Source organism: Thamnophis sirtalis, unplaced genomic scaffold, assembly GCF_051295495.1.
Source record: "Thamnophis sirtalis isolate CommonGarterSnake01/CBP01778 unplaced genomic scaffold, rThaSir2_p1.2 scaffold_3, whole genome shotgun sequence".
In the NCBI taxonomy this organism is placed as follows: domain Eukaryota; kingdom Metazoa; phylum Chordata; class Lepidosauria; order Squamata; family Natricidae; genus Thamnophis; species Thamnophis sirtalis.
Window position 1 is genome coordinate 164,204,548 of NW_028261383.1, and position 72,089 is coordinate 164,276,636.

Sequence of the window (72,089 nt, forward strand, 5' to 3'; positions counted from 1 at the left end):
TCAGTATCCCTGCCAGTAAACACCACCACAGTGGTTAAGGTCATCACAATGAGAAGTAGTGGCAAGGGATTCACACCCAAGCCTCCTATTCCCTGCCCCTTGCTGCCCCAACAGCAACCACTGAAACCATTGCCCATTCTTTTGTGTGAATGTAGCAACTCTGTCAGAAGAGGGAGAATAAATAGGCAAGAGGAATGTTCATGAAAGGGTGAACCCTTGCCTTACCTTGAATGTTCATCAAGTCTAGGGATGCAGAACTGCTGGCTTTCAGATAACATACAGCATTCCCCAAACTATTTTGCAAATTCTAAGGACTGCTGCCAAAATTTCTGCTGAAATAAAAGATACTGTTTCCCACAGAAGACTTTCTGTTTTCTACAGTTTTTATATCCCCCTCCCTACCTCTGTTCAGATTTTGTATGTTTAATATTTTGCATCTGCAACCCCTGACTGAGAAAAAAAATCACCATCTCCAATGAAATGACTTTTAAGGCTATGGATTTTCACTATGGCAATCTCAACTTTGAACTGAGAGTTATGTTAAACATTGCACGCACACGCGGACGCAGAGAGAGAGAGAGAAAGTGAGTGAGAGAGAGATACACATGCATACATACGCTAAACCAGAATGTATGATCACTTAACAGTTTTTGTCCAGTTTCAGTCTGCAATTTTTTGGTATTTCTTATTCTTCATATTGAGTGATACTTCAGTTTTTGCTCTTATGTGTGCACATTGCTCTTAAAGGGAAAAAATGGCTACTATCACCACAGTCACATTCTTACATATTTTATTATGCAATTTTTAATCACAATAATAGTATAGTATATGCCTTTTTCAATGTGGAAAGATAACGCATTGCACAGAATTTAAATCATACCAATTTTGATATTTAGACACAAAAATGAATGATTGCATCTTTGCAATGGACAATGTAAATACCCCTCACCAGTTAATGGATGGCAATCCATTATAAGCAGAAAAATAATACTGTTCAACTGCCCTTCCAGTTTATGTAAGATAGCTATTGAAACAAAAACAACTAATGTGAAAGTTTTGCTCATTTTTTTTCCAGAAAAGTGGCAAATGGGAAGAAGGAATAGGTTTTGGGTCAATCCGTTTAGGCTGCTTCTTAAAGTAGAATTATGTGTGGAAGGAATGCTATGTAGAAATTATCATATTACTAATAAAGTAGTGAAATAAAGTGAGGGTACAGTTACAGAGACCCTCAGAGTAAAATTATAGGGCAATTAATCAAATCAGAATACAGTTTATTAAAATTTACTTATTTTCAAACTCAAGTACAAGTTACCACCAACATTCAGATAAAATATTATCAGGTTTATAGGTTGAATTTCAGAGCTTCCCAATAGCTGATAAAAACAACCCTAAACACAGGACAGCACAGGATACCATGGTCCTTTCCAAGCATTACCCACTGTCTCATCGGCTTGTCATCATAAGTCACTGTATATCAAAGTCATTTATCATATAGTATCTTTACTTTCTTCATAATGTCCTTTGTCATTGCTTTACTTCCACAAAATTGTTTTTATGGAATGGTTCTGTTGAAGCAAATTATCCCCCAAATCCATGATAGAGAAACTTGTACTTATAATTAGATAGTCCTCTACTTGCAACCACAACTGAGCCCAGAATGTCTGTTGGGCAATTGTTAAGTGAGCCGTACCTCATTTTATGATTTTTTTGGGCCATAGTTTTTCAGCAAATCACTGCAGTTATTAAATGAATCATGCAGTTGTTAAGCACACCTGCCTTCCCCCATTGACTTCGCTGGTCAGAAGCCGGCTGGGAAGGTTACATATGGTGATCACAGAACAGTACAACTGTCATGAATACATGCCAGTTGCCAAGAGCCAAATTTTGATCATGTGGCCATAAGGATGCTGCAATGGTCATAAGTGTGAAAAATGGTCATAGGTCACTTTTTCTGTGCTGTTGTACTTCGAACAATCACCAAATGAATCATTGTAAGTCAAGGACTATCTTACTATATTATAGTAAGACATACAACATTTGTGTTTTTCAGAGTTGATTATTACAGTGAGTGGTTTTTTTTTTTTAACACGAAAGGCTTAAAGCAAGAAAAGATTTTTGAGCAGTACTGCATTCTTTGTCCTAACAAATTACAGGAAATAAAAGGAGTATTTACTGAGAATCAGGTGGAAACTTTAAATAGTTGTTCAAACCATTCAAATATGAAAAATTTGAAAGATTTCCAGTATCCGAGTTTTCCTCTTGGCACTACCATTATCCACCTGCCAATGGAGCAAGAAAAGATGATTATAGGAGAAAATCATCGAGAGCAAATCCTAAACAATTGTTTCTAATCTATCTACCCTGAGAGAATAGAGGCAGCTGCCTCTGGTTTATAGTTCAACAGTACTTGACTATCTTATCTACCAACAGGGTATCATTACGTTCCCCATAAAGTATAGAAAGATAACAGCTGCCAAAAGTAATTGTTCCCCCAACTGATGTTATCGTAGCTGTTTACTATGCATGCTTTGATGCTTTTCTAGCATGGGGATGGCAAACTGGTTGCCTACAGATTAGATCCGGCCCAGGAAAAGCAACATTAGCCACTATGAAGCCCCTCGTAGCTCTTCCTAATTTTAATCAAAGTAAAAAACTTGGATTCATTTCAAAGATGCTAGCTAAAGATACTGCATTTTAAATTTGCACCTTTTGGATTTTGTATGTACTGTCCCAACTAAAGCCAAGTTCATGTACTTTTAAGAACAATGGCACAATAAGGGCCTTAGCACCAAAATTCAAGACTAGTGTTGCCAGACGATCATAACAGAATGCCAAAGTTGAAAGTGACCTTGAAGGTCTTCTGGTCAACCCCTTGTTCAAGCAGGAAACCCACTGCACATACAGTACAGTGAATAGATCTAATTTGTTTAGATTTGACCTCAATTACAGAGTAAATACACTTTTTATCCAGTTAAACTTAATCTCCTCTGAGTGGGAACAATAACAAGAATGGAACATCTTTGAAAATATATTGGTATTTTTTTAAAAAATCTCACTGGGAAATTTGAAACAAAACAACTATTATTTATATGGAATTTACTTTAAACAGTAAATAGAGTTGGTGGGATGGTGATACTGACTCATTGTGAAGGTCTTATTCCAATCTTACAGCTAAGCAGTAGCAACTATTATCTTTTGAGTGTTTGTGGCAACAGTATATAAAACTTTCTTTGTTATCCTTGCAACAATAGAAGACAGGTAAAATACAAGTATTCCTCGACTTATAACAGTTCATTTAGTGACCAAAATTACAACGGGATTAAAAAAAAGTGACTTATGGCTGTTTTTCACACTTTTGACCACTGCATCATCACATGATCAAAATTCAGATGCTTACTCATACTTATGATGCTTGCAGTGTCCTGGGGTCACGCAACCACCTTCTGTGACCTTCGGACAAGCAAAAGCAATGGGGAAACCAGATTCACTTAACCATGTTATTAACTTCACAGCTTCAGTAATTCACTCAACAACTGTGGCAAAAAAAAAGGTTGTCAAATGGGACAAAACTCACTTAACAAATTTTTCACTTAACAACAGTAATGTGGGACTCAGTTGTGGTTGTAAGTCAAGGATTACATGTATAATCATGTTCAGGATGGAGTCTTAATGGAAGATGGAGAATTAGCATCTTGACTAATAAATTAATGACAAAAAAAACCCCGACAGCTATCAACACAATTACAGTACTCACAATGCTTTTGCAAGACACACAACTAATGCTATGAACCAGATGCTTTAATGAAGATGAGAACGATTGCAGCTACTTAGCCTGGCACATACATGTTTAGTGTATTTGAGAAATAATAAACACAAAAAAATACAGGTAGTCCTCGGCTAGGTAGTTGACAGATAGGCACTACTGCTGGTTCGCTCGTGGGTGCTTTGCACATGTTTCATGTGCGCTGTAAAAATTAAAAAATTGCTCTGTGCATGCGCAGAAGCAAAGAACTGGTTTGGGGACGTGGCAGGCCTGGGTCGCTGCCAGTTCCAGCGACCCAGCCCACCAAACCACCACTGGTTCAGCTGAACCGGTAGGAACCCACCACTGCTGCAACGGCTATAAGTTTGAAATCGGTTATAAGTCATTTTTGTCAGTGCTATTGTAACTTCAAATGGTCACTGAACAAATGGTTGTAAGCCAAGGAATATCTGTAACAGGAGGCAATACAACAGCTTTCTCCAATATAGATGTGTTAGGCTAGTTTGCCAAAGGTTTGAGGATTTACTGTTCCAACACACTGGGTGGCCCAAGAATAGGAAAACTGCAATATGTAATCAGGGGAAAAAATTACCTGGGAAAGATTTTTGTTTGATGGACCATTCCTTATACAGCCCTAGAGCTGAGTGTATCTATCTCCGTTTCCCATTCCTCAACTTCTATATTGTAAATTCTATACCCAATTTACTACAAAAAGTACCTCAATTCACAGGCATTCTTTGCCTACAAGGATCATAAACCTGCCTCTGGAATTGTAGAAGTGAGAATATGAAGTAATTCAATACTCACTCATGGGAAGTTTCCTCTAATATATAACTGAAATCTTCTTTCCTGCATCTTCAATCGTAATGCCTCATGTTTTGTACTAACCGACTGCTGGGAACAATTCTTTTCTCTTTATCTTACTCTTGGACCATCACAATGTTCTTTTGAATGTTCGTGATTCTCTGATAAAATACACAATTGCTTATATTTTTCCTAATGTAAAAAAACATGTGCGTGCCCCCTAGAAATAGGATGTCTAGGGAATAAAATTAATTGAACTAAATTAGACATAGTTTAGAATAAACCTTGCTAGAATCAGGATTCATAAAACATATATAAACATGTAAACAATTTTAATCAGCTTTGCTGTTCTCCTTGGAATTGTTTCTCACTAATTTCCTTCCATTTCTTCTATGAAATCAGATGTAATACCATTTTCATCATCTGGAGAGTTTTAGGATGATGGTGCCAATCTTTGTCTATAATGACAATAGGATTTTATTATCACAAACCACCTCATGGCTCAGTTGCTTGCTAAAACACTTTTCTACAGTATTAAGAGTTGAAATGTATTTGCTATTTTAAAAATTGATTAGTGGAGTCTTCAGGTCCAAAAAAGATGCCCTAACATTATGGCCTAATCCTTGTCAATGAAATTATTATGACTAATTCAGTAAACAGTAGTTAAAACAAGCCATGCTTGAGTACAATGCATTCTTCTCTTTCCCTTCTACATGAGTCTTCAAGGGCACTTGAATCAAAGGGTACATGAACTCAATCCCCAGTTCCCAACTTCAACTGCTAGCTGAAGAAAATCCATAACTGTTGATTCAATGCATGTGGCCCACATGTTGCTCATCCCAGCCATAAACAATGGATTCCAAACTAAAAAGGTTGGATTAACTCCATATCCTAAACCAAGCCAAATAACCTTCATTACAGCATGTGATGTACAGATCCAGGATATCAGTACGTGTGGCTTTTTTCTGCAAAGTTTCCCCAAATAAACATATAGAATATTTTAAACAGTAAGTACCCTGGGACCTTTGCCAAGGAACTGGCTATGGGAAATACAAGCTTTCTGACATACATTCTCCAAGCCCAAATGTCCTATGCAAGGATACTGGGTCAACTGAAAGATGCATACAGTGCTGTTTACTTATATCATTTTTTAAAGTACACAGCATATTTGGCTGCATTATCTGTTTACACATAATAAAACTATGAATTCAGCCGTCTGGGAAAATGGGATGATGACCATTAATTTTGTTGGTTTTAATTTATAAAATCTAAGGCTACCATAGACAGACAATTTGATATAGTCATTAAGGCACCATGCTAGAGACTGGGAGACAATGAGTTATAGTCCCGCTTTAGGCAAAAAAGCCAGCTAGGTAACCTTGAACTGTTAACTCTCTCTCAGTCCTAGGAAGTAAACAAAGGCAAACCACTTCCAAAATCTTACCAGGAAAACTGCAGAAACTTGTTCAGGTAGTCAGTCATAGGAGTCAAGATTGATTCAAAGGAATCTCTCTCTCTCTCAATCTCTCTCTCTCTCTCACACACACACACATACACACACACACACACACACACAGAGCTATCTTTGTGTGCCTTTAGTGGCCTTTCCATAGAGGCTTCTGACTGCCTAACATCAGAATCAAATAAAATTCAACTGGCTGTTGGTATGATCTAGCAGGGCTCTTCTTCCTATGAATGAATGTCAATATGTTCAGTTCATGGGCCACAATAATAAATTGTGCTTTCCAGAAATAGATGACATAAGATTCCAATGCATTTGATTTGGGCCTATGGTGCTTCTTGAACTAGTAAAGTGGAAAATAGTTTCAGTAGCTAGATGATTTTGGATGAATCATTCAAGGAAGTATTAGGAGTTGATAGAAACAGACTATAAAAAAGACAAAATGTCTTTTGTTGCACAACCTTCTTCTATTTTGTCATCTGAGGTATATAATAATTTTGTTAAAAAAAATAATACACCAACAGTGTATTGGAACGTTCATATTGGAACAGTGGAACGTTCATAAGAATCTTTCCGTAATAACCTAATCTGAGAAGAAAACATTTCATCTTCTGTTTCCTGTGCATAGATCTGATTATTATTCCATAAAAATAATATCAAAGATTCAAGTCCACGCTGTATAGTAATCCTTGACTTACAATCCCAACTGGGGCCAGGATTTTTGTTGCTATGCAAGATGGTTGCTAAGTGAGTTGCACCCAATTTTATGACTTTTTTTTTGCCATGGATGTTAAGCAAATTACTGCAGTTGCTTAATGAATTACATAGTCGTTAAGTGAATCTGGCTTCCCTATTGATTTTGCTGGGCGAAAAAAAATTGAGAATGTCACAAATATTGATCAATGACCCCAAGATTCTGCAACTGTTGGTTAATAAATACAGAATAAATACATGTCAGTTGCCAGGCGCTCAAAATTTGATCATGTGACTGGGGATGCTGTAATGGTCATGCACGTAGGACTGGTTGGTTTTTTTTTTTCAGTGCTGTAATTTCAAATGGTCATTAAACAAATGTTTGTAAGTCAAGTACTATAAACTTTCATCAATTATAATGGGTAACAGTCTAACAGCTTATTTCAGAGAATGTTTTAGGTGAGCTTCTTTTTTTCTTAATCCCAGGTTTGTGCTGCTGAAAACAATTGCTGTCATTCTGATCAAAAAACTACAGGAAGAAAGTTTAGGTAACCTAATTTAGCTTTATGCTGGGCAGTTCAGATTTTTTTTTCAGTAGGCCAAAAGAAATGCATGGATTGAAAGAGGAAAAATCACAAGGGAAAAAAATCCTCGTCATAATAACATGGAGTTGTATGCATCAACATCTTGGAAAAATTATAAAGCCCTTCATGGTATTGGACCTGGGTACTTGAGAGACTGCCTGCTGCCAATCACGTCCACTAGACCGATTAGATCCCACAGATTAGGCCTCCTCCGAATTCCATCCGCTGGCTAGTGCCGACTGGCGACTACCCGGAGGAGAGCCTTCTCTGTGGCTGCTCCGACCCTCTGGAACGAACTCCCTGTGGAGATTCGAACCCTCACCACCCTCCAGGCCTTCCGCAAAGCCCTTAAAACCTGGCTGTTCCGACAGGCCTGGGGCTAAAGAGCTGTTGCCCCCGTCTCGCATGGTATGACTGTTGTGTGTTTTTAAATTATGTATTGTTATGTTTCGGCTTTTATTTTTTGTCTGTACCCCTCTTCCCTGATTTGAATTGTGAGCTGCCCTGAGTCCCCTTCGGGGGAAAAGGGCATCATATAAATATAATAAAATCAATCAATCAATCAATCAAAAAGCAAAACATAAGAAAATGTAGATATCAGTGGATTTTGAGAAAGCACGTGATTAAAATGAATAGGCAGAGAATAAAACCTGGATGTGTGATATCTCTTTGATTGGTTAGTGTCTTTATGGATACTTACTCTCAAGACATACTGTATGTTCTATCATGAATATACATGTTTATATATGGATGATGAGAATGCTGCAGCAAATATTATATAAGAGCCGAGAGCCGAGGGGGCGCAGTGGTTAGGGTGCAGTACTGCAGGCCATTTCAGCTGACTGTTATCTGCAGTTCGGCGGTTCAAATCTCACCGGCTTAAGGTTGACTCAGCCTTCCATCCTTCCGAGGTGGGTAAAATGAGGACCCGGATTGTTGGGGGCAATATGCTGACTCTGTAAACCGCTTAGAGAGGGCTGAAAGCCCTATGAAGCGGTATATAAGTCTAACTGCTATTGCTATTGCTATATAGGTTGTGTGCTGCAACAAGAGACAGACAATTAATGTATTAAAACCCACGCTAGTTGCGTTTGACAGATAGAAACAATTTAAGTAGCATTGTCTTGCATAGGAATCAATCAAAAAAAGATAAGGAAAGCTTCCTATGCTAAGGTTTAATGATCTGATTTGTTCCATGGGCTGCCCTTGATTTAATCAGCTCATTGAATAAGTCAGAGTTAAGTGCTTCAAACAACTAGATCACAAATCTTGGTTTATAACCTACAACAGTGACAGGATGGCCATGCTCTTCCTCCCAAAGCAATCTTGAAAAGTGTACAAAAATGATAAAGCCATTTTCCACAAAAATGAACACCCATAATGCAAAATATAAAACAATGAAAGAACATCAGTTTAAAATAGCATTTAGTTAAAAGACAGCCTAAAAGTCCATTCCAGGAGCAATTATAATACGGTAGTACTGGGTGAATATTTCAACTGACATTTAAAACAAGACAGTTGGTATTTATCATATTTCTCCAGGCATGAAAGATCCCAATTAAGGTGTTACTGAGAAGGCCAATAACTGTAGCTACTCTCCTGCAAGCCAGAGCTATCATCAACACTACAGTGGGTCTTCCTGATTATTAACTTCCAGGTAGAAACATGGCAGATTAGCACACCTCTGTGAAACAGAGTGGATGATACAGAGGCAACCTTCCTCCCTCCCAGTGGTGGGTTTCAAAAATTGTTCAAACCTACTCTGTGGGTGTGGCCTTTGTGGGAGTGGCTTGCTGCCCATGTGACCGGATGGGAGTGGCTTGCCGCCCATGTGACCGGATATGAAGATGCCGACGACACTTGTCAGAACCACCTTAAATTACCTCACACACAGGACTGGCATGCATAAGAATATGATGTAAACTTGTTTTTTAAAAGGCATCTTTGGTTTGCATTAAAACAACTTCAACACACGCAATGTTCTGATTGCACCACAAACGCAGTAGTCATCCTTACCTTTCACAGAGGCACTGAGTTTTATAAATATGAGCATGATAGTGTAGAATAATCATATCCAAGGACCAGTGGTGGGTTTCAAAAATTTTTGGAACCTCTTCTGTAGGTGTGGCCTGCTTTCCGGGTCCACTGGTGGAACCTCTTCTAACCGGTTCGGTAGATTTGATGAACCGGTTCTACCAAATAGGTGCGAACTGGTAGGAACCCACCTCTGCTCCCTCCCATGAATGAAGCCTCTCTGGACAAGGAGAAGCCATGAGATCACCTACATGTGATCCGGAAGGAGCATCTCCTCTCAAGGAAGCCTGAAGTATCAGGTGGGACCCTGCAGGCAACTTGTGAGTAGAGCACTGTACTGTCCTACTCCAGACAGAGTCCTGGTGGATATATCAGCTGAAGTTGGGAATTAGCAGCATATAGAGCAAAAATAACTATATTAGGAAAAAAAATATTTGGGGGAGTGGAGAGTGTTAGCAAGATAGAAACAAAGAAAGAATGTGTGGTAATTGATGCAACCTTGAAGTGCTCAGTTCTCAGTAGCTTGTATCAAAATTTCTGTGGCAATGTAACTGATACGTGTTTTTTTGGGGGGTAAAACAATAATTCTTTCTTGAGGATAGTAACAGTAGAAAGGCAGGGAAGTAATTTGAAGTTTGCTAATCATGAATACAGTATCTATGCTTATGTCATATATTACCTATGTATGTGTATGAGAGTATCACTTTCTCTCCCTTTCCTGAGTGCATCCTTTTCTCTGTAGGAGTCCATCCCATTATTTTCTGGAGGAAATTCCTCCAGTGTGTACTGTTAAATAAATGATGACTGCAGTAAGCCTTGATTATTGGTTTTTGAGTGTTACATTTGATTCCACACCAAGAAAACCCATTATGGCCACTTCGGGATAATGTTCAACACTCAAGTTTTCTGCATGATTTGACAGATGTTACAAATGGACCTACGGTAATACTGTTCATGACTTCAGGACTTAATTGAAGAAGTAAACAATTGTGTTCTTGGGGCTGAATTCTTTTCTTACAACTATTTCATTGGCAGGCGAGGTAACATCATCAGTATAAGGAAGAATAGGGTTTGCTGGCTGTTTATATATAGGAGCTTGTTGTGCTAATGTGCCAGTCTTGATGGCAGTGAAAAATTGGAGCTTTCTGTATTTCTTCGCTGCATATAATGGCCATCTGGATTTTTGTAGGCTATATCTAGTAGCCAGGGGTGGGTCCTCGTGCACGCGTGCAGTGCACGCATGCGTACTAGCGTCTGCGCGACGCTCCAGCTGCTCCTGGACGATCGCGCAGGCGCTGTATGCGTCCTGCGCATGCGTGAAAGCGCAGAACTCGTCAAAACCGGGTAAGGACCGCGGGCGGGCGGGCGCGCCCTTTGCCGTTCCCGGAAGTTACTTACTTCCGGGTTCGGCAACCAACCGGTTCGCAGGGACCGCCGCGAACCGGTTGAAACCCACCCCTGCTAGTAGCCCTAATATATAAGACAAACACAGCAACGTTCGAAAATAGAATTGATTTCTAAGACCATTTCTCAAAATCAGAAACTTAATTATATTACAGCATCCTAACCTTTATTAGAATCCCAGTAAGTAATAATTATAGCAATGGCACTTAGACTTATAATATATACTGCTCCATAGTGCTTTACAGCACTCTCTGAGTACTTTACAATGTCAACATATGGCCCCCAACAATCTGGGTTCTCATTTTACTGACTTGAGAAGGTTGAGTCAACCTTGAGTTAGTCAGGATCAAACTCCTGACAGTGGGCAGAACGCAGCACTGCATTTTAATCATTGTGCTGCCAGAGCTCCCGATGATAATAAACTGAAAATTAGTCAGCAATCAATACTATTTAAAACAAGGCAGCCTTAACAGTGTTAATTCTAACTACTCATTTCAGATAAAATATTAAAGGAAAATTTCTAATTGTGACATAAGTTTGCTTGCTGAGCAATATACTTTTAAAGCTTTGGGATTTCCTTTCAAGAACTGAATTTCGGATTCGAGGTGAAGCAATATTTGCAGCTCAGGAAATATATTTCTAACTTCGACGAAATGCATCTATAGGTGTCAACTAGCAAAATGAACAGTATTTCCCTCTATCTTACCTTATTTTAATCATATCTCAAGTGCTGTAAAATGTAATTAATGGATACTTCCTATCCAGCTTCCATCCCTGGTCTTCCTATATGGATCAATGGATCTATATGGATGCATGTAGATCAATGTTACCTGAATGTTTATCTTATAGGTACATTAGACAATCCCACCCATCTGCAGATGGATAATGGTACCACTATTGAAGTTGCTCCCTTAAAGCAGCCTTGTCCAACCCAGTGACCGCCAGTTGAGTTGGCTGACAAATCTCTTCATTCCCCAGCAGCAGAATTGCCATTCAGGATGCCATGAAATGTATCAAGGCGCTCAAGGTATTTTCATGTTCATCTAACAGAACTCCTGACTTTAGAATGCCCATCTAGCACAGATAACGGCATTCTTTTAGGATTAGGAGGAAGAAAAAGAGGAAAGAGAAAATGAGAGAAAACTGTAATGGAAAAGGCAGAAATAATAACTTTTCATTATTCCACAAGTTTCTTTTCCAATATGTGCTAATGGTGCCATGGACCACAGATCCTCCTAGTTTGCTTGACTTTTGACATTAAACTGTATAGTGATAAAATCTACGTTTCAAAGTGCCAGTGCTGTGATGGAATGATCTTATTCATAATTAACTCCACCATGATTTACACAGCTGAATTTTCTATATTTGCACAACACTGAATCAGTGTGTGCACAATACATGAGGCTATAATTATATATTACTGTATGTAAGCCCACCCCTGAGTTCAATTGCCTGTTATTGTTACAGGATTCCCCATGCCAAATAATAGCCATTTCTATTTTTGTTTTAATGTGTTTGTGTATACTGTTGCTGTTAACTATTTTTGCAGTTGCCCAGAATTGTGTACATGGCAACCACTGTAGAAATTTAAATAAAATGTAGTTAATGCAGAATGTATCATGTGAACACAGTCAATGACTCAACATATCTTGAAGTGCAATTTGAAGCATTAAAAATGGAGAAATGCTGGCAGAGAAATTAAAAAAAAACACTAATTGCATAAAGATAAATGTCATCATTTCCCAGTATACTTCCGTATGCAAATGGTAAATTAAGATCTAGCTGTGGGTCTCTGGTGATTTGCAGTAGGTCCAGAAGGATTTAGGCTCTTAGTTATTTAATAACAAAAACAACAAAGTATTTCCCCACCATTGCTTGAAACAATGCTGCTGAAATCTTAAAAATGGATATGTTTCTGAAACGATTGAGAACTCTGTTAGAATCAGAGTTTTAGAATTTTAGAATCCAAAACAATGTCTTGGGTTCAAAATTTCTTAAACTCCAATATATTTAGCATCAGTTAAAATTGATTTCATGGGTTAAATCCCAAACAGTACAATAATTTCTTGGTTATATTAGTTTAGCTTGAATTATTATCCATCAAAATGGAAAATTCTGAGCAGTGGATAGTTTGGGGTAATGCTTTGTATCCCAAACTTTACTTTTAAAAAATGAAGCACCAGAATATATAGATTTGGGGGGGAAATAAAAAGGCAATAACTATACAAATGAAAGTACCCAATATAATATCAATTGCAGTTTTTCATACTTCATAAGTGGTCGATTGTATGAGTTCTGGATTCTAAAATAAGCGCAAGTGCATTGATCCAACTGAGGAAAATTACAAAATGTTAATGGATATACGCATTGTCAGAAAAATATCAGTCTGTAAGGTTTAATAAGGCTATCAATCTGGGATGCAAATATTTCTGGCAGCTGTGCAATAGAGTACTTAGAGAGGGATTGTATTCCCCTTTATCGCCATCTGGTGGGCACCTGAATTTTTGCAGCTCTGTGGTGCAATTACATCATAGAGCTGCATTTACACCTGGGAGAAACTTGTGGCAAAAGGAATCAATTCTTCATGTGAGGATAATGTGTTTGTAAATATACAAGCAGTGATGTAAGTATAGATGTGTGTGATGTGTGTGTGATATGCACATTCATCAAAATAAAGTGAAACAGCTGCAGCCTGACACATTTATTCAGACATCAGAATATGAACCATCTTACTGGATCAGATCAATGGCTTGTCCAGTTTAACATCTTATGTTCTGAAATAGTCAATCAGAAGCTCATCAACATTTCCAAAGGAACACATAAAAAGAACTGCAGCTCTTGCTTTCAGAGGTCCAGCCAGTGGACATCAGAGGAAATTTCTTTTCAGCCTGGAGCTGGTGTATGGCAATGAGGATTAGCACCTGACTAGCAATTAATACTATATTCATTTAATTCCCTTCGATGTGGTTAGTCATATATTAGAAGGTCTCCTGTCTAGGCAATCTAGATCACTTTGAAGAAGCATTTTTGGAAACTAGGAACCTGCTAGGTTCCAAGTACTGCTGGACTAATCTCCCTTCTACCTGGTGGGCTCTGCATTTCCATAGCCCTTTCTTATGTGGGAGGCAGATAGCGTACCTCACTGGCCTAGCCTAATTCTTCCCTTTTTTATTGTGATTGCTTAGACAGAAGAGTACTGATTTGTGGGAGATTGATTGTAAATTTTCCGAAGTGGTGGTGGTGTCAATATTCCTACTGGACTACAAAACTAAAGGCTCCACAGGACCCACCTGGCAACGCCCTTTTCCCATCATTGCTCTCTACATGGGGCTGCCCTTGAAGAGCACCCGGAAGCTTCAACTGGTTCAGAATGCGGCTGCGCGGGTTATCATGGGGGCACCTAGGTGCTCCCATGTTACACCCCTTTTAGGCGGCCTGCACTGGTTGCCGGTTGTCTTCTGGGTGCGATTCAAGGTACTAATTATGACCTTTAAAGCGCTCCATGGCTTAGGCCCAGGGTATCTATGAGACCACCTACTGCCACCGGTAGCCTCCCATCGTCCAGTGCGATCCCACAGAGTTGGCCTCTTCAGGGTGCTGTTGGCCAGAGAGTGTCGGCTAGTGACCCTTAGGGGGAGAGCCTTCTCTGTGGGAGCACCTTCCCTCTGGAATGAGCTGCCCCCGGAGCTTCGTATAATCCCCGACCTCCGGTCCTTCCGACGCGCCCTAAAAAGTTGGCTTTTCCAGCAAGCCAGCCTGGTGTGAACAAAACAAAATGAATTATTGATCACTGTTAATTTTAATTCAATTTTTTTTTAAAAAAAAATGTCATTGTCAATTTTAATTGGGTTTGGGATATTCTATTTAATTTTTAAAAAACTTTTGTATTATGTGTTTCTTTTAATGTTGTACGCCGCCCTGAGTCCTTGGGAGAAGGGCGGCATATAAATCTAATAAACCTAAACCTAACCTAACCATCATTCCCAAGGTCTTGAGACATTTCTTGTCTTTTGGAGGTTGAAAATCTTGTATTATTACTTTAGAAGCTGAAAGTTTTAAAAAGTTGAACCGATCCATGCCCTGAAACTATGCTGCATTAACAGCACACATAGGCAGCAACAGTAACTGGCTCCATTATTGAGGAGGTAGGCTGGGGGCAACGCTTTTCATACTGACATACTTTCCTCCTACTTCAATTATGGGAAGAAAGCATATTACTGCAGTTATGAAGAAGACTCTTCCTCTCCACCTCCAGGGAGGCATAAAGATCCTCTAGTCTCCAATATCAACACCATTATAGTTGTGGCTGTATATGCACTTAGGTGTCTTCAGATCCCTTAGAACTATTTGATGTAATACGTTAGGCAACAATATATCTTGAGTGAACCAGTAATTGGCAACAGGGCCAAGGAGGTCAGCTTCCTCTGTGTGTGTGGAGGAGTTATATGGTGATGCTAAAACCTTAGCCCAAATCAATTCAGGGCAAGGTTAAGGTCTCTTCACTAAAAGTTATGGATCATAATTTATTGCACTAGTGCAACGTGGATTGGAAAGTACAGGAGACTTTTTCTCAACTTTGCACTCTAGGGTGTGTACATGTGGCTGGCCCAAAGAAATTAAGTTGATTTCAATGTCTAGTGCAGTGGTTCCCACCATGGGACCCATGCCCCACAGTGGGGCAATTTGATTTTTAATGGGGGAAATTTGAACCTTGTTTAAACCAAGTGAATGGCCTTTTGGGCTTCCTCTGAGTGAGTACTGTTCATGTTTTGAGTACCGTAAGAATTAGATGTCACTGGGGGGGGGGGCATCAGGATTTTACAGATGCTAAGGTGGGGTATGGCCAAAAAAAACCCACTGGTCTAGGGGAAGATTACTGCAGAACCTGAGTCTGCCCTCTCCTGGTCCAGAATTTTAACCCCTACATTATAGTGTGTCTTTCTCCTAAATATAAGCTATTAAATGCAGAGGAAGATGTTGACCCAGTTGTCAGCAAAGTACCTGAGACTATACCTTTGTAATACCTGGTAAAAGGTATGAGGGCTTTTAGGTAAAGGAGTCCCTGCTAGTCATTGTAGAGTATGGGGCAGTGCTTGGGGCAGTGCTCATCTCCACTTCAAAGCATTGGGTCAACTCTGTTCAAAGGCATTGATGTGATATGACCAGCATAATGTCATGGAATACTATTATCTTCCCACGGTAGTGGTACCTATTTATCTACTCACATTTGCATAGTTTCAAAGTGCTAGGTTGACAGGAACTGGGGCGAGGACGGAAGCTCACCCTGCTGCATGGTGCTCAGGTCCAATCGAAAAGCCCAGTGTCTTAACTGCTGAGCCACCATGAGAGCTGTACCTATGTTCATATACAACTCCTGTTCATTTCAGTGGGACTGAAAGCTTACTGCATGGGGCACAATAATGCTTCAACCATCAAACTTGGAAGCAGGACCATAACGCAACAGCAAATGACACGCAACGTGGCCAGAAGACTTTAAATCCTCTCTCCAGCTTTTTTCCATTAAAGGCAGGGCAATGCAAAAGATGTCTGCCTCTCCAAAACCCTATAGAATTATTTCTGAACTTTTTGGCAGCTTCCCAGATTAATACATAAAGTGAACCAGGGCAATGGTTCTGGAATCTGGCAGAAAGCCATCTCCCCAAGGACTATTTACAAGCAAATGGAGATTACTTGAAGGATGCATGATTCATTTTTATGAAGAGCTAGTAAAATTGTTATTACACTAATAAAGTATTATAGAAGACTAAATGTAAGGTAGTTAAAAAAAAGCTGCTTGGGGTGTAATGCAAATCTTTTGAGCCATGTCGTAGAGTATATTAATGAGCACTTCTACCCCAAGGCCAAAAGAGAGATCTCTCCTTATAGGTCACTAACTACCTCTTGCTCGCTGTCCGAACTTTATTCATTTCTAGATGCCTCCTGGAGTGGCTTTCATTGTACAAATACCTTACATCACTCACAGAATTGGTAAACAAGCTTTTCTTTGAGTATATCCCCTCCCCTTATATTTTCCCCATCACTTCCTGGGGGGGAAAGTTATTAAAATAGGAACAATAGCATGGATGTGCAATGCCTTTTGACTGCAAGTGCCAGAAAACTTACGGTATATTTGGGGATGCGATCTCACCCTTCCACTTCTATTTTATCTACAAATGCATTGGATTTTTTTTGTAATAAGCAGGGCTGAGAGGACAGACTGAGTCTTAGAGCTCAGATGGAGTATGTTAAAGCTTCCCAGCTGCCTTTTTCAAATGTGATATATTGTGTATTACTTCCTGTCTCCAAAAGTCCAACAACGAGGAACCTCATACTATGGGGAAATGCAAAAGATATGAGGGAAGAGGCTACAGAGAAAAGAAAGGAACAAGGCAGATGGCCATAACTGGTTATAGGGTAGCTTTCCTTAATGTGGTGTCATCCAAATGTGCAGAACGAATGTGATATGTTTCACTTCTCATCCAAGAAGCTTTTTCAGCTCTGACTTGATGGTGGGCTATGGAAGGATTTATACTCCTTGCAGACAGCTGGTCATTTGCATTCCTTCCATTCCCCACCATCCAGTCAAGAGCTGAAGAAGCTTCTTGGATGAAAAGCGAAATGTCTTCAACGAAAAACCAGAAAGTCCAGTTGCCTCTTGAAAAAGCACCTTTGGGACAATCAATGACCTGGATGACTGAGAATCTCCGTAGTCACTTCTGCCTGCACTTAACGAAATACCACATTACGTACAAATATAGGCTAACTGACTATTGTCAAAGGAAGTATGAAATTCTTCATGGTTGTTTTAAAAGTTTGAATAATTCTATGGACAAATAGAGGTGAGGGGAGATAATTGGACTTTGAATCAGATTATCACATTAAGAAATATAGAAGAAGATAAACAACAACCACACAGCGAGATGCTGAAAGAGGAGCAAGCTCCAACTTGCACCTAAAGGAAAGGGATGAATATGGAAGGTCAGGAAAACTAATTTAAAACTCTCTCACTGTTTCTATCAGAATTAGAAACACAGTTAGTGCCATTGTTCACCCTATCCCAATGATGGAAATCTAGCAAACGACATCAGTAGCTGGGACTAACATCATATTTGCCACTGTAAGAGCAGTCTTTGTCTAAGCCCAAACCAGTGGTGGGTTTCAAAAATTATTTGAACCTACTCTGTGGGTGTGGCCTCCTTTGCGGGAGTGGCTTGCTGCCCATGTGACCGGATGGGAGTGGCTTGCCGCCCATGTGACCGGATATGAAGATGCCGGCGACACTTGTCAGAACCACCTTAAATTACCTCACACACAGCACTGGCATGCATAAGAATATGGTGTAAACTTGTTTTTTAAAAGGCATCTTTGGTTTGCGTTAAAACAACTTCAACACACGCAATGTTCTGATTGCACCACAAATGCAGTAGTCATCCTTACCTTTCACAGAGGCACTGAGTTTTATAAATATGAGCATGATAGTGTAGAATAATCATATCCAAGGACCAGTGGTGGGTGTCAAAAATTTTTGGAACTTCTTCTGTAGGTGTGGCCTGCTTTCCGGGTCCACTGGTGGAACCTCTTCTAACCGGTTTGGTAGATTTGATGAACCGGTTCTACCGAATAGGTGCAAACTGGTAGGAACCCACCTCTGGCCCAAACCATTTTTCCCTCCCAAAACACAACTCATTAAGCCAGTCTTATTTCTAAAAACAAGGTTTAAGGCTGAAAGCCCAGTTAACTGTTTATTCATTAAACCATGGAAAAAGTATAACATAATATAGTCTTAAGTCAGCCACTGTATGGTGGCACTGGGCGCTTTTTGAGAGTCAGTACATTGTTAAAAAAATACAGAGATGTTAATTTCTTGATCACTAAGATAATTTCTTGTTTCAGATGGCTGGATCTTGTCAGAAACTCTGAGGTCCTTTTTTTCAGGGATTTCAGTTTGGGAGATCTACCTCAAATAGCTAAGTTTAGATGGGAAAAATGTAGACCATCGCTAGATGGCAACAAAGTCATACAAAAAAGTCCTTGCTGTCATCTTAATGATTATCTGGATTTTTTTAAGCCCAGATTTGGAACCCCTAACCTTAAGCTCTAGACCTCATCCAATGCCTGAGAGAAGCCCTCCATCCTGTGACCACAGAGGAATCTCATATGGAACATCTGCCATGGAACATTTCAAGGCCCCAGAGGAGGCTGTTTAACAATTTCCTAAACAGCACATGCTGCCACAGCTAATCTCTGTGAAATGACAACCCCGTGAGCAGATACAATCTGTAGGGACACGGCACCCGAATATCAAGAATACAAACATAATTTTCTTCCACAGAGTAGGAAATGTGAACATAATCAACCATGGCTGGAAAGTTACCTGAAATATTAAATTGTGCTTTAGTGGTTACCTAAACTGTTTCACAACACCTTTGAGTATCACAGGGTATGTTAAAAAGTGGTCTTTATGCATTGAATTATTTCATGCATCTGTTGTGCTATCAGATCCGAGTTTGTATAATTCTTCTCGCTGCCTAAAATTTACCTTGAAGTTAGGTAAAGCTGGTACTGTGTTCATCTTGATTTCAAATCTCCCTGAGTTATACAGATTTGGGGGGGGGGGGAGAGGAATAAACGTTTAGCAGAAAAGCTCGTTCAGTTTGCAACAAATTCTTAAGGGTTCAGTACAGAAAACAGAGTATAGATTTTGCATCTCCAGAGAGAAGCCATGCTAACATAAAAGCGAGTAGCAGCTGAAAAAGCCAGGAGAAAGATTCTTCATTCTTCACAGAAGCATTTCAGAGATGTGCTTTGATACAATCCCTCAACTAAACCAACACAGCGGTTAAAAAGAGCAGTTCACAAGAATGCATACACATGTACCTCCGTATTTTTGTTCCACCAGTTTGCAAAGTTTGTCCAACTATTTGTGTTTAAGAAGCAAATAAAGTTTATCTTAAGGGGCCACCCATGGTTTGTTAGATAGAGATGCAGCAAACTTTGCTTGTTAGCCTGTGGAAGGAGAAAAAGAAAAGGCTTTAAGCTGTGGCGGAAACCAATTCTGAACTGGTTCTCAATGCAGCAGAGTGTTTAAAGTGTCTCTCAAGCCTGTAACAGGCCAAATGCACTAATTCCATAGCTCAGTTGACTGACAGTCACTGTATTCCAGACATGATTCGACAAGAGTTTCAGTACAACAGCTTCTGCTAGGTCACACACCCCCATTGCAGCGTGGAGCTATAGATCAAGATTGCAGCCCTCTATCCCCCCAAGCAGTCCACAGGTAATAAAACTGTCCAGGCCTTGTAGGCCTTGTTTACTAGCTTCGTACAAAAGGGCCACCTGCAGATCAAACCCAACAGCTTCAGACAATCAGCAGAGAGCAACCTGAAACTGCAAAGTTAAAGCGTTGAGTCCATCACTGGATGCCCATTCTGAGAAAGGATCCGGTGCTCTAAGGTGCTAGATTTCATTGAGGCAGGGGTGTACTTGGGCACCCTGCGGCAGGCAAAGCAAAGGATCTTCCGGAAAGTGCTTCGCATCTCATTGTCCCGGTAGGAGTAGATCATGGCATTGATGAGTGAGTTGATCTCTGCCAGCAATAGGAAGTATTTCTCCACTGCCAGCACGTTGCAGCTCTTGCAGCCGAGGCCGTCCAGCAGAAGAACCACTTGCCCTGGCGTCCAGCAAATCACAAAGGCACCTAAGACAGGAGAGAGGAATCTATGAAAAAAAGAGAAATCCACAGCAATTCACAAGGTTTTAAGCAGCTGCACATTCGCCAAGGAGAGAGATATGAAGTGGAAGATACTGCTGCCAACTTGTTCTGAATGCTGAAGGTGCATTGATAACTACAGTATATTACCTGATTCATGGCTTCCCCAGCCTAACCACCTTCAAATATATAGATATTATAGCTTCAGTACTGGATGGGGATTCTGGAAACTCCAGTCACAGCATATCAGGAAAGACTAGGTTAGACTTTTGCCAGAAAGGAGGGAGAGACTAGCTGGAGGCTAAGATTTAGACAGCATCACCACCAGATGGATTCGTAACTATCTGATCAGCCACACTCAACATGTAGTCCTCAACAGAGCTGCAACTACATGGAAGGAAGTATGCAGTAGAGTACCCCACGGCTCTGTTTTAGGCCCAGTACTCTTCAACATCTTCATCAATGATTTGGATGAGGGAATAAATGGGGAACTCATCAAATTTGCAGATGACACCAAGCTGGCAGGAATAGCCAACACTCCAGAAGACAGGCTTAAGACCCAGAAGGATCTTGACAAACTTGAACATTGGGCACTATCTAATAAAATGAAATTCAGTGGTGAAGAGAGTAAGGTTCTACATTTAGACAAGAAAAACAAAACGTACAGGTACAGTATAGGTGGTACCTTGCTCAACAGTAGTAACTGTGAAAGGGATCTTGGAGTCCTAGTGGACAACCATTTAAATATGAGCCAGCAGTGTGCAGCATCTGCCAAAAAAGCCAACACAGTTCTAGGCTGCATAAACAGAGGGATAGAATCAAGATCACGTGAAGTCTTATACCACTTTATAAGGCCTTGGTAAGGCCACACTTGGAATACTGCATTCAGTTTTGGTCGCCACGGTGTAGATGTGGAGACTCTAGAAAGAGTGCAGAGAAGATCAACAAAGATGATTAGGGGACTGGAGACTAAAACATATGAAGAACGGTTGCAGGAACTGGGTATGTCTAGTTTAATAGAAAGAAGGACTAGGGGAGACATGATAGCAGTGTTCCAATATCTCAGGGGTTGCCACAAAGAAGAGGGAGTCAAATTGTTCTCCAAGGCACCTGAGGATAGAACAAGAAGCAATGGGTGGAAACTAATCAAGGAGAGAAGCAACTTAGAACTAAGGAGAAATTTCCTGACAGTTAGAACAATCAATCAGTGGAACAGCTTGCCTCCAGAAATTGTGAATGCCCCAACACTGGAAGTTTTTAAGAAAACGTTGGATAACCATTTGTCTGAAATGGTATAGGGTTTCCTGCCTAGGCAGGGGGTTGGACTAGAAGATCTTCAAGGTCCCTTTCCAACTCTGCTATTGTATTGTATTTAGTCCTGGACCCAAGGAGGCAGAGTCCCTCTTCAAAGAAAGGAAGAATGTATATTCTGGCACTTCCACCTATTATCTTTCCAAAACAGACAACCAAAATGATTTAAAAGACTATCACGTATGGGCTTTTTAATTATTTCTGGATTTTTAAAAAATCCTGCATTTATTATTTGTATAAATAGCTCAAGACAACAAATATAACTAATACTCACTCTTTCCTCCTCTTATTTTCCCCACAACAATAATCCTATGAGGTGAGTTCGGTTGAGAGTGACTGGCTTAAAGTCACCCAGCTGGTTTTCATGCCAAAGTGGGACTAGAATTCACAGTCTCCTGGTAAGGCACCTAGCCTGATGTCTTAACCACTAGACAGAACTGCCTCTAATTTGATTTAGTTTAGATCAGAAAAGGAGGTGGATGAGGGAAGAAAGTGAAAACATGCGCAAGAAACGTTTTCTCTCATACTAGTGGAACGTGAAACCAGTTCTCTCTTCTTGAGAAAATTCAGAATCAATACAAAAAAGCTCTTTCTTCCCAACTTCTGATGAAACCACCTAATTCAGTGTTATAACCATCAATTTAGAAAGTTCTAAAGGGGGATTGCAGTGGCAATGAGTACATCGTTGAAAAGACCTGAAAAAAACAGGTTAGGGATAGATCTTCATGGAGAAAGTCGTGTGATTGCTAAGTGTCACAAATGAATTGATGGCACATAATCAATGAATGAAATCAATCAAATCTTATGTTAGACCAACAAGAGCTAGTGGCTATTACATACTATTTCCAGAATCAATGCAGGACAACCTTAAATATCTACTACTAGGGAGCAATAGCTAAAGTTGGTTATTACTTTTCCATAATGTATACAAGAGTTCAGGAGAGAACGCTGGATAACACAGGCATATTGCATGATCCATCGGGACTCTTAGTGTGTTCCCATAATGCAAATCAAAACTATGTTTATTAATCACATCTTCTGGTTGCCTGCTTATTTTCCTATAAGGAGAGAAACATTTTATTTTACTATTTTATTAAGGAAGCTTATATGGCCACCAAACCCACTCTCGGAGACTCCGGGTGCCATACAAGGACACACTTCTTGGGTGTGTCAGGGTGCAGCTCCGATTCCTTTCCAGGTACACATTTTGTTTGATTCACGAATGCTAATAAAATCTTTGAAGATATATATTTTGAAAACAGAGTTCTATCTAGAGGAACTGTTTAACACTTGGCAGCCCTCTAGATATGTCGAAAGCCAAATGGCTCTAGCTTTAAACATTCTTCTGAGACATGAGAGGACAAGCAGAGGTTTATGGGCCAAATGTGACTGGCCTCCACAGCTTCTTCCTCCTTGACCTTGAATAGGATGAGCTATATGAGCTGCAGTTCGGCTGTTCAAATCTCATTGGCTCAGGGTTGACTCAGCCTTCCATCCTTCCGAGGTGGGTAAAATGAGGACCCGGATTGTTGTTGGGGGCAATATGCTGACTCTGTAAACCGCTTAGAGAGGGCTGAAAGCCCTATGAAGCGGTATATAAGTCTAACTGCTATTGCTATTGCTATAAGGATTTTGAGCAGCCAATTCAGAGCTCAGAAATAGCAACAGCCCTCAAGACTTATACACTGCTTCCCAGTGCTTTCCGGCCCTTTCTAAGAGGTTTACAGAGTCAGCATATTGCCCCCAACAATCTGGGTCCTCATTTAGACTGCACGATGCAGAATTTAGACACAATAACTGATATGCAGCGAAAAGGATTTTAGCAAAACTATTAAGTTTATATGAAATATTAGAAATGGCAGGTGCAAAATGTTTTATTGCTGGTATATTATTTCAGTTGCTAAAATGGGACATTTTCTAAACAAAAAAGGTTGCAAAATTGGGTCGGTCATATGGGCAGGCTCCATTACAGTCGTATGCCAAGGACTACCTGTAAGGTTTTTTTTTTTTTAAAAAAAAGGAATTCAATTTTTCCGTATTTTATCTTCACATGGTCTTAACTCCTTTTTTTAGAAAAGCATATTGAACCAAACACCGCATGGAATTGAATAACACAAGCTATACATCCCAGTTCATTCCTCTATTCCTACTGTTCCCATTGTGTTTAAGCTTCACATTCATTATTTGACTGAACCCTACGTACCGTACCTAGAATGGCCTTCTCCCTAATGTTATAAGCTAATCACTCATTTCACAAAGCCACCCTGGCGGCTTCAATTTCATCTGCTTTCCAAAGGGAGCCCACCTAGGAGCTACCTTTCCAGGGTTCCACCACAAATCCGTGAAGCCCTTATCCACGGAGACATAAGCGTGAAGACTAATTCGCGCCGTTCGAAGCGCTAAGGAAAAACGTGACCCTACCGCGATGACATAATCGCGGAGGGCAAATCCGCACATTCCCAAGTACTCAGTACCCTAAACCTAACCCTAAACCTAACTCTAAACCTAACCCTAAACCTAAAACAAACCCCTAAACCTAATCCTAACCCTTACCTTAATTGAAATCGGCTTTCTGCCGCGGCGCCGTTTTAAAGTGCCCTTCTGTTGCCGCGCTGTTGTCACGGCGGTGATGACGCGCGGTGATGACGTCGCGGCTTTATCACCGCGATTTTATCACCGCGATTTTGACGAGCGCGGTTTTGTCGGGCCACACCTTTCCAGAGCTATCAAGCGGTTTTAAAAGGCAGTGGAGCATACCTATAAGACATAGTGATCCGGCCTTTGGCTTTTGAGTAACTCTGGTTTTCCCAAATCTGTTGTGAAAACATGTTTACCTTATTTATTAATTAGATTTATATCCTGCCCCAATTGTAAGATGTAAGACACCTTACAATCGTAAAACAAAATAATCCAGCAAAAATACCCTATAAATATTTTAAAACATCACATTTTTTTTTCTCCCTCCCTTCCTTCTCTACTTCCTTCCTTCCTCCTCTCCTTCCCCTTCTTCCTTCCCTTAAGGTGGTGTTACAACAGGCGCTAGGGATGGTAAAGAAAGCAATCCAAACTATACCTTATAACCTTTTAAATGGAATAACAATAGTATAAGAATGGCAAAGAAAAAGAATAACTATGTGAATGTATACCTATAATTGTATGTAAGAGAATAAATGACAGCACGAATATAAAGCACAATATAGGTAAACAATATCTGGTTATAAATAGCTAAGTATAAATAAATATAGAATTGTGCATAAAAATGGATAACGAATAAGGAGATTATGAATGCAAGATAGAAATGTATAGAAGGGAAAACACTAACTGCAAAGAAACCGATACGGAACTGCTGTATGATATACGATGGAACTTCTTGTTCCTATGTTGTTTTAAGTTATGTGACTATTTCTTTTGATGTTTTATGTGTTTAAAATAATTGTTTTAAAAAAAAATTAAAACATCACAAAGGAGAACCCAAAAGCCCTCTAGAAAAGCTTTCTATTTCCCCCCAGAAGGCAGATAATATCTAAGGGCTGATCTCTAATGAGAAGGCTCTGCTCCACCAAAGAAAAATGCTACTAAGCTACCCCCTTAAGGGCTAAAGGGGCAAGGCCCCAAACATTAATCAGCACCCACAAATGGGAGACGATTCCACCCCCTCAATAATTGTTTATAAACTCTTTATTGGTATAAGCACCATAAAAGGTTATGGAGGGCTTTAAATGATTACAGGTTATCCTTGACTTACAACCAACGACCACTCAAAGCTACAATGCCAGTGAAGAAAGTCACTTACGGACTTATAACCACTGCAGCATCCCCCACAGTCACGTGATCAGAATTTGGACATTAGACAACTGGTACATGCTTATGATGGTTGCAGTGTCCAACCTGGGCATGGTTGCTAGTCACGACCGTCCCAGATGACTTTCACTAAGCAAAATCAATAGAGGAGCTGGATTCATTTAACAACTGTGATTCACTTAACAATCCTGTCTAGAAAAGGTTGTAAAATTGGGCATGACTCTTTTTACAACCACCTCGCTTAGCAACGGAAATTCTGGTATCAATTGTGGTTGCCAGTCGGTGACTATCTGTAAAAGAGATGCTCTGACTGAGGAAGACCTGGGACTTGAGACCATTCAAGACAGTGGTGGGATTCAAATAATTTAACAACCAGTTCTCTGCCCTAATGACAAGCTGGGTAGGCGTGACTCGATGGTCATGTGACTGGATAGGCAAGGCCAACTTGACATCACTCACGTCAATGGGAGCTTCGCCTTAGCTCTCACAATGTAATAAGGGTTAACTAGAGGGACAGTTTCTGTAAGCAGGGCAATAAAGATTAGACTAGAAACAACACCAGAACGTTTCCTTCCTGCCTTCCTTACAGGATTAGCCCTGTAAAGTGGGGAAAAAACAAAATGAGATTTCTTCCAACAACCGATTCTCCCAACTGCTTAGAAAGTTATGAACCGGTTCTCCCGAATAGGTGCGAACTGGCTGAATCCCTCCACTGATTCAAGAAGACCAAGGAGTCCCAAAGGAAGGAAGGACACTAGTGGAGAAGACAAAGCCACTTGCTGAAAAACTCTTAGATTCAGTTTGTCCTAGAAACACTTCAGTATCTATCATTCAATCTGTTACAGTATTGAATCTTGCTCATGTTTTTAATTACTAAAATCCATATACAATTTATTTACTACTTTATTAATAGGATAATACAACTGAAAACTATCTTACTGAGTTCAGGAAGATTACTGGTAGATATGTACTGCCAAGTCACTTACGCAAAAAGTAATCTTGGAGAACTCCAAAGCTAGATATTTTAAAGCTTCCTTAGCCATACAACTTGAGCCTAGCAAAGCAAGAAAAGGGTTTTTTTCTTCTTCACTATTTTATTGGAGGTTGAGAAACCTTTAAGACAGATTCAAGGCTGCCATAAATTTCTCACCAAATTAGGATGGAGATGAACATAGCAGAGTTCTCAGCCAATGGGGACTATGATTTTCTATCCATTGGTCTTGAAGGCCCCTGAGTCCAAGGTGGGATGGACTCTTCTCTCCAAGCAGGAGTATTTTCTTTCCAGCCTTGCCAAGGAAAATATGACAAACCGAGAAACTGAATGATACCTAACCCACCCTCCCCCACCTCAGATAGGATTGCAGCCTTCAGGGATTATATCCAATGAGCTTGTCTCAACTAGTCTTATTATGAACGATGTGGTTATTTCATTGTTCTTTACTCTTAAAAATATAAGACACACCTTTTTCCCTCAAAAAAGAGGGTGAAAATCTGGGTGTGTCTGTACACTGAATACAGCATTTTTGGCCTACCGAAACCCCACCCCTCTTTGCAAAAATGGACATGCAGAGGGTTTGGGAGGCTTGCGAAGTACACCTGAGGGCTGGGGAAGGCAAAAAAAGCAAAAAATGGGCCACCACCACCCCCGCCACCATTAGCACTCTACAAACCTCCCAAAGCCTCTGCATGCTCACCCCCTTCTTTGTTTTTGCAAAAATGAGGTGTGCAGAGGGCTTGGGAGGCCTGCAGAGTACAAAAACTGTTTTTTTTTAATTACCTCTTCAAAATCATGGTGCGTCTTATACTCTGAAAAATACAGTATTTTTTCCCAATGAAATTGCCCTTGTTACAATAAGGTAGAGCTAAGCCCTTTTGGGAGGAGTTCATGTTTGAATATTTCCTATTATAAAGATTCTACATCCAAGAAGAAAGTGTCAGGAAGTTTGAATAGTTGCCCATCTCACAGTGATTCTGCTGGTTGATATTGAAATACCCCTCCACGTATAAAAAGTAGCTCTTATTGAAGACATAGAATATTGCACCTTTTAAAAACTGTGGTATCAACATACAGCGTATATACTTACACCAGAAATCCAAACATACACAAAAAGGACCGTTCTTGCTAACATCTTAGTAACCCATTTTTAGGTATTTCATTTGGGTTAACTTTGGTCTTCACTTCAAGGCACCCTTTATTTTGATGAAATGCTAAATGATCTTTTAGTGTTCATGTTTTAGAAGAGTCCTCTAGTTCAACTCTCCACTCTGTTGATGCAGCTGCAATGACTTCAGAAGCGCTCCTGCTTTTAACTAAGCACAATTTACTATTGTGTACAAAATGAAAAATATGGTTAATTTTAATCATGGTTTATTGAAATAATCCAACTTGAAATCAGAGTTTATAAAATGAATTTAACTTAGTACACCATTGCTAAGTGGTCACAATTTAGGGATCAAAATGAACACAATTAATTATTGTGAAATTTATGGGAATACTTTCACATAACACAAATTCTGCCATGACCCATTCATAGTCTGTTCTACTGTATCTCAAGTAGAGTGGAGGCTTCTATCTACCCCCATAACTGCAATTCATTTCTGCAAATAATGGATGAAGAAGCCACATAATTTTGTCTATTCTTAAACAAAGCATAGTACTTCTTGAATGCCACCATACCATCACTGAATTCATATATCGCACTAAACCAGGGTTGCTCACTTCACACAGCACACTAATTCAGAAACCATGGTTAAATAAAAACGGCTGAGCTTATATAAAACAAAACAAAAAATCATAACACTTCTCTGCATCTGTGCATGTAAACCCAGCTTTTTGGCTTCTTCTAAATGTCATTCTTCCTTAATTATCTATTTTATTGTTCAGCTAATTTTTCACAACAGTAAACATTGTGCATCATAAATTCTAGGGGAAATTTGCATTTACTTCTTGGTTTTATTTATTGGTGGTAGTATGGCTTAATACTACCTAGAAGGGATGTGGTGGGTCAGTGGCTAAGATGCTGAGCTTGTCGATCAGAAAGGTCGGCAGGTTGGCGGTTCGAATCCCTAGCACTGCGTAATGGAGTGAGTTCCCATTACTTGTCCCCACTTCTGCCAAACTTGCAGTTCGAAAGCACGTAAACATGCAAGTAGAAAAATAGGGGCCACCTTTGGTGGGAAGGTAACAGCATTCCGTGTGCTTTCGGCATTTAGTCATGCCAGCCACATGACCACGGAGACGTCTTGGGACAGCGCTGGCTCTTCGGCTTTGAAACGGAGATGAGCACTGCCCCCTAGAGTCAGGAACAACTAGGACATATGTGTGAGGGAAACCTTTACCTATGGCCTAATACAGTAGATGGCATTAAGAAAGAACAGCAATAAAGCAAAATCAAGGCATTCAGATCTGAAAGCAATGTCTTGCACGATGGGGCAGATGATAGGGCCTACAACTGTTATAGCCACAACAGCTACTGTCACGTGGATAAATGGGCTTGATGTCAAGGGACAATCTGGAGCCGCACAACTAGCATATACTGGCTGGCCTCACCTTAAAAAATGCCAGTTCCTCTTTGAAATACCTCTTTGAATATCTCTGAAGCTGGCAGCAATAATGCGGCAGTCAGGCTGACATGCACAACGCCCATGCAAAGTATCATAGCTCAAGAGTTTGCAGCTGAGGGACAGTTTACTTAATAACCCGACTGAAATTTATGAAAAGAGCTTGGGCTGAAACTTTCAAATGTTAAAAAGAATAATCAGCCAAAGCAAGCTCCAAAGCTGCCATACTCAGAAAACAACACAAATCTATTTTTTTTTCTACTTCACATGCAAATTGTTAAGAAAAGCACATTCCTTCTTTCTTTCCTTCATCCATCCATAGCAAAAGGAAGAACAGTTCAGGTTTCCATTTGAGAAATGATGTTAATTTGCCCTCTGGTCTAGTCATGCATTCCTCCTTCATCCTCTCTCCCAGCAGGAACCTTGCCACACCTCCACACACATCTACACAAAGCCAAGACAGCTCATCATAACAGAGGGAGCAACCCCCTGCATTCTTCTGGCTGTCTCTTAGTCCTCAGGGAATGATACAGCTTGAGCAATTATCAGTTAGAATATGGCTCAGTTCCCTGTAACTTCGGCTAAGGCAAAACAGCCTCCTGCTGCTTTTCTTGTGCACAGCAGAATAATCCATTCAAATAACACACTGAAAGAAAATATATATATAAGGCAGATTTACTGAACTATAAAAGCCGGTTGTTCTGATTACTTCTAGTTGGGCTTTGACTCTCAAGTTATTTCTTCAAAAGATTCCAACATGAACCATTTTTCAAAGGGCCTTGATGGGATTACATCTTTTAAATATGGAAGTTCTTGCTTCAGTCCCCAGTATTTCCATTTTTTTAAAAAATGAGAGAATTACTTTCTTATGTACCTGTCTTCTGAAACCACCATCATGTCTAGGATGATATGTGAAGAGAAAATGCTAGCTCTGCTCGTATTAATGATGTTCCAAACATCCTGTTCCCATAAAAATCAAACCCTGGAGGAGGAATACTTTTTATCTACTGGTATGTTCCTTCTAAAACAAAAGAAGCTAACTGGTTGAATAGAAGAACATTGTGTTATATGGAAGACATGTGCCTGGAAGGAGTTATTTAGGAACAGCATGGTAAACAAGGTCAAGAATGCCATCTATGGAATTGAATACAAGAGTGAGTGATCCTTTAGAGAGAATGAATGAGGACTGAATTGCAAAACTACTACACAAAGGTCGAATGAACAAATTGGGAGGGAGGAGGCAACTGAAAAAGTCACAGTTAGAAGAAGTTGATGAGATTCTCAAGAGATGACAAGAAGCAACAATGGTTTGTACAGACACAACGTCATGAAGACATAAAGTGAAGGGTGTTCATAGGGGTGGTCCTCTTTCAATGACCATTCGTTCAGCAACTATTCAAACTTAACAACAGCATTGAAGAAGTGGAAGTTACAATAGGTCCTTGTACTTAGGGTTGTCACGTTGTCCCATAATTGAGATTTGTGACCTTCCCTGCTGCATTCTGACAAAGAAAGTCAAAGGAGAAGCTGGAAGGAAGTTGCAAGTCACAATCGTGTGAGGTCCTTACTTAATACCTACATAGTCAATGCTTAATGAGAGCAACAGGGATTGCTGGAATTGCCATCACTAAGCAACTCAGTCACTTGATCCTTTTGCTATATGATTGTATCATTTAACAATGGAGTTTCCAGTCCCAATTAGCATTCTTAAGTGAGAAGGACCTGTATAGGTAAAGGACTCTGTGGATTTTACTCTGCTAGTCATCGCCAATTACAGGGGGTGCTGCTCATCTCCATTTCAAGGGCCATTGGGTCAGCTCTGTCCAAAGACATTTCTGCAGCCAACATGGCATCATGTAGCACTGTTACCTTCCCACAAAAGTGGTACCTATTTATCTACTCACATTTGCATGCTTTTGAACTGCTAGGTTGGTAGGACTTAGGGCAAGGATGGGAGCTCACACCATCATGGGACACTCAGGTCTCAAACCCAGGTTGTTAGCTTTCCAACCGACAAACCCAGCTTCTTAACCTTTGAGTCATCGTGCCGCCTGTTACCTGTATAAACTAAATTTAATTCCCTTTTCTTTTGTCTTTAATTCTTTTACTCAGTACCTCTTATACTTTTTCTGTACTTCTACAAATGATGTTATCCTAAAATGGAAATGTGTTGAGTATGTATGGATTCATATGTCTTGCTGAAGAAAAGAACAAGCATTTGCCTGTGTTCATAAAGAAACTCTGATTGAAGCCAAACTGGACATAGATTACTTTTACTTACTGAGGATAATGATGACTGTCTTGATGAGGTTGATCATAGTTTCCTTGTAGCGTGGGTGAAATGTAGTATGCTTAGACATCCGAGCCATCTTCCTCTTGACGTAGATGAATATGTGAGTGTAGACAACCACCATAATGAGGAAGATAAACAGATTGGAAAGTGCCCAGAAGGTCAAATACCTGCGGCTGTAGAGAGGAGCCATCGTAGAGCAATCATTCAGCTGACACAAACAGTGCCAGCCATATGAAGGGATAAGACCCAGTAGCAGGGCTGTTATCCAGATGCAGCTAATGAGAATAATTACCCTCTGATTGGACATTTTGCTATGGAGCTGCATGGTGAAGATTGTCTGGTGACGCTCTACTGCAATGGCCAAAAGGTTGACTACTGAGGCAGTCAGGCTGGTGTCCAAGAGGCTCTGCCTGATAAACCAAGTCTTGAGGGAGAGTGTAGCTGTCCTTGGCCCAGTGTGGAACATCAGGAACATGTATGCAATCCCAGCAAAAAGATCAGCTGCAGCTAGATTCCCCAAGAGGTAATAGATAGGATAGTGGAATCGCTTGTTGATAACAATGGCTGTGATGACCAGCAAGTTGGTGAGCAGTACAATGATGCTGACTGTCAAGCCAAGGGCAACCACCAAAATATCCTTGGGTCTCCATTCATGGAATAGCTCTTTCCCACTGTTGTTATAGAAGAACTCTATTGTCATATTATAATAGCACACAGTCATCTTTTCAAACAGTCAAGTCCTGATTGGGAGAGAGGGAGAAATGAAATGACACAATCTGAGCCTTTAAAGAGAGAACAGAAAATAGGGGGGGGGAGAGACAGAAATGAAGACTTTTGTTTATACAATCTTAACTTTTAAAGAGAGGATAAAAGACATCTCTAGCCAATGTCAAGTTCTCTGCCCACTTTGGACTTAATTTACTCACCAATCTTCCACTCAAGAAAATCCCAACCATCAAGTATTCCCATGATACAATTATGACCATTATGTCCCAATTCGCTGAAGATAAACAACCAAAGATTTTCTATTCTACCAATAGCTGAGAATGATCTTGAAGAGATCATAAATGTTATACATCTTCCATGTATGTAATTAGAGGAAGGAAATCCAATACTCTCCAGTTATGTATCTCCAATTAGCAAGGCTAACTGTAAGGAATAATGGGCGCTGTAGCCTAAAGGATTTGGAAAGTGCCAGGTTGCATACCTCTGCTCTGTCCAAGACTGGCTGTTGTTTAGAAAAGCTTCTTATTTGTCAGGGCAAGAACAGCAACATTGCCGGTGACCTACAGAGAGCAAAAGAGAAAATAAAGAAGAGATTTCCCACATCAGGGTGATGTTAACAATATAGGTACCCTGTTTCCCTGAAAATAAGCCCTCCCTGGATAGTAAGCCCAATTGGGCTTTTAAGCGCATGCGCTAAAATAAGCCCTCCCCAAAAATATTTAACCGCATGCGCAGTCGGTCATCACCATTTCCTCTGGTTGCTTGTGAGGAGGCGAGGCCAGAGGGGGAGAGAGAGAGGGAACATGCCCCATACTCCTCACATGCAGCAGCGCAACACAGCAGCAGCCATGAGGGGACCACGCTCACTGCCTCCTGCACCTCAAAAATAATAAGGCCTCCCCGAAAATAAGGCCAAGCGCTTATTTTGGCAGTCAAAAGAAAATAAGACCCTGTCTTATTTTTGGGGAAAGATGGCAGAAACCACAAGTCTAATTGGTTAGAATTCTTCAACCTTAGATTTGGGACACAGGTTCTAAAAATCCTAGAATCCATCCCCCTTTCCCCTTTTCAAACCTTCTGGTTTTCAGAAAAGCAAGTAAAATGAAATTAAGATGGTGATAGTAACATTGTTCTGATCCAGCACAAGTGCTCAGTGTACGGACCAAAAAACTGAACACTAGTTAATTAACCCGTGCAACTGTTTGCCAGAAGTCATTCTTGCAGAAGTGTAAAACTCAACCATCCTTTATAAGGGTTCAAGGAAATGTGACAGTTACATTCAGTCTCTTCTGCATTCTAATACATTATAGAAGACCAAGTTTTAAAAATCTGTTTATACAGAATCATTAGCTCAGGAAGTTTACTATTCATGGTTTTATCATTATAACTGTGCAGAAGAAAGAAATGGTTAAATGTAGTTTCATGCCACCCTTTTGCTTTCCATCCTCCCATCTTCTTCATGGACATAACCAGGTTATTAGTCTGCACACATCTTGCACCAAAATCCAGTTATTTTTAAGGCCTGGAAACAATTTGATCTTTGGAAGAGGCAATGGAGTAAATTAGGTAAAAAGAAAAAGAGGATGGTAGTGGGTTTCAAGTTGTTTCCTAAGAAAAAGTAATCTTGATAGGGTAGGAATTTAAGTAAAATAAATTAGCCCCTGAAAAAGATATTACTATGACTAATTATTATAACCAAGAATAAATTAGCCAGCAAATTTCCTACTTTATTTTGTAGTTGGTCTGGAATGGATTTGGTCGTATCCTATCTCTCATAGTCGGATGATGCACTGTAACTTACTCTGTTACTTATTTAGTAATGGATGTAACAGAATTAAAATTTTATGAACAAACACCTAATGGGGTAGGTGATCCATCGGGTATATGCTTATACATATACTATGTTTATTCCATTCCATTTAGTATTAGCTCAAGCAGTTACAAGCAGGAATACAATATGTAAATACATACACATACCTGTTTGTGTTCAGAATAAGTATTGCAAATTTAGTTAACTTCAGTTAAAAATTGTGTATGTTATAACGTTTCCTATGCTTTAGCAGAGATGTACTGTAAAGCTAAGAGCATCAGAAGAACTGGACACAATGCTGCTTTCCCTGCGCATACATGCACACATTTTAACACCAATTTGTTTTCTGTGCTTTCTTAGCTATCAAAAGAGTTTTGCAACAGCTATGAGGAAGGTTTCTTTCTTTCTCAAACTTTTCCAAGTCTGATGCTAGATCCTCAACAACCTTTTGCCCACATTAAAAGATTGAAGAAAGAGCAGCATTTATACCAGCAACGCACTCTATATAAATGCAGGCTACTGTGGATAATAGGCATTGGTCTGAGGAAACTCAGCTGCACATGTTTGCACTATACCTGCAAATTTAAGAATTGTAGGCTCTAAAGAAACCTGCTTGAAGGAGGAAAGTAGTAGAAAACTTCTGAAATATAATTAATCTAATGGCACCCTTTTCAATTAATTAAAGGTTGTAAACTGCCATGAGCTCCTCATCAGATGCATAGAATGGCTAGACTAAGGTAAGGTTTAAATTCGGATTGCAATGGGAGGGAAAAAGGAGAGTAGTAGTTGGGTTATGTAGATGCAGTTTATATGCATCTTTTCCAAGGATTGCCAGTATCTTATCAATTAGCAATTATAATGGGTTAAAAGCCCACTGAATTTGTTAAGACCTTCTGAGATTGCCTGAAACCCTTTGATTTTGGGGTTAAGCAATTTAAACAAAAATAAGCTCCATGTTCTTCTAAAGTCAGATAAAGGATTATTATTTTTTGGTCAGTCCCAAAAGGTGCTAGCAAACTCCTCTCCTAACATGGTCCTCTTAAAACATCAGCTTCTGAAACAATCCCAGCTTTCATTACAAAGAAACCAGAAACCAGCTACCAGTTTCTACTCTGGAAATATGATGAAATTGTTGGATGTAATTGCCCAAAATATATCCATTTACAACTAAAAATAAATGCCTAAAAGAAGTACATGGGCCAAAATGGTAGAGATCAGAGAAACGCTTGAACTGTAAACAGACCAGATGGCCTCTCTCAACACCCTTGTGCCTATGATTAGCAGGTCTTATTGGAAGGAAGGAAGGAAGGAAGGAAGGAAGGAAGGAAGGAAGGAAGGAAGGAAGGAAGGAAGGAAGGAAGAGCTTACTGATATAAATTACAAAACTCATCTTTCTCAATGTAGAAATTAAATCAATTAGACCCCATGCTTTAAATATTCATTGTGCAACTATGCAGCATTTCAGACTTGAAGACTAAGAGGTACTTTGAAATGCACTGAAGTACTCACATAGTACTTACTACTTAAATGTCCTTAAAGCAGCTACATCTTTCATAAGATGCATGGCTGCTCTCCGCAGCTACAGTATGATCCTGGGGAAAAACACATTTAAACTGTTGCAGTGAAGTCCCATGTGGGCACCCCCATACTCTCCAAAGCAATTTGTAGCATTCGACAATAATGCAAAGTGCTGTATGCCTTATTTTGTAATATCTGATAAACACCCAAACAACTTCAAACCCATAAGTATTGCTTTCAAAAAGTGCAGACTAATATAAAGTAAGAAAAGAAAAAAAGAAATCAAAGAGAAAGCTAACATTGCAAGAAGGGGAGAAAATAGAGTGTTTGATCTTTACAGCACTTAAACTTAACCGTTAAGTCCAATTATAAATTTATGTCTTACTCTATGGTTGCAACATATCTCTTTTCTTTCTATAATCTATTCTGTCTAATAACCAAAACCGTAAACTTTGCCTAAATGTCTAATCTCCAACTTTGCCTAAATATCTAATCTGTAGTTAGGGGGAAATCAACTACTAGACAAAGTGTTTTCCATTTTAGGCCAAAATGTTCAGAGTTGAAGTAGTAGTGGAGAAACACACGAACAGAAGGATGTGGTTTGCAAAAATGAGAAGCTGATAGGAGATGAGGAATAACAGGGAGTATCACACTAGCCTTCACTTCACCCACCAAGTTTTGCTGAAGATGCAGAACCCTTGGGATAAGACAGAAGCCAAGCTGGGCGGGAGGGGGGGGGTGAGGGAAATGCACATATCTGATAAGAAACCCTTCCTCGGAAATATTTCCTCCCTAAGTTGGATATGTAGGAGAAGGAGATGCTAAAAGATTTTCTGCAACCACAGCTGCTCTGACTCAGAAAATATCAAAAAAATAACGCTGTGAGTTTTGTTTATCATTCTGTAAGGAAACTGCCATTCCAATACATTTTCATGTATTTCCAGCTGCAACCAACTACCCTTTTACCAGCACTCATTACAAGTGAGTAACTCCCAAGACAGACGCCTGTTAAGAGCCTCAAAGGGTGAAAAATATGCAAATGGAATGCTGCTATTACAAAACAACAATAACTAGATATAAGGTTTTGGCCCGAGTTCTCCTTGGTTAAGAATGTCGACAACTATAGTCTAATTTCAGGCTGGACAAAACTAGCAAAGTGGTAATTGCTATGTAGTTCTAGGAAACCTACAACTGAGTTCATGCTGCTTGCTAAGCCAACATTTGTGTAACCATGATTTATTGAACAAATTAGCTTGCTGGATTGATATACTGAACTAAGGTAGAACTAGACAAAGGACATGATAGATAATCATGATCCAGATCCATGACCCTGAACATTCCACTTCCAGATTTTGTCTTAAAAAAAAGGGAAATACCGAATTATTAGCATCTAATCCAGGGCTGTCAAACTCATTTCACGCCCCCGCCAGGTTTAGTGAAGGGGGGGAAAGTCCCGATATGTCACGTGACGCCACTGTGATGAGTTTGACATCCCTGATTTAATCCGATAATCTCGTATCTGTCTAGATTACTAGGAAAGTCAAGGATCTCAGGGTGTAGAATCCATAATTTAATCACGTTGGTTACCTAGGGGAACTAAGTAGAATTAACTACAGATAGTCCTCAACTTACAACCACAATTGAGCCCAAAATTTATGTTGCTAAGTGAGATATTTGTTAAGTGAGTTTTGCCCCATTTACGACGTTTCTTTTGCCACAATTGTTAAGTGAATTACTGCAATTGTTGTGTTAGTAATTGAGTGATTAAGTGAATCTGGCTTCCCCATTGACTTTGCTTGTCAGAAGCTCAAAAAAGATGATCATATGATCTTGGGACTCTGCAACCATCACAAATATGAGTCATCTGACTATTGATCACGTGACCATTGGGATGCTCCATTGGTTATGTGAAAAATAGTCATAAGTCAGTGATGTTCTAACCTGGGACCGTCACTAAATGAACTGTTGAAAATTGAGGGCAACCTCTGCATAATTCCTCAGAAAAAGGATGACATCCAAGAATCCCCTAAATGTCTAAGAGCAAAACTTCTACCAGCTCTTTTTTCTCTGGAGAAATAATTTATATCATTTACAAATTAAATGTTCTGATCACAGAATGAAATACTACTGGACTCCACCACACCTATAAACTGAATATCACCTCTGCCTATAACAAATGGTTTTGCTATTAATCATTGTAACACAAATCCATTTCTGAAACCTCAAAGGTTCTCTGAAGACAATCCTCAGTAACACAAAACAAAAGGAAATCCAGATGGTGTCCTTCTCCCATACTTAATCACAGATCTCCATTTAATCCTTTTTGGCATCCATCAGTCCTGACCCGATGTATAGCTTGATTGCAAGAAATATAAAAAGTGACATATTACCAGAAACTCACATAAAAATCTATTCTTTGCTTTATAATAATATTCAAAAACTTGCTGAGTATTTGTTATCAAGTATAGATGAGACAAAGGCAAACATAAAACTAATTTTGAAATAATATTAAGCAGATAGAATAATTTAAAATATTAATATGGGGGAGGTATTTTGAACTTCAGCTCCTACCAGTTCTTGGGAAAGGATTACAGATGCTATCATTCCAGGATAGGGATATATATATTTTAATTACTTCCAAAGTTAAATGGTATACTGCAGTGATGGCTAACCTTTTTCTCCTCGAATGCCGAAATGGGGCACATGCGCGGGTGCCCACACCTATAATGCAATGCACCATGCACATTTGTGCATGACTCCTCGCATTCCCCCTGCTCCCCTGCACATGTGCGCAACCCCCACGCCTCATTTTGGGCCTAGCAGGCCTCCCTGAAGCCTCCTGGGACCAAAAACGGGCCAAGGGGGGCACATTGCATCCCTGCACATGTGCGTGCAACCCCCACGCATGCACATACAACCCCCTGTGCATGGATATACGTCTCCCACATGGGTGTCAGAGACTCTGAAAGCAGCCGGCCAGCGGGAGGCGAGCGCACATGTGCAGTGGAGCTGAGTTGGGCGATGGCTCGTGTGCCCGGAGAGAGGGCTTTGCAAGTCACTTGTGGCATGCGTGCCATTGGTTCACCATCACGGGTATATGTATTGCAGGGGTGGGTTTCTCGCCCCGTTCCAACTGGTTTGGTTGGAATGAGGCCGGCGGTGTCCTCGCGCATGCGTGCACGCACGCGGCGCACGCATGCATACTAGCGTCTGTGCGATGCTCCAGCTGCTCCTGGAGGATCGCGCAGGCACTGTATGCGTCCTGCGCATGCGTGGAAGCACAGAAATCGTCAAAACCGGGTAAGGAGCAGGCGTGCGGGGGCGCCGTTCCCGGAAGTTACTTACTTCCGGGTTCGGCGACCAACCGGTTCGCAGGGACCGCCGCGAACTGGTTGAAACCCACCCCTGATGTATTGATTGAAGTTTCAGATTCCTGGATTTAAACTGTGATTTAACTGAAACACCACTTGCTGGGTTCACACATTACATTGAACCAAATATGTTTCTTTGGATCTGATGTTGCATGAACTCAGCAATTTAAGAGCCGAGGTGGCACAGTGGTTAGGGTGCAGTACTGCAGGCCACTTCAGCTGACTGCTATCTGCAGTTCAGCGGCTCAAGGTTGACTGAGCCTTCCATCCTTCCGAGGTGGGTGAAATGAGGACCCAGACTGTGGGGGCAATATGCTGACTCTGTAAACCGCTTAGAGAGGGCTGAAAGCCCTATGAAGCAGTATATAAGTCTAACTGCTATTGCTATTGTTAACCACTGATTGTAGCTTGAAAAGCGTATTTTTGGCTTAGCAGAATGTGAGAACCCAACTACTATTGTCAATAGGAGTTCAGTAACTCTGCACTAAATTCATCCCAAACAACCTTGGACTGTTTTTTTTCAGTGTGTCCAACAACACAAGGATGTTGTGATTATAAAGTGGCGGGCAGTCAAAAGAACCACTTTTCCCCAACTTCTTGAAAGTAGTTTTTCTTAACTGATATGTTTCAAGATACGTTGCATTTCAAATCCAGAACCTCTGGATGGTTCTAGTTTGAACATGACATCTTTAAGAGAATATATGAAAGATACCTATAGATATTTTCATTATCCCTGCTATACAGGCTGTCCTCGACTTACGACCACAATGGACTCCAGAATTTCCATTTCTAAGCAAGACAGCTTTTAAGTGAGTTTTGCTCCATTTTGCGACCTTTCTTACCCCAGTTGTTAAGTGAATCAGTGCGGTTGTTAAGTTAGTAACACAGATGTTAAATAGATCTGGCTCCCACGTTGATTTTGCTTGTCAGAAGATCGCAAAAGGTGATCCCATGACCTCAGGTCACAGCAACCGTCATAAACACATACATGCCAGTTGTCAAGCATCCAAATTTTGATCCTATGAACCATGAGGATATTGCAATGGTAGCAAGTGTGAAAAATGATCACGAATCACTTTTTTCAGTGGTGTAACTTTGAACAGTTGTAAGCCGAGGACTACCTGTAATTGCCATTTCTTTCCTTTAGCCCAGGACGATGATACAATCCTATTGGGTAACAGGAGTCATCCCAGAATCTGTTTATTCAAATTCTCCCTTGGCATCTGGCTGCCCTTGATGAGTTGCCCGAGTTCTCGATGAACTAATCAGGCTACGAAAGTATATTTTGTGAAATTGTGAAATAACATAGCACGTAAACAAATGGAAGACGGAAATGAGATGCTTAACTCAGGAATTCTTCTGTGCAACTGGATTAAATCTTTTAATTCCCCCCCCCCCCACAAAGGTGTCGTTGGAGAACATTGCATGCTGGTTTCAATTTAAATTAACTGTTTTGACTCTCCAGAAATATATGTAGATTACTATAAGTGCCAGACTGAAAGTGCAGGGCTCAAGCTTCACTTCTGCCATAGTTCTATTGGCTCAAGCAAGTTCAAAGTTCACCACCTAGTAAAGTGGTTCTCAACCTTTACTTCACCACGCACCCCCTTTAAATACTTTTTGTGGTGATGGACCATCAAGACTTAACTAAGATTTAAATCATAACATTTCTTCAAGGTTTCACAGACCTCGTAAATCTACATCACGCCCGCCCACCCACCCAGAGGTCCATGGACCACAGGTTGAGAACCACTCTGCCCAAGAGGAAGTATAGCAAATATGCTATAATGTGAAAAGTGCAACAGGAGTCTCACAATGATTGCATCTGAATGGTATCAGCAACGTCAAAAGTCTCAAGACCCGTTTCCATAGCCATTTATACATTACATTGATCAGATAGTTATTTTTTTGGATCACTGCCAGAATATTCCCCAGGAAACCGTTCCCCCTCCCCCACTTTATCTCCATACAAAATGAGATTTTTCAGAGTTAAATTCTGGTAAATAAAGCTGTTGAGGGACGCAGCAGCTCAGGGGCTAAGACGCTGAGCTTGTCGATCAGAAGGTCAGCAGTTCAGTGGTTCGAATCCCTAGTGTCACTCCCGTTACTTGTCCCAGCTTCTGCCAATCTAGCAGTTCGAAAGCATGTAAAGATGCAAGTAGAAAAATAGGGACCACCTTTGGCGGGAAGGTAACAATGTTCCGTGCACCTTTGGCGTTTAGTCATGCCAGCCACATGACCACGGAGACGTTTTCAAACCTTGCTGGCTCTTTGACTTTGAAACGGAGATGAGCATCGCCCCCTAGAGTCGGGAACAACTAGCACATATGTGCGAGGAGAACCTTTTAAATAAAGCTGTTAAAATTGACAAGGACATAGTGTAGGTTGACAATTCCACCCTTAAACTGTAGTTTTTGTCTCTGGAACTTGGTATTTTGATATGGCCCAAGGGCTAACCAATAAAGATTGATAATTCCACCCGCTAGGATGCAAAATCAGTGTATAAATGGCATGCCATATGTAGTGTCATACGCATGTGTCCCCAAAATTTAACTTTAACCCAGAGTTGAGTTGAGTTGAGTTGAGTTTATTATATTTCTATGCCGCCCTATTCCCCGGAGGGGACTCAGGGCGGCTCACATCCAAGTCAGGGGTAGGGGTACAAATAAGAAAAAAAAGAACACGAACAAAACAATACCACAATTTAAAACACTCAACAACCATACCATTCGAGGGGGGACAAAAACTCATTAGCCCCAGGCCTGCCGGAACAGCCAGGTTTTAAGGGCTTTGCGGAAGGCCTGGAGGGTGGTGAGGGTCCGAATCTCCACAGGGAGCTCGTTCCAAAGGGCCGGAGCAGAGGAAACAATTTAACATAATAATGCAGGGTAGTGTCCGTAGAAGCCATCACTGCTGGCCAAATGACATTAGCTGCTCTTTCTCTCCAGTCCTATCTTGGGATATCAGCTGATGCCAAGCCTGAAACCCAAGTAGGCATGTTTCCAAAATGGTACACTACAACCCAGATCTCAATGCCCTCACCCAAGACACGAGGGAGGGCCTATTACAAGCAGGCTTGCCCTAATCTGGAGAACAAGGACACTAACAATCCAGATCAGGGCTCTTAACTAACAAATCTGCTGCCTTTTCATGTCCCCCAAGAGACAGCTTCTCAGCAGGCATCTCACTCTGATTAAAGGGAAGAAAGCTCCTATAATGCATCTTATTCACTTCTTATATGGAAGTGTGCAGCTTGTAAACCAAACATTAGGACATAACACATTTTGAAGCAATGCTCATTGCCCTCTAAAGATGCACAGAGAAACATAATTAAGCCCAGAATCTGAAATTACCTCATGGCCACTGGCTAAACAGTATTGAATGTTCTTCAGTCATCCACTTCATTTGGGCTTTCTCTTTGGCACGTTCTGCAATGTGTTACAACACCGTTCCAGTCAGCAGAAGAGCATCAGCCATTACTTTACATCAACTGACTGCTTTGTTTTTAAAGTGCTGAGTGAGTTATGAGGAAAATAACTAGAAAGGGCCAGATGCGTTATTAAGACCTGACCACCCCTCACAGGACTTTTAAAATCTACTGTCTCTTTTCCCAAGTTGGCACCCTCCAGCTGTCCCAGCACATCTGGAAGATACCAATGGGGGGAAGGTAGATCTTCCTAATGCCAACATAATGCTGGACACAAATCATAAAACTGGCTTTTCTTGGCAAAAGAGAAAAGAGATTACAATTGGTTCACTTTTTCAGGGAGGGATGTCATAATGACAGCAATTGTCAAAGGGATGAGAGTAAAACCTGGGTTTGGTGAGGTAGCCAGATTTACTTTTAACTTAATATTGAATGGACAAAGATTTTTTTTTCTTAAACTGGTCTTTTAATGACCTTCTTTATAATCCAAAGGGTCCTTTGGATGGGCCAATGCCACTAATTCAGAGGGGAAGAAAGGACAGATGAGTAAGAGTCTTCCCAGAAATTTCCTTTCCCTCCTTACTACATTAATACTACATTACATACTATACTAATGTACCTTTTCCATTAATGGTGAAGAAATAACAAACTTCCAGGACAAAAATCGGGATCTCTTTTTATCTTATTCCCGGCTTTTACTTTGTATGAGGTCTCTAGCCATCCTTTTAGGATGGGAAGGCAAAATGCCGATTACAGTGAACACAACCAACCCCAACCAACTCATTTCATAGCGAAGCGAAGCAAAAAACATGAGCAACTTGCTGAAGAATTTGAATCTAAGGCGGAGAAGCGGCTGAGCTTCCATTTCACAGAAGGTCAAACTGTGGAGTCTGAAAAAGAAGAAGCAATAAGTCCAAAATCACGCCTAGTAGCAAAGGTGAGGTCAGAAGCTGGAAACACAAACCGGTATTTCTGAACGTACAACTTTTCCAGCAGCGAGTCATTTCCAGAAAGGTATGAGACAACTAATTAATTTACATGAATATTGGAACAAAGGATTTGGAGGTAGGTTTCCCAATATTCCTTTAGCACTCAAAATAGCTTGTGGCTGGTGAATGGGTCTCCACTGTGATTTACCGAGTAACACTGAAGGCACTTTCAAGGAAGTTCCACTGCCATAATTCCTATACACCCCACATTTTCCTCTGAACAGGTTTTACCGGAGTGATGGCGGCGGTGTTAACACTGACTTCATTCCCCCCACCCCCCAACCTGCCAAACATGTTTAAGCAGAGGTAGCCACAGAACAAGATGTACAAGACACCAGCACTACTATGCCCTCCATAGCAAAGGACATAGTTTGTCACCAATGGCTTCAAAGCTTGAGGGACCCAAAACTGCAGCTGCAAAAAATGGAGGCAGAATAAATGGGCAAGGAATTCAGATATCCCCCCCCTTTCAAATGCAGAGGAGAGATAAAAGCTGGAGTGTGTGTATGTGTCTCTCTCTGTGTCTCTCTCTGTGTGTGTGTGTTTTGACAGGTTAAATCCTTCCCTGATTTGCAGGGATGCCTGTCCTTGCTTTGCAATTAGCAGCAGCTGACCTTGGGACTTAGCATAAGGTGGGGGTGGCCACAAGCAAGACTAGACTCAACAATAAAAGGATCTAATTGGTATGATATGACAAACAAAGAAGCCAGAGCTTCTATTCAAAAACAGACTGCTCAGTTCTAGCTTCTTAGATGTAGTTGAAAAGAACAGACAGTTTATGGATTTACAGCAGGACTTGAATCCCAATGTGGCCAAGAGGAGTGAAAGCAAAAAAAATATATATTCTGGAGTTTATTTTTTTGCCATGCTGGAACACAGTTGTTATTCAATGATTATTTAAAATTATTTTTGTTTCGTTTGTTTTTTGTTAACTCCTTACTAAAGTATTTCAAAGGCTTATATATCCAAGGTATTTCTAAGATACTGGATACTTCTATGTATTCCTGGAGAGTACGAATACCCAATAATTGAGGGTTTGAGGCTTTTTAAATGTTAAACCTGATACTTCTGCAAATATGCTGCAGCTTTTTTCACAAGTATGCTATGTTTGAGAACATTAATATTAAATACTAAATACATCTACAGGTGTTATAAGCTAAGAACATTTCCCTATATTTAATTATCTGATTTTATAATTCATGTATTAAGTTTCTATAATTTTACACTTTTTTATCATGTACTTTTGTAAACAGGAAAAAAGGAACAACAAAACATTTACTTTAAAAATGTTTTACAAATAAAAGTTTTGGGGAGATATTAATTTCTAAAATATCCAATTTTTTTTCCGTTTTTTAACTGTTCATGTATGTTTTGGAAGCCTGTCATTTATTTTGTCAATAAATTACCGTTTTCCAATCAAGAGTTCATTGACTACTAATTGTGAGGGTTTATTTTTAATTATTATTCTCTGGTTCATGCAGTCGCCTTATAGTAGTTCATTCAGAGCCTTTCATGTTATTTTAAAATTTGTTAGCTTTGCATAATTTTCTTTGTTTTGCTGCTTGATTGATATAAAATTAAAACCCTAAGCACTAGAACAAAAATCTGTGCCAATATTTAAACATAGAATTGCTATAGGTAAAACAATGGCCTTTTCAAAATTAAATTTCTTATGTCAGGCCCTCCCTATGGAGATCCTAGAAAACGTTTTTCATTCAAAACATTCAAAAGAATGATGAAACACTATTCAATTCAAAAACAAAACGAATCCAACAATCAATAGAAAGATAACATGTAGTTCTCGGAAAAAAATCTATCTCTAAATTAAATTCTCAAACTACAGCCATCACATCCAATCCATTTTGAAAGATTTATTTATTAAATTTATATGCCACCCATGTCATTATCCAAAATAAGATCAGTGAGAACAGTGGATAGACGTTGAAAATGTGATTTGAATAAGTACTTACAGTAAGCAATTTATTCTTTAAAAAGACATCTAGAATAACAAGCAATACTGTGAAGAAGTATAGCTCTGTAGCAATTCTACAGCATGAATCTACTTTAACATCCCAAATGATCTATGTGAGTTTTACAACTGATATGGAACTGGCCAAATAAAAATCAGTTTAGATAGTCCTCAATGTACAACCATTCATTTTGTGACTGTTTGAAGTTACAGCGCACTGAAAAAGTGACATGCCTGTTTTTACATGTAGCATGCCTATGGTCACATGATCAACATTTGGGCACTTGGCAGCTTGCACATATTTATGATAGTTTTACTATCTTGGGATGATGTGATCACCATTTGGAAGCCGGCTCTCAACAAGCAATCAATAGAGGAAGCTGGATTCACTGAATGACTGCATGAATCACTTAATAACTGCAGTGATTCACTTAAATGGGGCAAAAAAAGGTTGCAAAATGGGGCAAAACTCACTTAACAACTTCCTTGCTTAGCAACAGAAATTTGGGGCTCAATTGTGGTCGTAAGTCAAGGAATACTTTTGTATAGAATAAGATTTTTATAAGACTACTTTAGCTCATAGTAGAGATAGAGCTGCAATTAGATTATAAAACATTGTGGCTTTGTGGAATCATATGAACTATTTTTGTGTAAGAAAGTTAAAATAATTTACAAATGACCGGTAAACAAGTTTTGAGAAATTAATATTAAGTTACCTTTCTCAATGTAAAACACAATTGCCAAAATATATGTTATTACTGGAAATAGGTAGCTGTACAGAAAACTCTTCTCTAGTTCTGAAAAATACACGGGAGACTGATCTGGAAAAGAGTTTTGATATATGGCAAGCATTACAGTGATTGAGAGATTTGTCGGTTTCTCTTGAGGACCATACAGAATTGGAAAAGTTTGCATCAGTGACATTTAAATGCTTCATAAAGCATTGCCCAGATATCCCAAAATTACCCCAAAACAACAACAGGAATTAGCTTTTTGGCTTTCATGGGTATATGAAAAAGTATCAAATTTTTGGAAAAGGTTTTTGATAAACAATGTTATAATGAAACAAAAAAATAATTTTAGATCAATGTATTTACATGTATTTGATGGAAAGGATATGGGGTAAAATATTTATAAGTATAGTGGTTAAGGTACCAGGCTAAAAACCTGGAGACTATGAGTTCTAGTCCCACCTTACATACACAGTTAGCCGGGTGACCTTGGGCCAGCTCTCTCGGCTTGAGGAAGCAGGCAATGACAAACCACTTCTGAAATCTTTCCAAGAAAACTTCAGGCACTAGTCAAGGCAGTCGCCAGAAGCTTTGGTAACTAAATTATTAATTGCTCAGCATTGAAAATAGTTGGGTAAGTTAGCAATTTTAAACAGCTGAAGAATAAAATTTGGTCAATAGTTCTACTTGAAAAAAATATCACAAAGTTCTTAACTTGAAAAAAAAAACTGGATGACAAACCTTCATTTTGCAGGCTCTAGTGGGAGAATAATTGATAATAAATCTTCTGTCAACTGGATATGTGGAAATTATAATATGATTTGTAAAGAAACTAGAAAATACTGATGCTGAACTGGTAAAATGCCAATCAAAATGTTGATTAAAATAAAATATATAAAAAAGAAAATGCCAGAAAGAAAGAAAGGAAAACAAGTTTTGGAGACATGTGAACTGCATGTAATTTTATGGCTAACTGACATTGAAAAGCTTAAATGAAAACTGACACTGAAAAGCTTAAATGAAGAAGAATTTTCTTACAGAAATGTTTAACAATGTATCCAATGAAATTCAATTTTCTTACTACCGGTTCTGTGGGTATGGCTTGGTGGACGTGGCTTGGGCGTGGCAGGGGAAGGATACTGCAAAATCTCCATTCCCACCTCATTCCAGGGGAAGGATACTGCAAAATCTCTATTCCCATCCCACTCTGGGGGCAGCCAGAGGTGGCATTTGCTGGTTCTCTGAACTACTCAAAATTTCTGCTACCGGTTCCCCAGAACCTGTCAGAACCTGCTGGATTTCATCCCTGAATGTAGGGAGGTTTTTTATACTGTCTACTTATGAGAGTTTTCTTAAAATACATAGTGCATAAAGTTTTCTACTAACCAATCCCTGTAAAATGTTTATAAAATCAATTCAGTTTACCTGAGGTTTAAAATACTTGGCCACCACTGGTGATGAATTGAGAAAATGCCACTGACATTTTTCCCAGATCTCCTTATTGCATGCATTGTTTCATGACAGATGCTTACAATTAATCAAAAACAAAGGTGATGAGAAAACTGTTTAACTTAAGTTTAACTTAAAAATAAATGTTTAGGTAGGGTGTGTGCAGGTGTGTTCAGTCAACATGTGCAACCTGCACAACACTTATTTAATAGACCTAAACCTCTCCCAAAACCAGATATTGCTAACTTGTTGAAAACCAATGTACTTCCAATATTCCTTTTAATATTCTTCCTTGCAAATTTTGTTATCAGATTTATACTTATTTAGATACAGGTAACCCTCCATTTATATAATTGAATATAATAGAACCTGCCATGTCATGACAGTCATAAAGCAGGACCAGACCTGATTTTACAATCTTTTTTGTGGGTTATCATTAAGTGAATGCTGAAGTCTTTAAGCAAACCCATTGTTTGCTACAAGACATTTTTTTCCAGGAAACCAGAAAGCCATTTTCCAGAAAAGAACATTATAAACCATGGTCACTTGACTAGGAGGCCCTGTAAACAGTCATAAATGTGGACCAATTGTCAAGCACCCAAAATGCAGTCACGTGACCATGGGACAGCAGATCCTCTAACTTCAGAAATAGGTCATAAGTAGTTTCTGGGAGATCCGTCATAATTTCAAACGCTTGCAAAGCAACCAGTTGAAAATCAAGGGCTAACAATGGGCTTTTATCTTTTGGGGGGGGGCGTTGATGATTTATTACTATACGTTACTGGCTATGTATAGTATACATGTGATTGTATGTTATGAAAATAAAAAATATGTTCAAAAAAAACAGATAAGAAAATCAAGGACTACTTGTGCATGATACGGTACATACAAACATGTATCCTATACAATTTTTTAAAGCATTCCTGTTTGATAGCACTTGGTCAAATACAAAATGCCACTCGTTTGTTACTTCCTGGTATTTGATTATTAGCATGCATTGATATTTTACATGTTTGTTTGAGCAGGTGTCAAAGAGGTATTTCCATAATTTGCCAGTCTTCAAAGCATTGAGGAATTATAAAGCATACACAGTTCGAATGTGGGGGTAAAAATTAACCTTCGCACTAATATGAAGTCAAACTTGAAAACCTGAATGTTTGAGAACATTTGTTTCACCCCCCTCCCCAAGGCAACTACTTCTCAGATACAGAGAAGGGTGAAACCAGAATGAAATTGATTTGCATTTATTTGGTTATCTTTGAATCATTATATTCGTCACCTCAAATGTTACGGTAAAATTGTAGTAATAATAATCCTGCAAATCCCGCCCCCCCCAATAATAATCTTATTATTAGAATTGGAGATGGACAAGAAATAATTATGCTATTTATTTTCAATAATGAACATTTTCTCTCTCACACAACGAAAGACTTCTACAATTCTGCAGTACTGTGAATTGCCCAGCGCGGGCCAAAAGCCTAAACAGGTTTTGAACTCTTCCATTGCTTGAACAAATCTAGATAAGTTTAAAACAGTTGCGAGTCCTTCCTTCTCTCAGTTGCTTGCAACACCTTGAGAATTTCAACTCACTTATTCAAGAAACCCTGAATTAAAAATGTTTCCAATATCTTGGAATTCCTCTCCTTCAATCCTAGCTATGAGGGTGACAGATCTATCTCTGTCTTATATCAATTGATTAAATTACGAATTTATGGTTGTTTGAGGAGTTGCAGCAGAAGTATTACTAAAAGTGATAAATTCATCCAAGGCCTCAGTCTGAATCTGACCAATGATGGAGGACCATGGAAGATGTGTTATGATCCAGATAATATTCACTACTGGCAAATAAGAATAGAATGTTCATTATGTGGGGTCAGGAATGCTTTCCTTGGCTCTCAAGAAAAATAATGACCTTTGATGGCCTGCGTCCGTTTCCAACCTAGTATCTTTCCAACGTGCTGGACTAGAATAGCGATCCCTCCCCCAACCTTTTGGGCACCAGGGACCGGTTCCATTGAGAGTGGTTTTTTGTGGACCAGAGAGGGCAGGGTTTCGTGTGTGACCTGCATTGCCCTGTTTCTGGTATGCTGCAAACCGGTGCCACTCCTTGGACCAGGGGCTGGGGACCCTGGACTAGAACTCTGACCATATGACACATGGGGATGATGGGAGTTTTCCAACACATCTGGGGAGTGCTATCTGAAAAAGACTGATGCCAAATAAAAAACATGCAGTATATATAGATATAAACATAAAGGCTAGCTCAGGATAGTTTGCTCTTTCTGGAGAAAAATCCATCACTGTCTTACTTTACGTTAGACCAGGGGTCAGCAAACTGCGGCTCTGGAGCAGCATGTGGCTCTTTCCTCCCTCTGCTGCGGCTCCGTCACTGGTTGGCGCCACAATTTTGAGAGGAGCTTCTGGTGGGGGTGGGGTGGGGAGAAGCACAGTGTGCCAGGAGAAGACTCTATGGCAAGGGGAAGGTTTTCCAGTTGTCTCCACAATTGATAGGGCTTTCAGTTATGACAGGTAGAGGAAAAAGTACACCGTACTAGGAGGAGATTTTATGGTGGGGGAACTGAACTTCCGGTCAGCTCCAGAATTGAACAGGGGGCTTCCGGTTAGGACCTTTGTGGCTCCTGGTGTTTTCTTTTCTGTGGGAAACAGGTCCAAATGGCTCTTTGAGTGTTTAAGTTTGCCGATCCCTGCGTTAGACCATTTCACCTCTCATTAGAATGAGCAAATATTTTGAAAAAAATAAAATAAAATTGACTTAATCGTTTCACATCAACAGCTATCCTAACTTGTATCAACTATTTGAGTCCTCTACTCAGTGAGCTAAAGTCTTCTTCATACTGAGTGTATTCAGCCATGCGAAAGGACAGACTCGTGTGGAAGAAGGAAGAGAGTAGGAAATTAGAAGAGAAAATCCATGTTCAGACAATACACTCAGCTAGGCCTGTAAATCTGGTAAAGGTAAAACTAAGAGTAAGGCATAAAGACAAAGGCATAAAGTAACAGACTAAGGAGCTTGCACTCCTTATGTCCTTCAGATCCAGAAGGAGGGTTTTATCCAAGGCTAATTCTTCTTTCTGGCCTCCAAATACAAAAAGAAGCAGCTACAGCAACTCCTAAATAGGTTTAATTTAGATACAGCATCTCTTCTCCTTCCCTTTGTTCATGGAGGCCTCTCTTTTATGGGCATGGTGACCAGAGCCCCCCCACCCCCCCAAATAGTAAAAAACCAGTATTTTTTAAATCTGAAAAATTAGCCCAGGATCCAGCAGTAATTAGCCAATGAAAAAATGGTTGAGATACTGATTACACAAGAAACCAGGCCTAGCTCTGGTATACGTACAGTTATGTATACTTATAATGGTATGTAAGAGAATAAAAAATTTAAAAAATTGGGAAAAGAAACCAGGCCTAGCTCTGATTCCTTTGGTGCCCGACCAATGGGCATATTCATTTATTGATAGATTTCATTTACATCCTACTTCTCCTCTAAACCAGTGTTTTTCAACCTTGGCAACTTGAAGATGTCCGGACTTCAACTCCCAGAATTCCCCAGCCAGCATTCGCTGGCTGGGGAGTTCTGGGAGTTGAAGTCCAGACATCTTCAAGTTGCCAAGGTTGAAAAACACTGCTCTAAACAACAGGACTTCTACTTTATCCGAGAGCAACAATCTTGTGACACAACCTGGGCTTAGAGACAGCAACTTGCTCAAAGTCCGTGTATGGGATTCCAGGGCTGAGGGACTCCCTCATGCCAGCAGACCAACATTTAAAGTGCTACCACTCAAGCAGCCTAAATATATCGCATAAATACCTTCTTCCCCATGGTTAGTGCCATATTACTTTCAAACTTTGTACCAACACACCCTAACCTTTTGAATTAGCACCTGTGATTCCTGGCTCCATTTTAACCTTCAGCCAAACCTATGCCTAAAAAATCTTGCCTAGCTGGCAACTTTCTTCCAAATAAATTTCAATGAACAAATAAAGATGCAATGAACAAACAAATCATGTTCCACTCTTAAGTGTGGCTTCGATTGTTACTTTTCCTGCTATCTTATTGCTGTACACAGGTCAGCCACTCCACTTGTTGGAAAAAAAATAACACACAGAGAGGAACCCTTATATACTGTACATAAATAAGACGAAAACTTGGATTGTTAGCAAGAAACTTCAGTGTTTGAGAGAATGATGGATGCAGATATGGACATCCCCAACACCAACACCTATCAGAATAGTGCCATCACCGGAGCAATGAAAATCTTTGCCCCTCTCTACTAACCATGAGGATCAGAAACATATTTTTTACAAACCAACCTTGTGATTCTTAAAATTCCAACCAGCTGGGAAGAAGCCATTTCTTGTCCCATGCCTGATGAAACCAAAATACCTTCCTTCTTCCTGGACCAGAACTGAAGCCGTTTTTTTTTTAAAGCTGCATTTTCCTTAAGCGAGTTAAGACTCGTTTTCCAAAGCCTTACCTTTCAATTTACACGAATTTCCCTGCCCTTCCTCCCTTCCCGAGTCGGGAGTTGCGAGAGGCCAGGTTCTGCGGAGGAAGACCCAGCCAGCATCCCTCCCTACTTACTTGGAATCGTTGGGGAGCAGTTCTTTCCCGAGGGAGGAACACACACACACACACACCCAAAACAACAACCACAACCGAGAAATGACTTTTCTACCCTGCAACAGGCAGAGAGGCTAAGACAAATTTACAGCGGAGCAACTTTCATTGTTTCAAAGCAAGCTGCGGGCGGGCTGGCTGGCTTTCGCCCGTGCAAACTTTCCGCGCCCTGCGACCCTCCCTTTTTCTTTGCACTGAAGCGGAAAGTCCTTACCTGGCAATGGGAGCACACCTCCGACACTCTTGATTTGGCTTTGGGCGTTTTGTTTTGTTTTACCGCGGATCTCCCCACCCTTGGGAGCGAGGGTGCTTGCTTGAAGGGGAGCCCCTAGCCATTGGATGGGCAGCTTCGGCCTCTCCTTTATTCTCCTTTCCTGGCTTTTCAAACAAAACCAAAAAAAATCCTGAAAGGAAAAAGCCGCCCCCACGCCGAGTAACCTCTTGTCACCGTGGAAGCCTTTGGAAATGGTGATTCTGCAAGGCAATGTTGCAAGTTCCCTCCTTCCCTCGGCCCATCCCTCTCCGTGGCCTCCCCGAGGCCCGCCTTCCCCTTCGCCTCCTTAGCAGGAGACCTGAGCCACCCAGGAATTGTAACCTGAGTCTAGTCAACGGCCTTTATATGGGGTTTCTTTCTTTCTTTCTTTCTTTCTTTCTTTCTTTCTTTCTTTCTTTCTTTCTTTCTTTCTTTCTTTCTTTCTTTTTTGAGGTAGCTGAGCCTCTGTGAGTGATCGAAGATCATCCAGTTTTTCCTGGAAAGCTGGAAAGTTTGGGGTGGGAGTGGGGGCTCTGCGAAGGAGCAGGGAGAGGTTCAGTATTTTGGCTGGCTTTGGAAGAAGATGGAAGGGGGCTCAGTGGGAAACCGTAACAAGCCTAGAGGAAGAGATAAACACGGCTTCTTACTAAATGAGGCTGTGGAGTGAAATGGAGGAGTGGGTGTAGGAATCTCTACTGAGCCGAGAGGTTTGGTGGGCAGAAGAAGAAATGAATCGGAAACATATCCATCAAGTGGGATTTTGATTCTGCTCCCAGGTTTAGAAAGCAAAGGGCCTAATCTGAGTACTTTAGCTGGTCCTTTAAGAGGTAACGGACTACAAAGCTCATCATCTCCAGCCAGTAGAGCCTATGACCATGCTGGCTGGGAATGATGGGTTTTACTTCCACCACATTTGTATGTGCCCTGTTGGAGAAGGATGTTCTAAAGAATTTTGTGTGACTATGTTTTCATGACACATTCACCCCTGGTTAACTGAATTTAGTTTAATTCACCAATATTCTGAGTCTCTGTGACGTTAACTAATCGCAAAGGTTTGTTTTGCACTGTGCACCATGCTAAAATATCATTGCCTAGTTGTGCTTCAGTGTGTTGGGTAAGCACAATGTACAGTATTTGTTGAAACAACATACAACAAACCATAAGTATATTAAATCTGTGGCTGAATTCACATAAGCCAGATCCAAACAAGCCTTATTATGGTTCATAAACATGGTAATATATGAATCATCACTGTAGATTATTCAACAAATCACAATTCAAACAAGTTAGTACTATGTATCAGCCTGCAGAATAGTTTATTCTTGTTAGATTTATATTCCTTCTTAAATTTATGCTTAAAAAGTTATGTTAATACTTATTTGGGTTAGCACATCAAGGAAAAGCATGGTGCAATCTGGTTTTGTGTATAGTGTTTCTATGGACTTTTCCATTAGGTTCCACACTATAGTTTGTAACTTACCATGAGGCACGGTGGCTGATTGAACAATTTATATTTTATGCAAAAATACTGTGACCTAAAATATTAGGGACACCCTTGTCCCAAATGATTATGTTCCTTCCGTGAGGTTATCTAGAAACAGCCTGCTTAAGGTTTTGTCCCCCAAAGAATGTGGGATAGAAAACAGGCCTTTTCTGTGGTAATGCCAAAATTGTTGAATGTGAGTCATAATATTCAGAAAAGAACTTAAAAGCAATTCTTGTAAAGTAGGCCTATGTTGCTATCCTATTTCTCTGAGAATGCTTTCTTTGGAAAAGATTAGTAAGTGGCCCAAATATTTAAGAGTTACTAATAACATTTACTTGGTCATCCATTTAATTTAGTGGCATTTATTTCTAAGAATCACCATAGTCTGATAAGAGTAAGCACTGTAATTTGTCCTAATGCTTTGCATGCCTTCTTCTATAGGAAATGGTTTACACAGGACGGATGTAGCCGACCACAAATTGTTCTTGACACCTGTAGAATTTGCTTGTTTTGTACTTGCTTGAAAACAGCTAAACTAAAGTGTACACGTGAAACTTAGGAAGCGCGCAGTTATCAATTCTATTATTGGTCCAGATGCATAATTTGTAACCAATGACATTTGCAATGTTTGAAAACCTCATTTGCGTATGAAAGTTTATATATTCAGCCTTGCTACATAATAAAGTGGTCATCATGTCATTTCACCCAGAGAGATCTCGTGTCCTCAAGTTCTTTCTAGGATTAGCTTCGTGGGTGACCCCCCTTGATTGTTGTGCCCAGGTGCCGCCCTGGAGAAGCCGTTTCCTCCAGGGACAGACTGAGGCACTAACAGGCCTACAACATACTGGGATACCTAATCTGATCAGAGTGGGTGACTATTATATTTTATGCTGGTTTGATTCTTTTTGTACTGGGGCAGGATATGTTTTTAGGAGATCACTTTTTGCTTACTAATATTAGTGTGCTCACTGCCCAGAATTGATTGAGTCGGATGGTACTGATGAAAGAAATGTCCTTCTGGATTCAGCTCCAAGTGGGGAAAAAGACACTGGAGACATGGAGGCTGCTTGGAAAGATCATTTATTGTTGGACAGGGCCACATGGCTTGAGCCCTGAACAGAAAAGGCGATCACATGCTTCAATGTTAGTGGAGAAGAAGAGAAGGGCTGAAGGAGGGGCTTGCTAGGCTTTTTGTAACCTGTTCAGTCCCACCTCTCTGTTTCCTGTTCCTGTGTAAGAAATGTATTCTGATTGGTTGTCAGACTCCCATGGGCCCATGCAGGGACAACGCTCTGGGTTGTGTTTTGAATCCAGGTTTAGTTGAGTTCTCAGATGCCATGTGGTCAGTTGAGTAAAGGGCCAATATTATCATGCCTTTACTCCCATCCCCCCTGGGGCTGCAGTGGAGAAGTCTTTATTATGTAAAAGGGACTAGCTTAGCCTTCTTAATGAATTAATTAACAGTGGGGATGGGCAGGAAGCTACAGGCAACTATTCTGTCTTTTAAAACATGTTTCTTTCTTTTCATATCCAGAGAAATATTCTGCCTTTTCAATATTTCCTAGGATATTTCATTTTTCTGGGAGAGGGCTGGATGATAACTTCCCACAGTACAAAATAGTATTAATACATATGTAAGTAATATGCGAACTCTTCCCAATTTTTTTGTTTGTGTATGCCTTCAGGTCAGTTTTGGATGCTTAGCAACTGCATTGGCTAGTCTGTAGTTTTCTTGGAAAGATGTTTTTAGAAGTGGCTTGTCTTTTGTGTTCTTTCTGAGAGAGATGGAGTGGCCCAGTCCCCCAGCTGGCTTTGTGCTCAAGGTGAGACTAGAACACATGGGCTCCCTGATTGCCTTAACACGCTATATCAAGCTGGATTTGCTGCCCAAGGATGCTTCTGGGGATGGGCAGTTTCTTTCCATTTCTTCTAAGAAATCTAGGTTATAGTTTAGCTTCTAAGGAAGGCGGTTTTAGGAAGGGTATGCTGGGAAAAGAAGTGGAAGGAAGCAAAGGATTAAAGTGGTGCAATCTGTGATTAGGAATTGGTGTGGCTGCTGCAAACAGATTTATGACGAGATCAGTCATGTGACTGCGGGAAATCCCACATCTTATGAAATGTCTTTATTTGGGAATAAGCCCCATATGAATTTATGAGGGGGTAAAGTTATTTTTTAATACAGTGCTTTAAGATCAGCTAAGAAGCCCAGCTCTTTCCCATGTTTGTTTGAAAGTAAGCCCTTGCTATTTCAATGGGACAGGCAAGAAAGGCCCATGTTTATTCAGAAAGGTGTCCTGGTGTGCTCAGTGGAGCTAATGTCCGGGAAAATATGCCTAAGCACACTAACTTGAAGAAAAGCAAGCTCACTTGAAGAAAAGCAAGCTCCGAAAGTAAGTGAGGCTTGCTTCCGGATAAATAGATAAGGTCATTGAGTTGAAGTAGCCAAGCTAGCAAATTTAAGGCTGCAGTCTAATGGTGGATACTGGGTTGCTAGTGATGAAAGAAATGTCCTTCTGGGTTCGGCTCCAAGTGGGGAAAAAGACACTGGAGACATGGAGGCTGCTTGGAAAGATGGTTTATTGGTGGACAGGACCACATGGCTCCTGAACAGAAAAGGGGGATCACATGCTTCAATGTTGGTGGAGAAGAAGAGAAGGGCTGAGGAAGGGCTTGCTAGGCTTTTTATAACCTGTTCAATCCCACCTCTCTGTTTCCTGTTCCTGTGTAAGAAATGTATTCTGATTGGTTGTCAGACTCCCATGGGGCCATGCAGGGACAACTCTCTAGGCTGCGTTTTGAATCCAGGTTTGGTTGAGTTCTCAGATGCCATATGGTCAGTTGGGGCCAATATTGTCATGCTTTAATCCCATCCCACTGGAGCTGAAGTGGAGAAGCCTTTATTATGTAAAGTGGACTAGCTTGGCCTTCTTAATGGCCCATTGACAAAGTGGGGATGGGCAGGAAGCTACAGGCAGGTATTCTGTCTTTTAAAACATGTTTCTTTCTTTTCACATCCAGAGAAATATTCTGCCTTTTCAATATTTCCTAGGATATTTCATTTTTTCTGGGAGAGGGCTGGGTGATAACTTCCTACACTAGTTTGAAGCAAGACAGTCTGATTTAATCCAATTGCAGTTTAAGTCCAGACATTATGTGCAAGAATAAAAGAAGCAGTTATATTTATGGATTCCCTTACCCGTAGATCAGATGCAAATACAGTAGGGGTGAGGCAAAGATAAATGATGTTCTTTTATACACATGGAAGGGTGAAAATGCATTTTAGTTAGAAAACATGGGCAGAGTGAAATAATTACTAATACAAGGCCATACTTAAAACAGGTTGCGCATTTCAAATGTTTTTCTTCAATCATGAAAGTTAGATTCAAAATCTGATACAAACAAGTTCATCATGTCGAAAGTTTGTTATTTCTGTCCCATATGATTATGTAAATACAAATCGGAGAGATGACAGAGTTTATTCCTGTAACAGTACAACACCTTTGCAAGACCTGAGGAACCAGGTTGGGGACAGAGCATCCTGGAGAAAATTTATCCTTGTCATCGCTGAGCATCAACTTGGTGGCACATAATTAAAAGCAAGAATAATGCAGTAATTCAATACTGTAACTGAGGATAATACAGGGACCTGCAAAAGGGCTGTTTAAGTTTAGTTCCATCAATCTCTTGAAGCCCGATATGCTACCATAGGTTTGTGGTTGGGATAAAATGAAGGAAAATTCATTACATTTTGTAATCTTAATTTCTCAAAAGACTGGATAGAAAAAAATAAATAAATTATGCCAGTACTCTCCTCCTCCTCCTCCTTTCCTAGTATCATGGTGGGACTTGCTGGCTCTGATGCAGTTCCTGAATCTGGTTTCCAAGCACTAAGGTGATTGCAACATAGATCACACATCGCACTAAACCATTATATGGTTTTTTGTTGGTTTTTGGCTTAGGATGTCGTGCAGTCATCAGCCTCTTACAATATATTCAATAAAGAATACACCATGATGAGCTGAACTGATGCAGAAACCAGGCTTAGGGAATACTGAGACTTGAAGCAGACACTGAAAATGATTCATCTACCTAGCAGATCTCAGGATTTTTCATCCTTTGTGTATTGTTGCAGCTGGTAACATCTCCCGCATTCTGTCATTGAGACAGATAGATGGAAAGAGAGAGAGGGGGAGAAAGAGAGAGAGAGAGAAAGTGACAGAGAGAGACACACACACATACAGAGAGAGGGAGAAAGGGAGGGAGAGACAGAGGCACACATACACATACAGAGGGAGGGAGAGAGGGAGGGAGAGAGGGAGGGAGAGAGAGGGACACAGACACACACACAGAGAGAAAGTGACATACACACATGGAGGGGGAGGGGGGAGAGAGGGGGAGAGAGAAATTGACACACACACACACACACAGGGAGGAAGGGAGAGAGAGAGAGAGAGAGAAACTGGGAACTAACCTGTTGCCCTCTCAGTATGTTCAGGTCTGACTGGAATTTCTGGGAATTATCATCCCAATCCATCAAGAAGGCTCTAATTAGCGAAATTTTGGGGAATCTTAGGTGTTGTCAACAGGCAAAATTGTTCTACCGCATTAAGTGCTTGAAGCACTGATTAAAAGCCCTGCCTGCTCTCTCATGATGTGCCTCCTTATTACTGTGTTTAAAATTATGATGGCTGATTTTGCCTTCAGAAATTGCTTCAGCTCTGCTTTTCTTTTGCAGCACCTTATCTGCAAAGGACACTAAATCAACCAAGTGATGTTCTCCTCAATCCCCCACCCCACTCCCAGCATCCTTCCAGACAGTGCTGCTGCTGTTCTGCTTTTGGTAGAAGCTCTAACATTAATTTTCTTCTCCTCTTCTAGAGTTCCCGCTGGGATCCCATCCCCCATTCTTGAACAAGTCAATGAATTATAGCACTCCTGGCCAAAAATTTCTGCAGGGCATGCAGGAAGTAGAATTGTTTCCCCCCCCCCCATTCCTTTTTCTCTAGTAGGGAGCCGTAGGGATGTTAGGACTCGCCCCCTCCCCATCACCACCAGCTCCCCCTTACAGCCCAGCTGTAGCATAGAGTAATTTAAAACCAACTTGCTATAATAGCTGCCATATGTGTGAGGTTTCTCCATTCATCTCCCCTTTCTCAGGGTGTGAGTCATCCAATTCCAGGCTAAAGATGACACGAAATAAAGATTTTCTGAAAATAATAGTAAATAGCCAGGATTTTTCTCTCAAGAATGATGGCAAATGTAACCTGACTGAAGGAGGGTGGATCATTATCTAGTGGGATAGGGGGAAAATATCAAGTTCCTAGGCAAGTCAGCATCAGAATATGAGAATTTAGAAAACAGCAGTTCTTATGTAAATGTTGGAAAAATCAATACCTAGCTCTCAATCTGTGCTTTCTTTAATCTCTTGGTATTTATTAGAGCAGGGATAAACCAGTATTCTAGGTTCACATACGGTTAGTATAAGTAGGATTTGTGATTTATTTTTTTTAAAAAATCATTTTTCCTTGGGTTTTGGAACTTAAGCCCAAACCCAGCAAGTTACATCACTTTGTGTTACATATAAATTTTGCAGTTAGCAGTATGGTATACAGTTGCTCACTCAATAATTGTCTTACAGAAACAGTTAATCAGCAGTTCAAAATCACTGTAATTCGTTGTGATTATATTTCTGCAAGAGAATTTTCAAGCTCCCACGGTCATACATAGCCTCTATTTGATGGTACAGACATTTATCCTGCTATGACTTATTTCATAGAAGACCTTCCAGTCAGTTGTGTTTGACTGATTAATTGATAGACAATCTGTGGCTACTTTTCCACTAGATGGCGCTCAGTGTGGCTTACAATTAAAAGAAATCCGTAAGAGCATGTGTAAAAGAAATACTACTAAAAGCATCAACAACAAAAACAACCTAGATCAGCGTTTCCTAATCAGATCTCTTCAAAATTAATCTGATCTAATCTATCCAGAGAATAATAGATTAGGGAAGGTTGCTACAAATGGTCCACTTGAGAGACCGCCTCCTGCCAATTACCTCCTTACGACCTATTAGATCACACAGATTAGGCCTCCTCCGAATTCCATCCGCCAGTCAGTGTCGACTGGCAACTACGCGGAGGAGAGCCTTTTCAGTAGTAGCTCCGACCCTTTGGAACGATCTCCCCGTGGAGATTCGTACCCTCACCACCCTTCAGACCTTCCGCACAGCCCTCAAGATCTGGCTATCCCGTCAGGCCTGGGGTTAAAGATTATAATCCGTCCCCTCCCGAATGATGAATGAATGTTGCTTCTATTTTTAATTATGTACTGTCTTCATATGTCATTGTGTGTACTCCCCTCCCTATACGTTGTAAGCCACCCTGAGTCCCCTCAGGGAAAAGGGCGGCCTATAAATAAATTTATCTATCTATATCTATCTATATTCCCAATCAGTGGAAAATGTGCCGAGGAAACAATACAAACAGGATCTCCAATTTATAATTCAATTATAATAGACTATCTATAAATTGGAGGTGCCATTTGCAGTTTTGCCCAGCATTTTTTCCCCACTGCTTGCACTGTTCGTTGAGGCTTATGAGAAGTGCGAGGAGGGTTAAGCTATAAAATTGTCTTCCTTTAGTTTAATTAATACCATCCTCATGTTAAACACTTCAGTGCCATCCGTTGCCTGCTCTGCTTTTGACTCACTCCCTTTAACAGCTAATGTAAACTACTGGTTAGAGCCAGGGGTATCAGGATTCCCCTCCCACCCCCATTACCTCCTTTAACATCTACCAGGCTTCCTACCCCAACTGCTATTTTTTCAAAAGTTAAAAAAAACAAACATATTTTGCAAAGCAAGGTTGTAGTCTCCAATATTATTTCTGTTTTCAAGAATCGCAATGCGAGAAAATAATAAGCAGGCACTAGAATGTGTCCTGAAGGGAAGCATTAAGAAGGAGTTATATATAATCTATAAAATTCCAACTTTCCCATACCGGGAGTCGAACCCGGGCCGCCTGGGTGAAAACCAGGAATCCTAACCGCTAGACCATATGGGAGAGTGTTTTGATAAACTGTGTGACTGTGTGCTTTGTAGTTGATTAGGTCTCTGAAAACTAGAGTGAGCAGATGTTTGAATAAGCAAAGGAAGATGTCGACTATTGGAAAGGATAGGAAGGGGGGGAAGAAGACACGGTTCCACCACAAAATTGCGGAGGACAAAATCGCGCTTGACGAAAGCGCGCATTTGACGTCATCACAGCGCGACGAAAACATCGTGCTGTGATCGAAAAATGTAAAAATAAAGCTAAAACCTTACCCTAACCCCCCCAAACCTAACCCTAAACCTAACCCTAAACCTAACCCTTAACCTAACCCTAAATCTAACCCTAAACCTAACCGTTAACGTAACGCTAAACCTAACGCTAACCCTTAAGAGCCAAGGTGGCGCAGTGGTTAAATGCAGCACTGCAGGCTACTGCTAGATCAGCAGGTCAGCGGTTCAAATCTCACCGGCTCAGGGTTGACTCAGCCTTCCATCCTTCCGAGGTGGGTAAAATGAGGACCCGGATTGTTGTTGGGGGCAATATGCTGACTCTCTGTAAACCGCTTAGAGAGGCCTGAAAGGCCTATGAAGCGGTATATAAGTCTACTGCTATTGCTATTGCTATTGCTATTAACCTAACGCTAAACATAACCCTAACGCTCTAAACCTAACCCTAACCCTTAACCTAACCCTAACCCTAACCCTAAACCTAACCTTTATGTGAATCGGCTTGCTTTAATTTTAATTTTATTTCAATTTTTAATTTTTTTCATCGCGCTGTGATGACGTCACATGCGCGCTTTCGTCGAGCGCGATTTTGTCCTCCGCGGTTTTGACGGGTCACGGAAGACACACTAATTGCTTAACTTTCTTAGTACTTATGAGAAAAAAATTGTACATAGGCTTCCATTTATATGAAATTACTTTTTTCCAACATCAGTAAGACTAGTTTTTCAGCTGCAGTATTTTTCCACTTAATGTTTATTTTCGAGAACCTACATTAGCAATAAAAGAGTGTCAACAATGACATAGTTTTCAAATTGATATCTATGATTTAGGCGCGCTTTTGCCTCAGATCTTGCTTTGCCTATCTACTCATGACCAGTAAAAGTACTCTTTAATTCTGCAAAATGGAGTTGAGTGATTTCTTTCTTGGTTGCTGAGGGAGGCTGCCTTGAGCTGACTGCTAAGTGAGACAGTCGTGAAGTGAGTTTTGCCCCATTGTATGACCTTTCTTGCCACAGTTGTTAAATGAATCACTGCAGTTAAGTTAGTGACATGGTTGTTAACTGAATCTGACTTCCCCGTTGACCTTGCTCGTCAGAAGGTACCAAAAGGGGATCACATGATCCTGGCATATTGCAACCGTCATAAATATGAATCAGTTGCTAAGTGTCTGAATTGTGATCACGTAACCCCAAAGGATACTGCAACAGTTTAAAAACGATCATGTCGCTTTTTTTCAGTGTCGTAACTTTGAACAGTCACTAAACGAACAGTTGTAAATTGAGGATTACCTGTACTTTTACAGAGATATGGGAAATTTAAGTTCAATTTTTTGATCCCTCTCCAATAGCCTTTAGCCCTTATCTCACAAGCTGGTTCTGAGGATAATAGAAGGAACAGAATGACCAATGTATGTTGTTTTAAGCTCTTAGAAAACATGTGGGATTTGATTGTAATAAATAGGCACCAGAGCTTCCAGGAGAAACTCGACTAGTCTGGGGAGATTTGCTCTTCTGGGGAATCTTATATTTATGCATTTATTGAAGTGAGAGGTTATGAGGGAAGGGCTGGTGAAATGAAAAAAGATATGCATGTCACCTAGTAAGACTAATGTAATTTAGGTTACAGGCACCATGTTGATGTTCCTTTTCATTCCCCTCATTTCTTTTTAATTTTGGCTTACTTTGTGGACCCCTAAGATCTTGCTTAGTTTACCTCAACAAGTGTTGACCTCAATGCAGTGGTGGATTTCAAACTTTTTTAGAACCTCTTCTTTAGGTGTGGCCTGCTTTGTGGGAGTGGCTTGCTGGCCATATGACTGGGTGGGAGTGGCTTGCCGGCCATGTGACTGGATGGGCATGGCCAACTTGTAAAATGTGGTGAAACTCACTTAACAATGCTCTTGCTTAGCAACCAAAATGTTGGCTGAAGAACTCTGGCATTGAAGCACGCAAGTCTTAAAGCTGTCAAGTTACAAGACCCTTGCACCCCTAACCCTTTAGGGAAAAAAAACCCAGGGGTGTTCAAACTTGACAGCTTTAAGACTTGTGGATTTCAGCTCCCAGAATTCCTCCTCCAGTCATGTTGGCTCAGGAGCTCTGGCATTGAAGTGTGCAAGTCTTAAAGCTGTCAAGTTACAAGACCCTTGCACTCGTAACCCTTCAGGAAAAAAAACCAGGGATGTTCAAACTTGACAGCTTTAAGACTTGTGGACTTCAACTCCCAGAATTCCACCTCTCGCTCTTCATCTTGATGATGGGCGGACGGGCGTGGGGAGGGAGCTGGAACCGGTTCTAAACAGCACTGTAGATTTGTGGAACCTCTTCTATAGAAGAGGTTAGAACTGGCAGGAACCCATCCCTGCCTCAGTGCCTTCCTGCTTCGACCAAGGAGCAAGGCAAGCATCCATAACAATATTCAGTCTCCACAGCGTTGCAGGCTTTCTTTTTTTTTTTGCCCATACTTGCTACTATTTTAAAAGCGTACAGATCATGAGCCTCCTTATTTGTTTCTTTATGTATGACATATTACACAATTTATCTTACTAGTTTAACATGGGGGGGGGGGCGGAAGCAAGCTGCAAACTAAGTAAACCAATAACTGCCTACAGAATCACATAACAAAGGAAAGTATGAATGAAGAGCTGAATCTTCAGCAAAAATAACGTAACACATAATAAAGCCATTATGATGAAAAACTATTGCAATAACAACAAGTAAATATTGACAAATAAATGCACCCATTTTATTGGAAAGTATAAGCACAAAGATGTTCTTCAGCCACCACTATGAGATGGGGTGCAGAGATTTTCATTTGGCAAAAGGCCAAAAGTTCCTGAAAGGATGGGGCAATACTGAAAGAGCTCGGTTTCTGTTTTGTTTTGTTTTGTATGGTGTAGTTGTATGGTCACAGATGAGGATTCTGCAGATTAACAAATGATTTCTATTTCAAGTGAATATGTTTTACAAACAAACCATTATGACTACTTGTAATGCTATGTAGGTCTGACCTTGAAAATGGAGATGTGATAAATGAAATGTTAGGGTGGAGTTTGAGCGAAGATTACTTAGCACTGGGAAAGAAAGAAAAAAGAATGAGAAAGATTTTCAAAATAACCCCACCTTAAATTTTGTTTGGCATAAGGTAGTAGGAAAAAAAATTCTCTTGACACTGCTACAATGCTCTACAATAACAAAGAACACCCACAAGTGTCTGCTGACTCTGTTTCTTGACCTCACCTACTTTAATAAATAGGCAATCGTTGAGCAAACAAATTATGTGGGTTTTACAGATGATGCAACTATTATTTTTTTTTGCCATATTGAATGAAACTAAACTGTATAGTACTGGTTTAACCAGAGTAATTGTATATAAAATAAGTCAGAATTCCCTGGGTACTCCAATAGATGTGAAGATAGGCACTTTTGACCATTTGGAAAGTACAGCATAACAAACATGGGCTGTTGACTCAATCGTTACAATGGCAGGATCTTAGTTTGTATGATTTTTTAAAAAAAGAAATGCTTTCCAGAACCAGGGTTACAGGGCATTGAAACTTGCTAATATGAATGTGCTTCTGCATTTGAGAACAGTCATTGGATTTAAATGTTTTGGGCAGCCTAATAAAGATACAGTCCTTGATAAGTCAGATTGGTCCAATTGGATCAATTGCACATCGTGTTCAGTTATTGTTTGATCATCCAATATGTTCATTTTTGTGTTTCATCATTGACAGTTTGCAGAATATGACGCCACTGGTAAGTTCTCTCCAGAAGGCTGCGTAGACTTTGTAGGAGGAGAGCTCTGCAAATACCTCAGGAACCTGGTAGCAACTTTTCCAACTGAGAAATTTTATTCAGAAGGGTAAGCTTTTATGAGATGCGGCTCACTTCATGAAATGCATGGAGCAACCAGAATGATATAGGATTTAAATTGGGGTGGACCGGGGGTCCATTGAGGGGAGAATAGGTTGAATATACAGAAAACTGTATTCTAAGGCAAGGCACAGTCTTTCACTATTTAATTAATCCCAAAATGAAACATTTTGTATGTTAATTAACAATTAGTGCTAAAATCACCTTTTCTTAGTGGATCTATATCCTGGTTGAGAAGAGAAACCCATTCCCCAGCTCTGCACTGTTTTCTGTTGTCAAACAATTTAACAGATTTCTCCCTCCCCTTCACTGTTTACATTACTGGTAAGGAGACAGTTATGATGTTAAGTAGCTACATACAGTATTTGGAAGGCCATAGTCATATTCAACTAAAATTGGCAGACTTAGGGGAGAATTAACATTTTCTGAAAAATGAAAATAGCAATAGCAGTTAGACACATACTACTTTACAGCCCTCTCTAAACGGTTTACAGAGACAGCATATTGTCCCCAATAATCTGGGTCCTCATTTTATTGACCTTGGAAGAATGGAAGGCTGAGTTATTCTCCAGCTTTGGCAGAATCAAACTGCTGGCAATCAGCAGCCTGCAATAATTCATTCTAACCACTGTGCCACAATGGCTTATAAAATGAAAACAAAAAAAATTGGAAGCTTTATCCCTGATAATTTTAGCTTTACCTGTACTGAAAAACAGAGTTTGATGACCCTGAACTTTTGCAATTTTACTACTTCTTGCAATTAACTATGAAGATTTTGGGATATTCTGCAAATAATTGACTGGAGTTGCAATCTACATTCGTTTAGTTTGAAGATCATCATTCTAGTTGATCATGTATATAAACCTAACTTGCAGTTAAAAAGTAAGGTTAGATTGCATCAAAATCCGGTCGCCTCTAAGCATTCTGTAAACTTTAAAAAGCAACCATGAATTCTTGTTATAGTAATTGGGATTTGTTTGAATAGACCCTGTTCTCCACTCTGGATTGCTGAGTGTGTCCACATCTTTCTAAGAGTTAATCCTTCTTGTTTCACTGGAACTTGAGGTGCATTTTGAAGAGCTGTTTTGTTTTTCTTCTTCTTGAGGGCCGTGTTTACCTCCTTCTCCAAAACTCATTCACATTCATAAAGCACAGCTTGTTTTCACCTCTTGAATAATTCCTGTAGCTCCTTGTCTACAGGATATACTCTTGAAGATTTTGTGACAGGTTTATAAAAATATGAAAAATTGCCCTGTTGGGTCAAGTCGATTTTCTACTGCCTTTGGGCATTTAAGAAGATGGTTTGTTCAGTTCTGGTTTAGTATGTTGGGTAGGAACTCTGCAGTTTGTAAGCCACGGTATAATATGGATTTAACAGGACTAATTTCTGTATAAGCAATGATAAGCAGATGCAGACAGAGCTAATATACTTTCAAGCTATCTTCCCAAACCTTGTGCACTGCATATATGTTGGCTATAATTGCCAGCAGGGTCACAGATTATCACATTGGCAAGTCAGAGGTTTAGTGACAAAAAGGTTTTGTAAATTACAGTAGATTATTACAGTGTAACACAATCAGCCAGAGGGTTAGAGTGGAAGTGGCATTTTTATCTACCTACTACTAGCTGATAACCCAGCATTGCCTGGGTATTTATTTATAGGGGGGAAATATCCAGACCAAACGTAATTTCTAATGTTGGTTTTTCTCCCTTACCAGAGGGATGTAATGCATGTTGAATAGTTATCAATTTTCTTTTTTTCAGTCCAGTTCAGTTTACATCCAGATTAATAATCCCAGCAATGCATCGTGTAACAGATATAATTTAGATATTGATGGTTTTAGTAGTGTTTCCACCATTCAATTTTGCCTTTAGCAATTTTATCACTTTTTGGATGTATTATTTATTAATCATATTTTAACCTGACCATGCTTGATATTTTCTAACTGTCAATGTCCCGATACATATATATAGAAATCATACCTGCCAGGAGTCTAGTCTCCCTTTCTGGAATACAGAAAACTATTAATTCATTGATTTGTAGATTTATAAGGCAAGAGCCTTTTCTGTAAAAAATTAAAACATACCAAAGCATTTTGTTACATAGATTCTGACAACACAGTTTTTCAACAATCTGTTTAAAATGTTTCAGAATTATTCTCACTATAACTATGGCTATCCAGATCTGTTGTCTCTAGACAAAATCAGATATTGTCAACCAAAAATTACTTTTGGCCAGTCACTATTCAGTTACAGCGAATTAATCCTAATTCATAAAGTCTTCTATTAAGTAGTACTGTTCTTTATTTTATAAATTTTTGAACATCCTGCTTGAGATGAGACATGGAACTTTATCTATATATCTATGGAACTCCATACAGTGAACATTGATCAGCATTGAGAGGGCATCTCCCCTTGCATTGGCTTCAGTGTGAGATGTTTAAATTTATGTCTCCTCTGGGGAGGTGTGAGCCATACCATCTCAATCCATTGAGAACATACAAATTCTTGGACTAAGATATACATCCCCAGAGGCTATTTTTTCTCTTTTTGCTGTCTATATTTCTAGAGGCTTTTTGACATTCTGAGTGGAATGTTTTATCTCAGCTGTTAAGAAGACGCTTTTCATTTCAAAGGAGATTATTGTGCTTTGGCCCTAAATGACTACAGGCATGGCAACATCACCTTTCTCCAGTGAGCCAAATCTGATCCCAATTATCTGGAAAAATTATATGGTTCTGTTTTGTCTACTTTTGGGAGGATGGGGGGGGGGGGCTCTTTAGTTAGTTGTACCTATCTTGCAGGATTTTCTCCATTGTGGTATACTGAAAAAGAACTAAAATATTCCTTGGAGTGTGTATAGGTGATATTTGTCAGATTTTGATGTAGGATATTTTTATGAACTAGTCCAGTGTTTCTCAACCTTGGCAACTTGAAGATGTCTGGACTTCAACTCCTAGAATTCCCCAGCCAGCAAATGCTGGCTGGGGAATTCTGGGAGTTGAAGTCCGGACATCTTCAAGTTGCCAAGGTTGAGAAACACTGAACTAGTCATCTAAGAATTCTGAGGTGCATTATGCTCTTAGAAGCACATTACACACATCATGTGCAAAAGTGGCAAATAAAGACTTCTTTAAACATGAAAAACAATCTAGGGAAATTAATTTTGAATGGCTGAATGGTAGAGATGTAGAGAGAGTCTTTCAACTGTTTCCCTCTAATAGATCGTTTTCCAATTCCAAATTACTTCCATCATCTCTGCCTTGTGGGTATCTGGCACGGGCGGAGCGATCATTTGCAAAAATTGTTTGGAATCAGTTAAAGGTTGTTTGTATAGATTGTCAATAGCAATTTCTCTCACAAAAACAAGTCCATAATCAACCCTCAATAAAAGGGAGACTGGGTCTGAGAAATAATCAGGAACTTGTCTTATCGTCAAGTCAATAAGGGGCCTGAAGGCCTTGCAGCTGGAGAGATCTTGATCGGAGCTCCAGCTGAGTTAAATGTGCTGACCTCTGGTGGAATTAGAATTCAGTGCAATCCCACTGAGTCCAGTGCTGCTTTAGTGACCAGCTGAGCTATCAGTAAATGTGTAACACAAAAGCAGGCGCCTCCGATCTGCAGGGAGGCAGGGGGAAATAAGGCCCCATGTCTGTGGTTGTGTGCCCTTTGTCCTATTTTGACCTGCTCTTCACCGAATAGCAACTGGCATAATTCTTACAAACAGTAGGAAACAATGTGACCCACAGATTTCTTAAATGTATCACGTTAGGGACAAACTGTGTGTCATGTTTTTGCAGGGTGTGTTTTTAATATTTAATGTTGATTTTAAAAATGCAAATTACCTCAGTTTACAAGGCTGAAAATTCATGAGGAGACTGTTTGCTCACTTGGCTTCTGATAATCTGGTGGTTTGAAGTGTCATCTAAATTCTTTTTTAATGTAGGCTTCCAGCCAGCATCCTCCTCCCCACACATACCCCCATAGGTGTCATGCTTCAGAGAAAGTTACAGCCCCACACGCTCACTTCCGGTTGCTCTTATGCTTATAAATTGATTGCAGATGCTCATAAGAGGAGGAAACCTCTCCAGTACTTTAGTAGTACCAGTGACGTGCGGTGAGGCTTATGGCTGGTGAGGCAGCAATTTTTTTACACTTATGGACTTCAACTCCCAGAATTCCACAGCCAGGCATGCTCAGTTCCGATTTAAAGCAACAGCATTTGTTTTTCTCCTTTGCTAAATAAGTTTCCTTCTTTCATTTTCTTTTTCTTCTCCCTTCCCCTCCTTCCTCCCTCTCTCCCTCCCTCCCCCCTCTCTCAAACACACACACACACACACACACACACACACACACACACACACACAAAGTTGCACCAGGATTCAGAAAATTCAGGTTTTCCTCCTCAGCCCATGTTAGCAATACCACTAGCAGCATTTTGGCTGGCAGGTGTAAGTAGAAGTGGAAGTTCATTCTACTGAAAACATTGTTTTTGCTTATGATTGGATAATTAAAATTTCAGAAGACCCAAAGGTAGTACTGAAATGATCAAGCCATGACAGAAAAGGAAACCTTTAAACTACACAGAAATGCAAAAAAAGAAACACGTCAAAGCAATTGGCACTTTTGCATATGCATCCAGACATTGCACACATTTACATAGAGCTCATGGCGTGTTTATTTTTGGACAATCGTACTGGGTTTTTCAGGATCAAGATGAACCCAAATTTCATCTAATTTATAATACATTAGATAACAAGGAATAAAAAAAAATGAAAGCCAAAAGCCTCAATTGCTACTTGAAACTAGGACAAAAGTAGCTTGGATATTTTACATTCAGCAAATGAGAACAAGAACATATAACATTTCTTCCTCATAGCATATAATAATAAGGGGAGGAAAACCACCTCATCCAGGACTTAATAGTTGAGCATTCGAAAGATTGGCAGGAGGTGACCATGAGAGCAAAGAGTTTTTCAATTGTCTTAATGGCCAGGCTGGGAAATACTGTACTTGGAAAACTGTGCAACATGGGGCAGGGTGAACAAGCTTGAAAGTAGGTTCTTCCTTCAATGACACGCTTGGATCCAGGAAAACCTGCATCTACATACATGTTTCTTCAAGCGGAGGGCAAATCCATTGTGACACTTTCTGAATTTCTAGTAATCCCCCAAAGACTCTGGTAAATTGAATGCATGGCTTTTGTTTCCCTCCCCCAAACTCTCATTTGTAAGGCCATTTATGTGGTTAGTACTGGCAGATACCAGTCTGTAGCATTACAATCAGTGGTGAAATTCATTTTTTTTTTACTACCGATTCTGTGGGAGTGGCTTGGTGGGTGTGACAGGGGAAGGATACTGCAAAATCTCCATTCCCATCCCACTCTGGGGCCAGCCAGAGGTGGTATTTACCGGTTCCCTGGACTATTCAAAATTTCCGCTACTGGTTCTCCAGAACCTGTCAGAACCTGCTGAATTTCACCCCTGATTACAATTTCATGCTATAATCCGAGGATGTTGGGTTCAGCTTTGGAGAATTTGGTTTGTTGGCTCAAGGCAAGACACCCAAGATAAAGGATTGCCATCAATTGACAAACAAGCAGCCAGTCTCTTAAAAGAGGCTTGCCTTCACTTATCTCTTGCATTTTATAAAGCCCAGGTCAAATGTTCAAAAGAAGAAATGAAGTGAAAAAGGAGGGAGGGGGAGAGCTGTCTTTACAGAGCCAAACAAGAGTTCTGGATCGCTTTCCAATCATATTCTCTGAAATGATCACATTATAAAACTTGTATTCAAAAACCTAATATATACCTAGCTAATTAGCAAATCTGACTGTATTGATTTAAATTGAAATTCTCTCTGTGATGCCTTCCCTTGGGTTCAATCAGCTTTTATTGACTTGTTAATTGCTATATGTGAATATACGTATATGTTTCATAATCAGGGGAGGGAAGGGCTTTTTAAGCTACAGTTCAGCATTATGATTTTGGAATGAACAGAGAAGATTGTCAGTAAATATTTTTGAAGAATGTCTGTGGTTGATATGTGGGATTTCGAAGTAATTGGCTTGCTGCTAGCAGTTGCTGGATTGTTTTGTTTTGTTTCTGTCTTGTATCCTAGCAGTTGGGTAGTAGGATATCTTCATACAATAGTTAATGGAAAATGCAAATGAGCTTAAAGTCAAAACCCATCTGTATATCCTATTAACTGGGTTATGAAGAGGCTCCTTTTGCTGTTTCTACAGAACATGTCCTCATCATGCAGCCTTTTCTTCATACCTAGCCCATGGAGGCAACTTAAATTCATCCCTATGTGTTTCAGTTTTAAGGTTGCATTTTCCTTCTTCTCTGAATGCAAATCTTAGCAATAGGAGCAATTTATTGGAACACAAGAACAGAGACGAGGTGGCTCAGTGATCAGAATGCAGTATTACAGGCTGACTCTGCTCACACCCAGGAGTTTGATCCTGACCAGTTCAAGGTTGACTCAGCCTCCTGTCTTTCCGAGGTTAGTAAAATGAGAACCAAGATTGTTGGGAGTAATATGCTGATGTTGCAAACCGCCCAGAGAATAAAACACAATGAGGTGATACATAAATCTAAGTGCTATTACTATTGCTATTATGATACCCGTTCAAGGTCCTGGTGATAGACTGGCATTGGCTGAACTCCTCATAGTTGCTTGAGCTGTTAAAGGAGACAGTTCCATTTTGACTATTCTAACACAATTGTGCGTATTCCATGGGATATTTCTAGGTGCTGCCAACTGTGGCCACTCCAATATCGCTATCCCATAGCAGCACTTATTTATGTGGGACATTTGGGAATTGGATAGAAATTAACAGAGTTCTGTTAGATCCCCTTTCCAACTCAAGCCACAACAATGAACTTCTCTACCAATTTTCTAGAAAATGGGTAAACTGTGTCCAAACTTCTGATAGTTTGATAGGCTGCAAGTGTAATGTTATGTAGGAATGATCTTGGAAGACAAAGGGAAGAACCATAGCAGGAGCATGGTGGGATGAAGACAGCTTAACCCACAAAGGAAATGGAGCAGAGCAAGCATATCAGAAGGGGTCCTCCCTACTTCTTTGGCGTATAAAGGCAATGGAGTAGAAATGTATCTTCAGGCTTGCAAGATTTTATTAATGTAACCTT

The 72,089-nt window shown here is 40.1% G+C and overlaps 1 protein-coding gene and 1 non-coding gene across 6 annotated transcripts; both read right to left on the bottom strand.

The window, feature by feature from the left end:
* Positions 1 to 18,472: 18,472 nt before the first annotated feature.
* Positions 18,473 to 52,514, bottom strand: LPAR2 (lysophosphatidic acid receptor 2). 5 transcript variants are annotated; one of them, XM_087710681.1, is made up of 4 exons: positions 52,263 to 52,514; positions 32,627 to 32,705; positions 31,408 to 32,159; positions 18,473 to 20,441 (listed from the first exon to the last, which is right to left on the bottom strand). In XM_087710681.1, exons 3-4 carry the CDS (start codon positions 32,138 to 32,140, stop codon positions 20,140 to 20,142), a joined length of 1,035 nt encoding a protein of 344 aa, XP_087566807.1. In that variant the 5' UTR covers positions 32,141 to 32,159; positions 32,627 to 32,705; positions 52,263 to 52,514; the 3' UTR covers positions 18,473 to 20,139. The 5 variants fall into 5 exon arrangements, with proteins under 5 accessions (XP_087566807.1, XP_087566811.1, XP_087566812.1 ...); XM_087710685.1 differs by having other exon boundaries at positions 31,408 to 32,201; XM_087710686.1 differs by lacking the exon at positions 52,263 to 52,514 and adding an exon at positions 52,013 to 52,185 and having other exon boundaries at positions 31,408 to 32,201.
* An 8,262-nt stretch (positions 52,515 to 60,776) lies between these two features.
* Positions 60,777 to 60,848, bottom strand: TRNAE-UUC (transfer RNA glutamic acid (anticodon UUC)). Its single transcript has one exon. It is a non-coding gene; the product is annotated as a tRNA-Glu (tRNA).
* Positions 60,849 to 72,089: the final 11,241 nt, after the last annotated feature.

Bases quoted from the DNA above. Each gene is read 5' to 3' on its own strand.
- LPAR2 (XM_087710681.1), bottom strand. From the start codon at position 32,140: ATGACTGTGTGCTATTATAATATGACAATAGAGTTCTTCTATAACAAC. The intron at 20,442-31,407 runs GTAAGTAAAAGT...CTCCTGTCTTAG, and splicing joins GACAGTCATCATTATCCTCA to GTGCCTTTGTGATTTGCTGG.